The sequence below is a fragment of the Monodon monoceros genome, unplaced genomic scaffold, assembly GCF_005190385.1.
Source record: "Monodon monoceros isolate NGI ecotype Baffin Bay Population unplaced genomic scaffold, NGI_Narwhal_1 Super_Scaffold_9, whole genome shotgun sequence".
Classification (NCBI taxonomy): Eukaryota; Metazoa; Chordata; class Mammalia; order Artiodactyla; family Monodontidae; genus Monodon; species Monodon monoceros.
In genome coordinates this window covers 23,016,866-23,077,513 of record NW_021703786.1, presented here as the reverse complement: position 1 = coordinate 23,077,513, position 60,648 = coordinate 23,016,866, and the positions used below count along the sequence as shown (strand labels likewise).

The following is a 60,648-nucleotide window of genomic DNA, read 5'->3' as shown; positions in this document are numbered from 1 at the left end:
CCCCCCCCCCCCCCCCGCAACGCCCTGTGGGAGGGGCTGCAGGAGAGGGAGGCAGGGCACTGCGTTAGTCTGGGCGGTGAGAACTGTGAGCGTGTGGGATGCCAAGGAGGCTGTGTGTCCATTTCACCAGGCAAGTGATAATGGCACACCTGGAACAGTAGATGTTTGAGAACAAATCAATGCATTTTTCTTGAAGTCCTAGAGATTCTGAGGCGCTTCGGCAGAAGCTCCACTTTACCTGAGTTAATTTTGGGCTCTAACAGAGGGTTCTGATGCTTTTTAAAAACTTTGAAAAATAGTGGACTGTTTGAATATGTGATTTTGTGTTTGGAGTTGCACTGAAAGTTTACAAACAACATAAGAAAGCTGCTTTATTACTTTATAGCTGTGTGTGCGCGCATGTGCGTGTGTGTGTGTGTGTGTGTGTGCGGTTTTCCTTTTTAATGTGAAATGCTGTTACCAAATTGACTACCAACCTTCCGCCAGACTTGTTACCTATGATTTCAGAGTTCCCCCAAACATCAGATCTACCATGAAAGGATGTTTTTGCCTTTAATAAGGATTTTCAAAAGAATATAGTATCTGAAGGCACTTTCAAAAGTGTTTCTCTAAAAACCGTTTTTGAGTAATGATACTATCACTGCAAGAGTGCATAGCCTCCCAAGGCAGTTGCTTTGAAAAAGGCAACAATTATCTGGTTTTGTGGTCTTTGGGTGGGCTTTAAAAAAATCCAACATGTTTCACAGCATAGTCATTCCTCGTAAATAGTCATTGTAAATGACTCGTAAATAGTCATTGCCTCTCTTTGTTGTTTGGCTCATTTATATCTGACTAGAAATTTTGCAGTGATGTCGCCACTCTCTCCCATGCAAGGTTATCGACCTGGTTGACCAGACTTCAGAAAACGCACCCACCACAGTTTCTCCAGATGTGGAAGAGAAGTTCGCTCATGCCCCACCCAGGCCCGAGGCCCCCGTGGACTCCATGCTCAAGGACATGGCCACCATCATCCTGAGCACCTTCCTGCTCATTGGCTGGGTGGCCTTCATCATCACCTACCCCCTGGTAAAGCTCCACTCCTTCCCTTTCCCCTCCCACGTGTTTCTGAACCTTTGCCCATCACCCGATGTTAGTGGGGTCCAGACAAAGGCGGCAAAGAAGCAAATACATTTCTTTTCCCACTTAAAAGTCAATATTGGCTTATCTTCAAAAACATTGTAATTAAAGAGACACTCACTTCTCAGGAAAGGACAATTTTGTACCTACATCTTATAGTTTGACTGTAAAAACTGATTTGGAAACCTTGCTTGCAAATCATTTTAAAAACTGTATTTTCTTTTTTTAAGACTACACATAATACATGAAAATCTGTTATTAAACTTTCCTCCCTTAAAAACTGTCTGTTTAGGGACTTCCCTGGCGGTCCAGTGGTTAAGACTTTGCCTTCCAGTGCAGGGGGTGAGGGTTTGATCCATGGTCGGGGAGCTAAGATCCCACATGCCTCACAGCCAAAAAAACCGAAACATGAAAACAAAAGCAATATAGTAACAAATTCAATAAAGACTTTAAAAATGGTCCACATTAAAAATTTTAAAAATCTTAAAAAAAAAAAGAAACCTGCCTGTTAGAGATATCAGATAGAGTGAGAAAGGCGGCACGGTTATTCCTTCAACTTTCTAGTTGGAAATAAGTGGCTAAAATTACATAGTTGAGTAGGTTGTGGGTTGGATAAAATATTCTGGAGGAATATTCTTTCTTTCTTTCTTTCTTTTTTTGCCTCACCACACAGCTAAAGCTAACAGTATCTTAGTTCCCCGACCAGGGATTGAACCTGGGTCCTCGGCAGTGAGAGCACAGAGTCCTAGCCACCGCACCACCAGGGAATTCCCTGGAGAAACATTCTTTCATCAAGATGCTTGGAGCATTGAAACCTTACCACCTCAGAACACAAGTGCTCCAAAAGCTCACATCCCCGTGGAGGAATGAGGATGACAAGCCCTTTGTGGCATTTTCCATTTGTCAAAATGTGTCCACCTGCATTGTTTTTTTTTTTTTTAGCCTCACCCAGTTCTTATTCTTATCTATCCCCTACCCACAAATAAAGAAACTTGACTCTGGGAAGTTAAATAACTTTCCCAAGGTAACTCAGCTAGTAGATGGAATTTCCAGGATTACAACCCAAGTTGAAAGAAAGAGAGCGAGATCTCTAGAAAACTCCCAGGCGGGTGTTGGCTACACACCCATCCCTGCAGCCACCTTCCCACGCATGGGGTAGTAATTAATAATCACAGGTCGCTGCCACTTCAAAGTATGATGGAATGAACTGTACAGACTAAATGAGAAGAGTGTGGGGTGTGGGGAAGGCAGCATGATGAAATGGGAGTGGGACCTCGGCCAGGCTCCCTGTGTTTCAGCCCCGCTCTGCCACATCCTGGCTGTGCAGCTGTGGGCAGATGGCCAGGTGGCCCTGAGTCCCAGTGGCGTCCCCGCCTCTGCACTGCTGGTGATCTGTGCACCAACCTCTGTAATGTGCACGGCAATGGTAGACAGCAAGCCTGGGTCTTCCCTGTGTCCACCACACTCTCAGCCACCTGGTACCCACTCTTCCTGTTTCGTTTCGCTCTTGCAACAATTCCCAGACTTTGTGGATTTTTTTTATTTTTTTGGCCGCACGTTGGGGCAGGCAGGGTCTTAGCTCCCCGACCAGGGGTTGAACCCGCACCCTTGGCAGTGAAAGTGTGGAGTCCTAACCACTTGACCGCCAGGGAAGTCCCCCAGACTTTCAGAAAAGTCCCAGAATTGTAGAGTTGACTGGAACCCCCTCCATCTGGCCCAGCCCTCCACCTCCAGTGGAATCCCCCCTCTGCTGCCCCTGAAGGGCCCCTCCAGTTGGGGGATGGGCTGTACTGGGAAGTCTAACTGGCAGGAAGAGCTCTGATCGCTCTGCCCCCCCGCGGCCTTCTCACTGGTCTCGTGCTGCCCCGTGGGGTCACCTCAAGCGTCCCCTCTTCCTCCGCCGCAGGAGCCTGCCCCGTCCCCGCCCGCTTGCGCGCTGGGCGCCGGGCTGCACTGGCCGGGGTGTGGGTTTCTCTTCCCAGAGCAGACGTCAGCAGCGGCAGCTCCAGCACCAGCGGTTTCAGAAGGAACTGGAGAAGATCCAGCTCCTGCAACAGCAGCAACTGCCCTTCCACCCACCTGGAGACGTCGCAGCCCAGGACACCGACCTCCTGGACTCGTGCGGACAGTACTCGGAGAGCTCGGCCACCAGCAGCCCCAGCACGTCCCCCAGAGTCTCCAACCACTCGCTCCACTCCAGCGGCTCCACCTCCAGGGCCGCCACCAGCCCCTTCCCGGAGCAGGATGACGAGGGTAAAGCGAGTTGCCATTTTGGTGCCGCCTTCTCTTTCGCGGGAGCACGACCTGAGGACCGTAAAGCCCCATGCCCTTCCTGGGGGTCTCCACGGGATTACGAAGTGCTGTTCCCAAGGGTTCACCGAGGTCTCACCTCCCCTCCCCCCCCACTCCGGGGGCGGGGCTTCTGCCCCATCCCGAGACCTCTGACCCGCAGAGGGAGCCACCGTGGCCCTCCCTCCATCTTGCTGCACAGAGGGCTGAGAGTCGCTGCTGACCAGAGGTGCACTGGCCCTCTGGTTCGAGAGCACCCCTGAGGCCGGCCGGTGGCCACGTGCAAAGGTGCAGCTGTTGGTCTGCTTTCATGCGGGAGGGGAGGCTCAGGCCGGTGGTCAGGGCCGATAGTCTGAGGGGATTGATGTGGAACCAGTGCAGAAGACCTCAGAGTCCTGAGTCTCAGGCTGGACACTGCTACTGGTCTCTCCATCTCACGCATCCCCCGGCACTACCTGCATGTTTCCGGTGCAGACCTTTGGGTGGATCTGTAGAGAAGCCCTGTCTTCAGGCTTCTGTCCTCACAGTAGTGAAAGTAAAAGCTGGAACAGAGGGCAGGGGCAGGCGAGGAGTCGGCCCTGGGCGTGACTGGGGAGGGGGCCCAGCAGCTCCTGCTCTCCAGGGCCCCTCAGTCTGAGCTCAGGAAGCTTGTAGCCACTCTAGCCTCAAGGTTGTTAGGTTATGTTTGTCCTTTTTTCTGTTCTGTCCCAGATGAGGAAACCAGCATGGTGATAGTTGGGAAAATCTCATTCTGTCCGAAGGACGTCCTGGGCCACGGAGCCGAGGGCACAATTGTGTACCGGTGAGTGGCCTGGAGAGCCCTGAGCCTTCACCACCTCACGTGCAAGCTCCCATCGGCTCCAGGGGCACAGTGGGGTCATCACAGTGACCAGATGGAAGAGTTCCCCACAGAGGGAAGTGATGGCCGCGGGGCCGCTGGGCGGTTGGTCAGGGCCCCCCAGGCTGTGAGGCCTTCGAGGCAGACGCTGCATCAGGTGGAAGGAGTCCCGCAGGCCCAGGGTTCTCCTGGCGTTTCCACAGCCAACCCCGCTCCTCGTCCTGCAGTGGCATGTTTGACAACCGCGACGTGGCCGTCAAGAGGATCCTCCCCGAGTGTTTTAGTTTCGCAGACCGTGAGGTCCAGCTGCTGCGAGAGTCAGACGAGCACCCAAACGTGATCCGTTACTTCTGCACCGAGAGGGACCGGCAGTTCCAGTACATCGCCATCGAGCTGTGCGCGGCCACCCTGCAGGAGGTGGGTGGCCCCAAGTCACTGATGGCTCTGCCAGCGCCACCGTCGGCTCCCTTCTCCCGGCAGCTCGAGTGCAGTTTTAGGGACTGCCAGTTTACTTATTTTTTAAATTTTTTTTTAGTAACTTTATTGAGGTTACAATACAAGGTATTCGTTTTCAATGTACGGTTTGATGCATGCTGACAAGGGTATGTACCCATTTTAACCGCCAACAGTGGAAATGTAGAGCACTTCCCTCTCCCCAGATTTAGTTGTGTGGTCCCCTTGGCTGCCCGGGGCAGTCTGTGCTTTTGCAGTTGGTACCTCTCTCCCTCTTGGCCTCCAGGAAACCTGGTTGATCCTTCCTCCCATCGCCGGTCAGGGCTGGTGTGGGCTAGGGGGATGCTAGTTGATGACTTGAGTCATTAAGATAATCCATTGAACCCCTTTTGCGCAGTTTCCAGGCTGTGCAACTGTGATATTTCAGTATCATTTGGCTTCATTGCAGGCTTACCTGTAGGAGGCAATGAACTTGGGTTTCCTACCCTCTCGTCATCTCATTATAAACTAGTAAGCTGGAGCTTTGTTTGTTTGCTTGTTTTAAGTCAGTCTTTCAGGGGAAAAGAAAGTCTGCTGGAAAATACGGATTTGAACGGAGAATATTGTCAGTAAAACTTCCCATTTGTTTGTTAAAATATGATCAAAGAAAACGAGCTGACCCAATACCAAATGTTTATTAAAGCAAAAACCTTCGGGCCGAATTTTTCTAAATAAAATTGAATCACTTAAAAAAAGAGAGGGCTTCCCTGCTGGCACAGTGGTTGAGAGTCCGCCTGCCGATGCAGGGGGCACGGGTTCGTGCCCCGGTCCAGGAGGATCCCACATGCTGCGCAGTGGCTAGGCCCGTGGGCCATCGCCACTGGGCCTGCGCGTCCGGAGCCTGTGCTGTGCAACGGGAGAGGCCACAACAGTGAGAGGCCCGCGTACCGCAAAAAAAAAAAAAAGAGAGAGAGAAGGTATGCTGAGGAGCGAAGTCCTGAGGGCCCTGTGCCGTGACCCAGCCTTCGTGTCTCTTGCAGTACGTGGAGCAGAAAGACTTTGCCCACCTCGGCCTGGAGCCCATCACCTTGCTGCAGCAGACCACCTCGGGCCTGGCCCACCTGCACTCCCTCAACATCGGTGAGAAGCCTCCCCTTATCAGGCGGGGGGACAACTTGCTCAGGTGGGCCTTGCCTCTGTCGAAGCTCTTTGCTGCCTCACCGGGTCCCTGTTGTTGAAGAAAGAGAGGACTTAACACATTTGAGAGCCAGAACCTTTACAGGCAGCAGCGGGTCTGTTGAGAATCTGAGGAGGGCCCATCCCCATCGCAGAAGGAGTCCAAGCACAGGACTAACCTGGAGTTTTGTGTTAGTTCACAGAGACCTGAAGCCACACAACATCCTCCTCTCCATGCCCAGCGCACACGGCAGGATCAAGGCCATGATCTCCGACTTCGGCCTCTGTAAGAAGCTGGCAGTGGGCAGACACAGCTTCAGCCGCCGCTCAGGGGTGCCCGGCACAGAAGGCTGGATCGCCCCGGAGATGCTGAGCGAAGACTGCAAGGAGAACCCCGTGAGTGTAGGCGTGGCTCTGTGAAAACTGCAGAAGCAGCCTCTTGTTCCCGGGGGATTCAGAGCCTCCAGGCCCAGGGAGGTGGGCTGGAGCGCTCACTGCCAGAGAGGGACGTTTCTGTAGCGGAGAGCTTCTCCCCCAGCAGCACTCTGCCGGCACTCTAACACTGTCTTCTGTCCAGAGGAATGAAAGGGGTGAATGTAGGCAGTTGTCTCTTTTTTTCCCCCGTACTCTTCCAATCCTTTCCCCCCCTATTTTGGGCAACTGGAAAATCAGGACTTGCGTAAGGTGAGCAAACTTCCAGTTTTCATTCTGTTTTTAATTTGTTTTTGTTTTTCCAGCTTTCTATTTTGAGAATTTTTAGACATACAGAAAATTGAGAGCAGTGAATACCTCTGTATCTCTACCCAGATTCAACATTCGTCCGTATTTTTCACTTTCTGTCTGTTCCCGCAACCATTCGAATACGAGTGGCAGGCCTCCCAGCCCTTTACCTTAAACAACTCAGCACACGTCTCCCAAGGACAGGTACATTCTACCTCCTGACCACCTACCCATGCTCACACCTCAGCCATTAATACTGTTTCCATTGATACCTAGTGTTCAATGCATATTCAAGTTTCCCCAGTTGTTCACCAAATGTCTCTTATAGAGCTGGTTTCTGTAAAGCAGGACCCAATTAGGTGTGTATGTTACATGGCGCTTCAACTATCTCCTTTCCTCAACACAGTTCTCCCAGCTTTCTTGTCCCACGACGGTGGCTCTTTGCAGAGTCGGGGCACTTCTCTGTAGCATGCCTCACTCGGGATTCGCTCACTCATTTCCTCTTGGTGGTATTTAACTTGCCTGTTCCTTGTATTCCTGTGAACTAGACATAGGTCTAAGGGCTTGACTAGATTCAAGTTAAGTGTTTTTGGTAAGAACAGTCCCAGTCGGGTTGTACCATTACTGCATCCCTAATGGTGATGCCGAGTTGAAGCAGCTGGTGCAGGCGGTGACACTGGCATCTCCCCTTTGTTAGGACTGTGTGGGGCGATACTCTGGCAGAGCGTGAATATCGCATTACCAACAGTCACTCACCTGATGGTTCAGCATCCATGGGCAATCCTTGCCTGAATCACTGCATTCAGTAGAAAGTCTACATTTATTAGCTGACATTTTTCTGTAAAGAAGAACTTTATTTATATTCCTTTTCTCTCTCTCTCTCTGTGGACTCATGGATTTTAAAAAAAATAGCAGTATAGTCCATTGTAGTCCTTATTCATTTTTGTTTGTTTTTGTTCCTATTCCTTTTGGTACTCAAATTGTTCCAGTTTGGCCAACAGGAGCCCCTTCGCGCTGGCTCCTGCATCCTTTTGCTGAGAGCCCAGTCGTGTTTGAGCACCTTGCTTTCTAGCCCAGCAAGACATTGGAGGATTATCTGGCGCTCCCCGACCAGATCTGGATGGGATCAGCCATCCTAAAATAGATTAGATTCAGTGGAGCCTCTTATCCTACTCACTGGGGACCGCAGCTGGTCAGTTAATCAAAAAGGTCAGTTACGATGAAAAAGCATAAGGAAATACATACACGCCTTAAACATTTTATTTTAACTTAGTAAGTAAGTAATGTGACTCTTTAAGGAAGTCTTTGATGTAAGACAAGATCTTTTTTTTGACTTGGGTCCAACTGAATGGACTTGTTCGTTTCCTCGCTTGCGTGCAGCACACTCACATGCCTTCGGTGACTTCTCGATCGAGACTTAGACATTTCAGACGCCTCCTAAGCGATTTGGAAGCAGAATCCCAGCTTTCAGCTATTTATGTCCTGTCGCTTACAGTTGAGTCTCCCACATCTAATTCCACAGCAGTTTTTGTAGCAACTCCTTCGCATTGAGTCTTTCCAAAGATTCAGCTTACCTCAAACTTGGCGGCCCGTGTATTTTTTCAGCTTATGGAGTATTTAAACTACAAGGATAAGTGGCAGAAATGAGTTTGGGAAAGAACATAACTGAGCCTAGAGATGAGCCCATAGAGTTGGGGGCAGAGGGGCCCAGCATGTGGGACGCAAGCCCCCAGGGGGCAGCATGAGTGGTAAGGATGCTGGAGAGTCAGGCAGCCTGAGCTGCAGAAAACGGAACACGGAGAGCATTAACGACACAGTCAGTAGGTGAGAAGTGGCCACCAGGTGAGCGCTTCAGTGGTGGTGGACTTGTTCCTCCTGTCCTGAATCTGTCACCCACCTAAGGAACATTCTGGTGAAGTAGAACAAAGATGACTGGGCTCAGGAATAAGACCTGCATCTTGTCCTGGTTTGTCCCTATCCAGCAGTGACCCTGGGCTTGTCATTGAGCCTTTCTGTCCGTGTCTTCATCTGGGGATGGTGACATTTGCTCTGCTCACCTCACAGGGCTCTTGTGAAGGGTGTGTTTTCTCCAGTGAGGAAGGTGACGAGCTCCTGGCTTTCTCTCGCTAGAGCCTCACGTTGTCTGGTGGAGAATCCGAGTGGTGGGGCCTGACGTGAGGGACCCACGCCGTGCTCGGGAGCCATCCCAGTGTAACACCCCATGTAGACATGCTAGGCGTCATACACACACATTTCATCTGTAGGCATGGAATGGTTTCACGGGATAAGTGAGACGTGTTATTAGATAACATCAAAGTGAGCTCACTGGAAATTTGTTAACTAATCTTTTTCTGGGACTGTTTTGGGTTTTTTTTGTCTATTTTATTTTATTTATTTATTTTTTAACATCTTTATTGGGGTATAATTGCTTTACAATGGTGTGTTAGTTTCTGCTGTATAACAAAGGGAATCAGTTATACATATACATATGTTCTCTGGGACTGTTTTTGAACCAAAAACTCTTTTTTTTTGGCCACGCCACGTGGCTTGCGGGATCTTAGTTCCCTGACCAGGGATCAAACCCGCGCCCTCGGCAGTGAAAGTGCGAAGTCCTAACCACTGGACCACCAAGGTATTCCCACCAAAAACTGGTTTTATTTCGTTTATTAACCCAGTGTTAAGACCTGTCATATGTGGGCACCTTGGAAGTCCCTGGGGGTACAACAGGGAAGCAAACGCACAGAAATTCCTGCCCACGAGGAGTTGCATGCTGGTTGGGTGAGGAATAACTACCCGCAGGGAGAGAGCGTCCTGTGGGCCGAGCACTGGTTTGAGCCACCGTTTCCACACTAAACGTGTGCGTCTGATCTTCACAACAGCCCCATGGGGTCCTCCTCGTTTCATGGTCATGGATGCTGAGGTGCAGAGTGACCAAGGGGCTTCCGAGGGCCAGTGGCAGAGCCAGCAGGCATCGCAGGCATTGGGTCCAGAGCCCAGTTCTCCACTGGGACCTCCAGCACTTGTGTGGGACCTGCGGGGCACCCAGCACCGCTCTGAGGCCGTCAGAACTTTCAGCCGGCTCTCCTAAGGCACCTTCTAGGTGGAAGAATCAGCAGCAACACCCCCTCCTCTGCTGCTGACTTAGAATGAGAATTCTCCCCTGAAGCCCTCTGATGCCCCGAGTTTCTTTTCAGACCTACACGGTGGACATCTTCTCTGCGGGCTGCGTCTTTTACTACGTGATATCTGAGGGCAGCCACCCTTTTGGCAAGTCCCTGCAGCGGCAGGCCAACATCCTCCTGGGCGCCTGCAGCCTGGACTGCCTGCACCCTGAGAAGCACGGTAAGCGGGCAGCAGGGCTGGGGGGCCTCGGGAGCGGCCCCTGTGGGCGGGGGTGGGGCCGGCTCTGACTCCCCGGAGGCCCTTCTTTCCAGCTGCTCGCCCTGTGGGCCTCAGTGAACTGACGACTGGGTCCAGAGCTGGTGGAGGGCTGGGTAGGGTGTCCTCGAAGCGCCACCTTCTAAAGCCAAGCAGCTCCCAGGTTCCTTCAGGTCACACGATGACCTGTGTGACCTGGGTAAGGCCCCCTTGGGGGACCTCTGTTTTCCAGCTTGTGACTCTTGAGGGTTAAATAATCTGAGGTCCCTTCCTGCCCTGACGTTTGGGGAGACGGAAAGGCCATGCTGCATACACTGGGCTCTCGTGTGCGGGCCAGTGGTCAGCGCGTGCGGCCTGGGCTGAGGACAGACGGGCTGGGTCCTCGCTCTCCAGGCACGCAGGTGACAAGTCTTTCTGCCTGACTTCAGGGTTTCCCGCATTATAATTGGCCCGTGACACCCCACTGTTGCCTTTTGAAAAAATTTAAACCATCTTACTGTTTTGCCCATGGATTAATTTTCCTTATTCCCTGGAGACAAAACAGATTAGCATAAAGGCTAGAATCCCATTATACAGTGATGAATGACTGCTACTAATACCTTTGTATCTATTATTCTGATCATCTATCTAGACATGTATGCATATTTTTATAAAAATGGGGTTAAATAGTGCATAGTATTTTGCAGCACGCTCGTTTTTAAACTTCATCTTGACTCTCTCTGCGTCCGTCCGCATTCAGCCAGCACGTCATCCTGGTGGCCCACAGTCCAGCGCGTGGAGGCACAATGGTGTCACCCGAGCCTCTGGTATCGAGTATTTCCAATCACTCTTTTTCACTAACCGCGCAGTGAGGACTCTCCTTAGCTGAAGTCTTGTGCAAGCTCTTATGTTATTGGATTGAGTTCCTGTCCGTAGAACCTTGAGTCACAGGGCATGCAGACTGTCAGGGTTTTGGGTATTTGCTTGTGGTAATAAGCACAGGTAGGTAATAGGCTGGTAATAACGAGTTGCATGTTTATTTTCCTCCTTTGTAGAAGACGTTATTGCCCGGGAGTTAATAGAGAAGATGATTGCAATGGATCCTCAGAAGCGCCCGTCAGCGAAGCATGTGCTGAAACACCCGTTCTTCTGGAGCCTAGAAAAGCAGCTCCAGTTCTTCCAGGTGGAGACATTTGTTTCCTTTATCAAAAATTTTCATGTAACCTTTCCAGTTTTTTTCCCAGAAACTACAGCAAAGGACAAAGAATAAAACAAATGACCCCGTAATTCCATAACCGAGAGATAACCACAGTTGACATTTTAATATATTTTCTCCATACGGGCAGACCGGGTTTGGCTCCAGACCACCCTGATAAAGCAAATATCGCAATAACGTGAGCCACATGAACGTTTTGGTTTCCCGGTGCATATAAGAGTTCATGTTTACACTATACTGTACTCTAAGTGTGCGATAACATTACGTCTGAGGTCAGGTGTCTTCCAGGGACCTTCACACTAGCCAGGTCACTTTGTTGTATGTGTGTTTTTTTTAAATATTATTAACATTTTTTGATTAATGTCCTTCTTTTTATTTATTTATTTGGCTGCACCAGGGCTTAGTTTGGCACGCGGGTTCCCTAGTCTTAGCATGTGGGTTCTTTAGTTGCGGCATGTGAACTCTTAGTTCCGGCATACATGTGGGATCTAGTTCCCCGACCAGGGATCGAACCCGGGCCTCCTGCATTGGGAGCGCAGAGTCTTAGCCACTGGACCACCAGGGAGGTCCCTATCCAGGTCACTTTGATGATCACAAGATATAGAGCAGGAATGAAGCTCACACAAAGGGACCTTCACCCCACCAGGGTTAGGATGTAAACTCTCAGTATCTCCAAGTCACGTGTCTTGCGAACACCCCCAGCTTCCATCCACGTCACTAGCTGTACCGACTTTGCGGCTCAGCACCATGTGCCCCCCGTGTACCCGAGTTGACCATCAATCCCCCCCCACCAAGGCTTTCTTCCTGCAACTGCAAGTTAGACGGTCAGCCAGTCTGACTTCATCTTCATCAAAGAAAGAAAAGCCAGGGCTTCCCTGGTGGCGCGGTGGTTGAGAGTCCGCCTGCCGATGCGGGGGATGCGGGTTCGTGCCCTGGTCCGGGAAGACCCCACGTGCTGCGGAGTGGCTGGGCCCGTGAGCCCCATGAGGCTGCTTGGTGGACCTGTCTCACTGGCCGGGGCTCAGAGAGGCCCGTGCTCAGGTGCATACTTCGGACCCCGAGCAGGATTTAGATCCAGGGCCGGGGCCTCCAGAGCCCACACTCTTGTCACCAGCTTTTCTCCTCTGAAAGAAGTCTTGGCTTCGTCTGTCTTTCCTAATTGTTTGAATGAGGAGTGACAACCCTGCATCAGTCATGGCTCTGAGCATGTCCTGTTCCAGTGGGTACACAAAAGTCACAGGATGCGAATCAAAATGGACCTTTTTTTTTTTTTTTTGGTTCATAGATGAATACGGATTGCACACGTGACCCTGTATGTGCGAAACACGGGCGAGGCACTGTAGGTCTGAGGTGGAGATGGTCCGTGTCGGCCTCTCCTCAGCGAGTGGCAGACGGGGCTGCTCCCAGGGAAGAGGTGATGGACAGGGGAGAAGGCAGGACGCTTGCTGCCCGGCTCTGGGCTGAGGCTCAGGCAGGGGTGGCCGTCCCGGCACTCAGAGTGTCCGTCCTCTGGCTCTCAGAGCCTCTGCACACTGACTGTTACCTGTTGCCCTGTCCCCCTCCCAGGACGTGAGTGACCGGATAGAGAAGGAGTCCCTAGATGGCCCGATAGTGAAGCAGCTGGAGCGCGGCGGGCGGGCTGTCGTGAAGATGGACTGGAGGGAGAACATCACTGTCCCCCTCCAGACAGGTGACCTCACGGTGCCCCCGGGGTCAGTGTTGGTGGAAGCGGTGCAAAAACAGCAGCTGTTTCTGAGAAGCAGACGTGGAAACGGCAACTCCAGGCCGTTTGGGGCTCCAAATACCGCTTCTGGGATTGAGGCTTCCTGTGGTTTGGATACAGGTCACACCATTGCTCTGACGTGTGTCCCAGTTGTCTCTCAGAGTGACAGGTCAGTGACAGGTGTCATGCCCTCAGCGGTCATTTCTGATCGCAGGTGAGAAAGGGAGGTGGAATTCAGACTAACACTGCCGCCCTGGGGTTCAGTCTGGGGAAGTGCGCCTGTCAGTGACAAGAATGGAGTTAGGTCATGATTTGGTCCGATTGCTTGATCCCCAGGAGCCCCAGGAATTGTTTTCTTTCGAAATCTGTTTGTCTGTTACATTGCCTTCCTTGTTTTTTTCCTAGATCTGCGTAAATTCAGAACCTATAAAGGCGGCTCTGTCCGAGATCTCCTCCGGGCCATGAGAAATAAGGTGAGGGCTATGAGCACACGGCGGTCCGGGCGGGGCCGCAGCGCAGCCCCCCCTGCTCATATCCCTTCTCTGGGGGTCCTCCAGCCCCTCTGGATGAGGACCTTACAGAGGCTGGGAGGCCTTGGCTGCACAGGAAACACTAGAGGCTGTTTCTTCCCCTGAATGAACTTTCTCTCCAGGGATGTTGAGGCGGGGATACAGGTCACAGTGCAGCCTCTGCTAGAAGCGGGCTCCCGGGTGCTACATCCTTTGCTGACTTGTTCGGTGCCTGGATGTGCACAAATAAACTCCTTCTGACGGGGGCCCTTCCCGCCCCGGGGCGGGCCCCGCCCTCCCCTCACCGGCCTCGCCCCGCCCTCCCCGCTCGGCTCCGAGGCCTCCCCGGAAGGAGGGGAAGCGGCGCCAGGAGCTGGTGGGTGGTTCCTTTACGCGGCCTAACGGTCGGTGTTTCTTGAGCGAGGGTCTTGCCGGGTCCCGCGGGCTCCTCTCTGCTGACCGCGGGTCTGTGTCGCCCCCCCTCCCGTCTACAGAAGCACCACTACCGGGAGCTGCCCGAGGAGGTGCGGGAGACGCTAGGCCCCCTTCCCGACGGCTTCGTGCGCTACTTCACCTCGCGCTTCCCCCACCTCCTCTCCCACACCTACCGTGCCATGGAGCTGTGCCGCCGCGAGAGGCCCTTCCAGCCCTACTACCACGAGCCCCCCGAGCCCCGGCCCCCAGTGACTCCAGACGCCCTCTGAGCCAGGCGGCCTCCGTGCCGGCGGCCCCGCTGGGACCAAGGGCCTGGTCTCTACAAGCCACAGCCTGGCGTCTCCTGCCGAGCAGGGAGACCAGGCTGCAAAGCCAAGTGCCTCGAGCTGCCTGCTCTGCAGCCAGCAGGGGAGGATGCTGACCCCGGGAAGTGGGAGGCGTGACCCCGCCCCCCCTCCCGACCCACGAGGGAGCTGGGAAGACATTGGCCGTGAAAGCTTGACCATCGGGGGACGGCTGCGAAGGAGGGCCATTCCCAGAGGCAGAGGGGAGCACCCTCTGCCTTCTCCTGGATAAACTCGCTTCAGACTTCCGTTTCTTTTAAAACTTCCTGTGAGATGCCACTGTGTGGGCCCTTAAGGAAGAGAGCTGAGGGAACCCTCAGTGGTGCCTACGTGCTGGGACCGGGAGCATCTCTCTCTTGGACCAGCCGGGCCGAGGTGCACTAAGTGCAGCCTCCCCTAGAAGCAGGGCTCCGGAGGAGAGGGTGCCCAGGAGGAGGAAGACCTTCAGAGGGCGCCACCCCCAGGGATCGGAGATGCCTCACTGATCACAGACGCGCCCACAGGTTCCCAGGTCATTGTAACCAGTGTTTCCTCGGGGGTGGCGAGAGCCTTGAGGGTGGGGACGCGGTGTGGGGAGAGGCCAGACTGGAACTCTGGAAGGTGAGTCTGTGTCTACGGGTCTCTCAGAAACAAAGAGGATGCTGCGTTCTGAGACAGCTGTGGCCCAGGGCACCGGTGGCCTGAATGGTGGGCTTTGGTGGAGTCGTGCCCTGGGGTGCTTGGGGATGTTTAGGAGCATTTGGGGGCAGGAGGTGATAAGTCCCCTGGCTATGAAGGAAAGCAGCTCCAACCCAGGCAGGGACAGGCCTTTGGGACCAGAGGGGAGCAGGCCAAATGGGACACTCATGGCCACCCGGGGAGAGCCCTGGCCAGCAGGTAGGCGATGAGGCTGCTCTGTCCCTGGGGCTGGTAGGACGGGCCGGGGTTAGAGGGCCAAGGCCAGGGTCACCGCACACTTTCAGGCAGGCTTTTATGTTTCTCTTGGCAGATTTTAATAACTTTATGTTTTGATCATACTGTAGAATGCTACATTAGCGTGAGCTGAACTTAACTTGAAGCTTGTGAGGAAGTAATGCAAGATATAGAATACATCTTCTATTTTGTAAGGTACCCAAAGTCCCATCCCCTCCAGAAAGAGTGTTCATATGTTGAACATTCTCTAATGCTGAAGAGTAAAACGTTATAGCAACACTATATACACGTATGAAAGTAATATTCTCTAAATTATGTCAATACCATGGGGTTTTTTCCCCCTAAAATTAATATAATTTTTAACTTTAGTTTTAGTCAAAAACTCCTCTGTCTTTTCTCTACCGAGAGCCTTAGAGGTTAAATGCAGTCAGGGTACCACGTAAGGAAGCGTTTTGCGTGTACTTTCTCCAGCCAGGGGAATGGATCGTTGCAGTTCGGTCCTAGTGAACCCAGAGACTCCTCTCAGGAGGAAGAATGTTACTGTCTAGTTTTACTAACTAACAGAGAAATCGCTGTTTCTTCTCCTTGTAAGACGTTTTCTGGTGGTGAATTTGAATGAGGGCCACTCATCAAAAGCGCTCATTCTGCCTTCAGAGAATTCAGTTCCCTTCCTTTCCTAATGCCTAATGTCACTTTTTTTTCTTTTCTCCTTTTAATATTATCCTACATCTTTAAACCTCATCAGTTACCTCATTTAGACCTGGGAACCCCGGCATCCTTGGTCAGCATCGTGGTGTCTTGTACCACGCTGTCCGTTTTTCAGGAACACAGCCGGACGGTTTTCTTCTCCCCGCTCTGATGCTCCTGAGCCAGCGCCCTCCCGCGCTGTTCTGTGGCAGCTCTGCAGGTCGCTTTGCCGCCGGGCCTGATGGTGAGACAGTACGAAGTGGAGAAGGTGCCATGAGCAATTTAAAGGACCGTCAGCTTCCTGTGTTGGGGGCAGTGGCGGGGGGGGGCTGTTGGCGAGGCAGCTGCCTTGCCTCGTGGTCGCTGCTGAATGTTCTCTCTGGGGAGTAGCCAGGTCATTCTCAGCAGCCCAGGGTTTATGTCATCTCTCTATTTTGGCCCAGCTTGCCTCCAGGACAGCTTTTTTTAAAATTCCTTTTCTGCTTGCAATACTAGTTTTTAACTACCCAACTTTCTCAAACTCATTTATTCAGTGTATTTTATTTGAGCACTTACTGTATGAGCTGGGCAGGATATCGCATGCTAGGGACACAGGTGAACAAAATAGGCAAAACCTTGGCTTTCATACGAGCCAGTGATAGACGGCAGTGAGTAAATATCAGTGCTGCCAAGAAGATGCGGACGTGGGGAAGGGCGTGCGTTTGGGGTTTTCACCCATCAGATCCGGGGTCAGATTGCCTTCTGTCCATCTTCTCTCCATCACCTTTGGGAACCCAGTCACCCGTCAGTCCTCCAGGCCGCTTGAAAAGGTCTCTTGTGGGCACCATCTGGTTTATCCCATCCTGGTCTCTAGAATTCTGGTTTCCTGTTGTGCTCGGCGCAGCGGGAAGGTGTCTTCCTTTCTCGAAAAGAGGGTTCTGCACCTGCCACGTGTCCTGTCACTGCTGAGCTGTTTGATCTTTAGTATGATTCTTTGAAGGCTGTTTGACTTTTTACAAGTACACCATCTTCATCTTTAAGACAGAATTTATTTGCATCTGTTAGGGATCCCAAGGACACCATAATCTATTTAAATCTTGTGTTGACCCTTGTATCGAATCTGTCTTTGGCACACCTGCCAGAATTCTCATGTTGCTTATTGAGTCCTTTTAACTTCAATTTTTAGAGAGCTCCACCTGTCACTGGGCACCAGAGCGTCTGCACTCTTGGGAATCATTGGTGTTACATGATAAGTCACTAAACCACCTGGTGGCTGATGTATAAAATCCCAGATGCAAAGGTCCCCTCCCATCTCCCCCTCACTCAGTGCAAGAGTCATCATAGGCTCTTCCCAGGGAGACGTTATTCCGACCCATTACGTGTATTTCAGTGGAAGAGCCACAGGTTAGTGGGTCCAGCAAAGTGCTTCCTTCCCGCCAACTGGAGAAGAAGGGTCCTTATCAGAGCTCGCCCTGATGCTTTGGGGGAGGTTTTGTGTGAACGCGATTCATTTATCACCGCAGTGAAAGAGATGAACTGGTGGTTGATCTGACCTCGAAGGTGTGGGGGGGCCTTTGGGTTGCAGGGCTTTGTCCTCTTGGCCACTTTCTTCTCTGAAGTTAGACTGTGGCCAGGCTTGGATTTCCCGGGACTGTTCTCATTGTGCATCTCTGTTCATCGGATCCTCAGCCTTGAAGTCCTCCAGGAAGGTGGGCTGGTTCCGTTTTCACAGCCTTCTGTGCTGGAAGACAGAGCACAGCACGCCTGTAAGGAGCCTCTTTAAATTCTCTTTAGCTTTCTCTCTGCTCATTTAGCTTCTGAAATCCCTCTTCCTCGTATTTTCCAGTGTTTCTTTTCCTTGGCCACCCTTCACCATCCCGGAGTAGTTGTTTCAGTTAACTGTGCTCTGGCGCATTGGCCTTGCCTAGAAGAAAGTTGCCAGGTGTCCTGTACGGATGAGCCAGAATTCCGCCTTCCGGTGTTGGACCCGGTATCCTTTAAACCAAAGTGTCTACTCTTCCTTGTACTGGGTTTTCTTTATGAAACAGTGATTTCCACGAGTAACAGGTTCTGATTTTTTTATCGGCACTTAAATCCTCTCTGTATTCATTGGAAAACCACAAAGACAGTATCTGCGATGAGCCTCCCCCCTAGAGCAGCCTTAACCAACACTTCCAGCCAAAGTCCCCACCCCACCCGCCTCACCCCGTGCTCTTGAGTGTCTGGCGGGTACCGTATTCCTTTTCAGTGTCCCAGAAGCTGTGACGGGGGAGTCCCCGCTTACCTAGAAAGCATTACCAATCAACTCTGCAGCATTCTCAGATGCAAACCTTAGGTAGTGTTCTTTTTGCAATGACCTATTTATTTAACCTATTTATATTTATTTAATTTTTACTCTGAAGTGTATCCAGTGACAATTGCACTTGCTTAAAGCACATCAGATTTGCTTTGGACAACACCCCTGACCATTTTAAAACTGGAATCGGAAAAGTTATACTGTATCCTTCCACAGGATGGACGCCTTATAGTAGTTTTGTCATTAAAGGATAAATAATTTGGTTGGGGTAAAGATGTTAATTTTTAAGTGATTTTTTTTTTTTTTTAAATTCTGTGCCATTGTGTCTTCTCTGTGGACAGTTAATTGTTGGATGGGTCTGTGTTAATTGTGTGATACAATCCTCTGTGGAACCTAAAATCCTCTTTTTAGCTTTGTATTTTATAAACTGCCAGGTTGTACAGTTTTTATGTGTATTTTTAAAGCTTGATGACGTGAGGGTATCTAAGTTAAACGGCCTATTTTTGTACCTCCTGTACAGTTTTATAATTCTGCTGATTGATAATGGCACCTTATGTTGAACCAACCACAAATAAAAGTAGTTTTAGATTTGGAAGCCAGCTCCATCTCCTTAGAGACTTGACCACCACTCTCAGACCAGGGGTCGTTCTTGGCTGTCTTCCTGGGTAGGAGTCTGGCTGGTGGAGCCGGAGCAGTGGGCTTAGCGGGTGGGAGGATGGACGGGAGAGGTGTGTTTGTTTACTTGCTGGTGTTCATGGCAGGGTCTGGGGGCTGGAGAGTCCTCCTTAGTTTCTGTGGGCAAAGCTTCCTTGAAACACTGCAGGAAGTCCCCCAAAGTATTGATTTGGGCTGAATTCCAGGAAGGTGGCCATGTTGGGACAGACATGCCTCCTGATGAGGCAGGGTTTGGGGCAGGTGTAAATAGGTTATAGGACCAGGAAATCCACAAGGGGAAAAACACCAGGGAGGTAACTCAGCCAGCACAGCTACGGGAAAGCCACGACCTGTGCGTGTCAGAAGCACATAAGACATCTGCCCAGACGCCAAGGAATGAGCTCAGCAGCCGGTCTGTTGGATTTTAGGATCCTGGCAACCTGCGTTCACCTTCTCTTACCCCATCCGCTCTGGTGAAATCAGAGGAGGCTCTGCTTTCTCTTGCACCACCAGGAAGGAGCTGCTCACAGGAGGACCCCGAGGGCCCACCGGCCCCAGGACAGCGTAGCAGAGGCTCTGCGTGGAGGCTGGCTCCCTCTGGTCTGCCAACCAGCGTCCCATCCCCCCATTCCCCACCCCCACCCAGTGGGCACCAGGAGTGCACCTGAGAGCCATGGACACACCCTCTGTCCGAAGCACTGGTCCTTGGATGCAGCCAAATCCAAGGGAGCACGCGGGGCTTCAAGACCCTGTTGGCACCTGCTGGCTGCTTCCTGTTGCTTGGGTTCCCCGCAGAGCTGTTAAGCCAGGGCTGGGATCCTGTCCTGGACTGGCTGGTAGCACCCTCAGCTGCCGCTGAGGACAGGGAGAGGTGTGGGCCCTCAGGAGGGAGGCCAGCAGGTGGTCAGGCCAGGGCCACAGTCTCAGGGCACTGAGGTAGGGTGTGTCGCTTTCATGCTGAGTCAGGGTAGGGCTGGGAAGAGGATTTTTTTTCTGAGTGTTTTTGTTATTAAATATATGTGCAGATATACCCAACTGTATTCCATCAGTGAATGCACCTATTTGACTATCTTTCTATGTTTGTCCCATCTCTCTCGTGTGTGCTAGACCCATGCCATAGCTTCACGAGACCGTAAAAGCCAACATCACAGCCCAGCCTGCTTGCGCTTCCCGCAGGGCTGGGCACTGCACTGGGGCGCCTGTGCCCCAGTGGCTGGTGGGCCTCATTCTCTTCTCCCTGCAGACCAGTATTTCCCCAAGATCAAGAACATTTAAATGAAATTAGAGCATTCTTTAACACCATACACAAAAAACAAGCTCAAAATGGATTGAAGACCTAAATGTAAGGCCAGATACTGTAAAACTCACAGAGGAAAACATGGGCAGAACACTCCCTGACATAAATCACAGCAAGATCTTTTTCAGTCCATTACTCTGGGAGATACTAGATAAAAACAAAAATAAACAGATGGGACCTAATGAAACTGAAAAGCTTTTGCACAGCAAAGGAAACCATAAACAAAACGAAAAGACAACCCACAGATTGGGAGAAAATACTTGAAAATGATGCGACCGACAAGGGATTAGTCTCCAAAATTTACAAACGGCTCATGCGGCTTAATATCATCAAAACAAAGAACATTTAACATCCTTCACTTTGGTGAGAGGCTGCCTAGACCCTTCACCAAGGCCATAAATCAGGTCATGAGCCCGTGTCTGGGCCAATGAATTGAGGGCAGAGGAGCAGGGCTGGTGAGACCATGGCAGCCCCTGGGAAACCATGTTGGAAGACAGCAGAGGTTCCCGGGGGAAGTTTCCTGAAACAGGAGGGGCAGGGCAGGCAAGAGAGCAACTGTGTAAATAAACTTGGCCTCTGAGAGGGCTGGCAGGTGAGCCCAATAAGTACTCTTCCCTGCCCCCTCCTCCCTGAGCCTCTCCAAATCCACCTTCCCCTGCCCAGCCCGCCTCAGAGCCACAGAAGCCAACGCAAGTTTGCTAGCAGGCAACGCAAAGCTAGAAAGAGTAACTAATCACCAAGACGATACATGACCCAGTTAGGAGTCCAGAAGATATCGGGAAACCGGAATGCTGAGCCCAAAGAAAGGTGATGGGAAATGCGTCAGACCTTGCCATTGATGATGGGGCTGGGGGTGGAGGGCAGGCCGTGAGGGGCCTGGAAACTGTTGCGGACTTTTTTTTTTTTAAAGATTTTTTTTGACGTGGACCATTTTTCAAGTCTTTATTGAATTTGTTAAGAGTATTGCTTCTGTTTGTTTTTTTTAATGTTTTCGTTTTTTGGCCCCGAGGCATGTGGGATCTTAGTTCCCCTACCAGGAATCGAACCCGCACCCCCTGCATTGGAAGGCAAAGTCTTAACCTCTGGACCGACAGGGAAGTCCCTGTCACAGACATTTGAAGACACAGGAGTTTGGCCGAGAGAGACGTGGGGGCAGCTGGTGGGCGCTCGGATGTCTGTCGTGTGATGAGCAGGCTTTGTTGTCTTGCTCCAGGGAGTCTGAGCTGGAAGAGGGGGAGCAGGGTCCCCGACAGCAGATCCCGGCTCCCGGAGAGAGCGCTGCCTAACAGCTTGAGCCGCCCAGCAGGGCCAAAGGAGGGTTGCAAGTGAGCGAGTGGAGGAATCCAACAGAGGGGAAGGGCCTCACCCTGAACAGACGAGGGGAATTCTTCTTTGGGTCAGAGGTTGAACTGGGTCCCTTCCAAATAAGCATCTGTGCCTGAGGCCCACCCCTCCCTTTTATGAGTTCCTGGAAAAGGGCTGCACAGTGGATGTGAATCACAGGAGGTGGGGAGGGGAGGCGCCCAGAAAGAACTGTGCACAATGGGGTGGGGTGGGGTAGCCATGCTCCAGGATTCTCCAGGGGCGTCCCCTGCTCCAGACGAGGTGCACTGAGAGGTGGCTGGTACCAGGTGAGAGAACCAAGGGCCACAGCTGACGCATCGAGGACAATTTCCCAAAGTTTGTAGCTTAGAATACTAGTTCCAACGGAGATTCAACTTAGAAAAAAAGGGCTCAATGACCAAATAAGTTCAGGAAATGCTGAATTAAATAGATTCCCTATTCACTGTAATACCATTCAGAGGCCTTTTACATGATAACGGGATATTCTCCTAGAGGGAATATACCCTTATCTCCAATTTTTGCCTTTAATTAAAAAAAAAAAAAAGAAAAGAAAAGAAGGACGGGTGTTTGGAGTGACAGAAATAATGCTATATTTTCATCAGATCTTATTTTCCTCTTTCCGGATACCCAGGAAGACAGCAGTCCCAGACTCCCTTGAAGTTAGCTTAGGACATGTGACTAATTCCGGCCACTGGTCCATTTAAGAGCCAGCACGACACTCCAGGGCTCTCCGTTCGACTCAGTGATGGGCCATCATGGAGGCACAAAACGGAAGCCACGTGAATCACAGAGTCACCTGACTCAGAACAGACTTCTCATCAGCAAAACAAGAAACCCTTGCGCTCGGCCACAGAAATGTCTGGGTTCATCACCGCGGCTGAGCTGAGCCCTCCTGACTCAGACAGTAGGTACAGGTCCAGGGAAAAGGCCACTACATATGCCCAGGAAATGTGAGGCCGATGCTGGACTGTCTGCCTTTAGCAGGATCGAAAGCTGGTGCTCTCAGATGACGCAAGGGCGCGGAGAAGAGGGATTCTCTACCTGCTGCTCTGACTTTCCCCACCAACAAATAACATGTTTGGCCCTGATGGTTACCTGGACTGGCTTACCTGGATGGTTACCGTGCTGGGGCAACACCTGATGCGACGTAGGCTGAATGCAACTAGGGGAGGTGGGTGGGGCAGGGAATAGCGCATCCCCCACTGCCCTTCCTTGGCACAAGGCTGCAGGGTTTGTTATGGTCTTTTCCCAGGGGCTGGGATGGCCAGGTTGGAAGGGAGGGGGTGGAGGGTGAAGATGGAGAGGAGATACCTTCTCCTCAGCACCCAGAACAATTTTAGGGGGAGCGAAGGGGGGACAAAGGGTCAGAAGGTGGGTAACTTACCCTCGGCCCCACGAAGTGTGGAGTTGAGGTCTGACTTCCGTTCTGGGAGGCTCAGAAGCCCACCTTCTTTCTCTCGTGCTGCAGAAGGAAGAAACAGGAAAAGCACAATAAAACCACAATGCTGAAAAACACAATAAAACCACAGCTGTTGCTTAGCAAAGCTGCTCTTCCCCTGGCAGCCTGTGAGCCATGGTGTGTCACTCCAGGTGGCTGGTGGCTGTCACAGGGGCTGGGAGGGCAGGCAGAGAGTGGAGAAAGTGTTGGTTGAAAAGGAAGCCCTCTTATGTCGGATTTGCTGTAACCAGATCTTGACAAAGCCCAGTGCCGTTTTTCAACTGTTCTAACGTTTTTAGCTAAGCCGGTGGTTTTCAAACTTTGACGGTATCAGAGCCATGGTCTGAGGAACTTGGTAAACATACACATGCCCAGGCCCTATCCTGCTTCAACAAGCCAGGGCCTCTGCATTCTTTAACCTCCCGGTGATGCTTATTATAGAAAGAAGTTTCACAAGATGGTCATCTTTAATGCTGTGGTGTGACTTTCACCTGTTAAAAATGAATATATATCAGTTTTAAAGTTCCAATTTGAATGATATTGGATATACTTTTTTAAAAAATCCTGGTTTCCACAAGCCAGTGCCAGGGACTGAGAGGTAGCTGGTCATCCAGTTCCACGGCGGGGTGAGTTGTCTTACTGAAGCAGGGGCGGAGTGCCGGCTCATCTGGTTTGAAAGAATGAGGCCAAGGCCTCAGTCAGGGACCCCCCAGGACCCACCCCCAGCCCCCTGCCGTGACAGCAGGGTGTGATCCGTGGAAACCTTTGCGACGGTCTCCTGATGCTTGTTTGCACTGAAGTCTGGGTGCGGGGCACGGGGGGAGCCCTTTTAACCTAAAGGCTTGTGTGCTTCCCCTAAGAAAAATGTGCTTCTGTATTTTTTAAACAGTTGTCTCCCCTCCGTTTTCTCTGTTTTTATTTTCTGGAACTTTTAACAGTAGAATGTTGGGACTCTGGGTTTAACCCTCCATGTCACTTATCTTTTATTTCTTATATTCCATTTGTTGATTTTTGTGCCTCTTGGAAATTTTCCAAGTTTTCTGTGACGCTTTTGTTAGTTTCAACAATCCTTTTTTTTTTTTTTTTTTTAACGACCCCCCAGATTGCGGGATCTTCGTTCCCCGACCAGGGATTGAACCCAGGGCCACGGCAGTGACAGCACCGAGTCCTAACCACTGGACCACCAGGGAAATCCCTCAGCCATCTTTTTTTTTTAATAAGAGTTTTAATCTATTTATTTATTTATTTTTGGCTGCGTTGGGTCTTTGTTGCTGTGTGCGGGCTTTCTCTAGTTGCGGCAAGCGGGGGCTACTCTTTGTTGCAGTGCAAGGGCTTCTCATTGCGGTGGCTTCTCGTTACAGAGCACGGGATCTAGGCACACGGGCTTCAGTAGTTGTGGCATGCAGGCTCAGTAGTTGTGCCTCGTGGGCTCTAGAGCACGGGCTCAGTAGTTGTGGCATGCGGGCTCAGTAGTTGTGGCACGCGGGCTTAGGTGCTCTGCGGCATGTGGGATCTTCCCCAACCAGGGCTCGAACCCGTGTCCCCTGCATTGGCAGGTGGATTCTTAACCACCGGGGAAGTCCCTCAGCAATCATTTTTAATCTCCAAGGGTTCTTGATCCCTGTCCCTTTCTTACGGGGAAATTAGTATTTGAGTAAAACAAATAGACTTTTTGTGTGTGTTTTTCAGTTCCCTGTATTATCTCTGTATCCTTTGAGATCATTTTTGCTTATCTTGATCTTTCCCAAGTTGCAGATTTTCTTAAAGGTCTGGTGATCCTTGATAGGTTACACACACTTAAAAATGAGGCCATGAAAAGGTGATTGAGGCCCCATGTTGGTGGGTAGACCTTGTCAACTGATGAGCTCTGTTTTTAGGTAACCGTATGGGAACCCTTAAATGCCAGCTTGCAGAGGTCTTTGCTCTGGGGTTCTTAAGTGTCTTTGGAGAAGAGTCTTCTGATCGTTGGCCTCGGGATTGGCTACTGCTGTCTGCCCCTCTACATCAGGGGTAGGGAGGAAGGGTCAAATGTTCTATGAACCAACTTCTGGTTAAATCCAGTTCCCACATGTCACTCCCAACCTCCACCCTCCTTCCCTGAGTCTCCAAGTTGAAGCCTCTCTCTGGTTCCATTGGGTAAATCTGCCCTCCTTAGCTACATCTCACTCATGCATAACTGTAGGTGGAGGCAACCTTGGCTAGAGCTGCAGCCTGCAGAGGAAACCTTGTCTGTTTGGGGATGGGGGATACCATATGGGCACAGCAGGAGCAAAGAGGGGACACTGGTCCAGACTGATGGAGGAAGACAGGGATGTGGTCGGAGAAGATTCTGGAGATGAAGAATATGGAGGGAAGCAGTATTGCATGGTGACAAAGTAAGATGTGACTGAAGGGGTGGGTGGTAGGATGGAGGTAAAGACTTGTAGTTGAGGAACGAAGCAGATGTTGGCGCTCAGGTGGGCCTTCTGGTAGACACAGTGGTTGCCCAGGGTGACAGCAGGAGTCAGGGGTGGGGGAGGTAGGGGGAAACAGGAAGAGCCAACGTCCTCCATGAACCCCAGGTAGGAGGAACGGCTATGAACTCCAGGTAGGGGAAATGGCCTTGAGATGCAGAACTGGCACATGAGGGAGGGCTTGCTTCCAGAACGCTGAAGCCATGTGGGGCCAGCCAGTACCCAATGCCCGCCCAGCCCCGAGATACGAGGAATGGGGGAAGAGGCATCCTCACAGGGGGCCCGGCTCCAGTCAGGGCAAGAAAACAAAGGGAGGGTCTGTGCAGGGGTGGGATGTAGGCAAATTTCTCTCCAGTAAAACACATTTCAGGGGGCAAACGGGGAGACTTTGAGGGAAGGGGAGCACTGATCTGGAAATGGGTGAAAGTTCAGGAGCTGGTGGGAACCCAGCAGCTTATACCTGAGGAGGCCCAGGACTCTGCACGTGGGTGGATCAACTCACCCTCCAGTTCTGATTGGATCATTATGGGAAGTGGCTCAGAAGCCCCAGGAGGTTGCTGGGCCCTTGACCTCACCAATGCCTGAAGCCCTTTTATTTACAAGAGGAACCGAGGTGGTTCTCTGTTGTTGTGACAGCACCTGACTGTGGCTGGGTGGCCTCATTACAGCTGCAGAGCTTACCCAGAGCTGGGGGAAAGGGAGGCCAGGTTCAAGCCCCTGAACTAGCCCAACAAGGTCCCATTGCTGCCACTGGGCCCAGACCCCATGGCTATCACCCCTGACCCTGGACACATACTCTAATGGTTAAAAACCATAAACACCTGGTAATATCTAATTGATTTTTTTAACTAAAAATTTTTTAATTGAAGTATAGTTGATTTACAATATCTTTTTTGTTTCAGGTGTACATCACAGTGATTCAGTTATATATATATATATGTATATATTTGTATATATACATATTTATGTATATATACATATATATATTCTTTATCAGATTCTTTTCCCTAATAGGTTATTACAAAATATTGAATATAGTTCCCTGTGCTCTAATTGATTTTTCTTTCTTTTTTTTTTGTTTTTTTTGCGGTACACGGGCCTCTCACTGCTGTGGCCTCTCCCGTTGCGGAGCACAGGCTCCGGACACGCAGGCTCAGCAGCCATGGCTCACGGGCCCAGCCGCTCCGCGTCATGTGGGATCTTCCCGGACCAGGGCACGAACCTGTGTCCCCTGCACGGGCAGGCAGACTCTCAACCACTGCGCCACCAGGGAAGCCCTCTAATTGATTTTTTTAAAGTGATCTTTGACTATACTCAAATATTTTTTAAGCTAATACTCAGTCCCCAAAAGAAAACAGCCTCACAGTAAAAAAACAAGAGTATGTCTCTTGAATTTTTGCCTTTGCTCTCTCTAACAAGCCAAGGAGCTGTCTTGGGCATATTTCCTAAGGAAAGCATTCAGTTTCCCATCTGAGTTCCTAGTAAAGCATCTCAGTTTATTCTCCCCCTTGTAGTTACGGTTAAAGGAAGAAAAGGGCAGCTGGCTACCCTGACATCCATGCTTTCCAGAGAGAAGGTTCTCTCCCTTCTATGAGAGACCCTCTCAGGCTTGCCCTCCCTCAGCGCTTTGGCTGTTTGATGTTTATGGGTAAACTTGCTGCATCTACATAGATCACCCCCTTTAAAAATATTCTCTCAGGATCCCAGCTCATTTCAGACCTCCCTGTGATTGTAGAGGAATATCACCTACAGCTGATCTAATGGTCAGACATTTTAGACTGGGTGGCAGGACACTTGCTCACTGTGGGCACTAGATGGCGTCACATGCAGTCACTGTTCCTCCTGGCACCCCAGCATCTTAGTTCAGCAGGTCACCTGCCACGGCTACTGGCTCCTCCTTCCCACTCTGCAGGGTGGCTTCCCATGAGAGGGGGCTGGGTTCCAAAAAGAAGACCAGAGGGCCTGGCTTTATAAACAACTCAAGTCCTTCATGAGCCAGTAGGTTTCTAAGTAATACATATTCACAAACTTTTCTCACTCGAGGACTAAACGTAACCTGTATAACATAACATCATATGTCGGGCCCCTCCCTGTATGGGGGTGATCTTGGGATCTGACACTCTGTAGACCCATGCAGTAGTCAAGCCACGTACTAGGCTGTCCTTGAGCATAGCCTATAAGGACAGAGAAAAGTACGTGTCCAGGCACCAGCTGTAACAACCACCACAATCTTGGTTGAGTGCTCACCGTGTGCCAGGCTCTGACCCAATGTTTTGTAAATCATTATAAAAGCCTTTGAAGGGGGCTGTGAGGTGGGCGAGATGGCCTTAGAGCTTGGTTGTGAGATCCCAATGGCCTGGACTTGAATCTCTTGCTGCTGAATGCCTACTCAATTACCATGCGTAGTATGCATACATAAGAAGCACGACCCCATTTTACAGATGAGCAAACTGAAGCTCAGAGAAGTTAAGCAACTTGCCCAAGGTCACACAGCCAGCATGGGCTGAGCAGAGATTCATGCACGGTTCCTTGTAACTCCACTCTGCTAGACTGACCCCGCAATCTCCGTCATTCAGTCTACAGGCCAGTGAGCCTACAGCCTGCTCTAGGAAGCACTGGCCTTACATGGCCCTGGCCAGGATTTCTACTCCAAATCTCTAGTTTCTACTTGTAGTTGTGATTACCTTGACTTTATTTAAATTGAGAACACCTTTTCATTCTTACAAAAACAGTGTGGTCCCAGGACCAGAACCAGCAGCATCACCTGGGAACTTGTCAGGAATGCAAATTCTCAAGCCTCACCCCGAAGAAAATCTCTGGGGCTGGGGCCCTGCAGTGATGCTGATATAAGCTAAAGTTTGAAAACATTTGCTGTGAAACATGTCTCTCATAAAACCAAGCCACTAGCTTAAGTCTAATTAACATTTATTGTACCTGTTCTTGGTGGTTCAAAGGGGAAGGCACCAGAAACTTAGCAGAGAAGGGAAGGATATAAACAGACGTGAAAAGTGATTTGCTCAGAAGCCACAAAATGGGTAGAGGAGGAGAGGGGAGTTGAGGAGGGGGTACTTGCCCAAATGATGCAGCAGAACTGTCTGTAGCTTTTTTTTTTTCTTTTGCTACACCACGCAGCATGTGGGATCTCAGTCCCCCTGCATTGGAAACGCAGAGCCTTAACCACTGGACCACGAGAGAAGTCCCTGTATAGCTTTTAAAGCGGGCACATGGCGTTATAGTTGGACGGTTCTGGGGTGGACCCAGAAGCTGCACTGCGAAAAGCTGCATAGGTGGTTCTGCTTTGCTGTCAAGAATGGGAACCCTGCCCTAGTGGAAAGAGCTTCGGGGGCTTCACAGCCCGGCTTCTATCAGGCTTTGGCATCCAGGGGGAGCATAACACTGTTTGTAACATGAAAGACAACACCTTCCCTTCTGAAGATGGACCCCCCCCCCGCCAGTGTTTCCCTCCCGCACACTGAGTGTCGGGGGTTTGCAGTTGTCTACTGCCCCTCGTGTGCCCTCTGTGCCCTCTGCCCTCTAACCCCTGTCGTCCCCAACACCAAAGTTGTCCACACCTCTGTGCCGGCCCCCAGGTTCCTGTGTGAGATCTCACCCAGCTGTCTGCTCTTCCACCCTAACTGCTGGTTCTCAGCACTGTGCACATTGGAATCACCTGGAGAGCTTAAGAAACCAACATATACACATACATACGTATACATGTGTACGTCTGTACACACGCAGTATGTAACCCTTGCAATGTACAATATTTGAGACATACTAAAAATTACTTATCTGAAATTTTTTATTTAACTGGGTGCCCTGTATTTTAGCAGAGTCAGAAATGGTGATGGTGACTACTGGGTCTAGAGCCCTCGGACAGGGGACTGGTCAGTGAGATCCACTGGGAGTCCAGGCTCAAGCCCACTTCCTGGGCCCTTTTGCTCTTTGTGCCCCCATCTCCAAAGGCAGGATGTGCTTAGCCAGCAGGGAGGTCTCACGGGCCTCCCCCCCACCCCCCTCTCCAGGTTATTACAGACCCAGCTCTGATTAGTGGTTATGGGACCTGATGCCAAGTGAGCTGGTGGGGGGCTCTGTTGGGGCTCCTGCCACGTGGCCTCAAGCACCCACAATCTCTTTCCGGGCGGTTCTCTCTCTACTCCCCTGGACCGAGGAGTGCCCAAGTGCAGCGAGATGCTATCTCTGACAAAACAAAGTCTGAGATTGGGATTGACATATATACACTAATACGTATAGAATAGATAACTAATTAAAAAATGGAGATAAAATTTAATGGCTTAGCATTTCAGCTCTGAGAATAAAAAATATTTATAACAAGTTCTAATAAAATGTATTCATTTCTTTATTTAAAAAACCCCGAAGTCTGAATTGTGAAGGAGCAATGCATCAGGCACAGCAATCTGCGGTGAACTACGTACACATTTGTATTCATATTTTCCTCATTGCTCTGCAGTTTGGCTTTCAACAACTAAGAATTAAAATGCTGTTGTCGGGCCTTCCCTGGTGGCGCAGTGGTTGACAGTCCGCCTGCCGATGCAGGGGACGCGGGTTCGTGCCCCGGTCCGGGAAGATCTCACATGCCGCGGAGAGGCTGGGCCCGTGAGCCATGGCCGTTGAGCCTGCGCGTCCGGAGCCTGTGCTCCGCAACGGGAGAGGCCACAACAGTGAGAGGCCCGTGTACCGCAAAAAAAAAACAAAACAAAACAAAATCAAGGGAAGACCTGAAGGTTGGGTACCATTATGCCAACCTCGGAAATCATTTGACCAGGAAGGTGGGATGAAGTAGGAAGACAGAAGTGCCCCAGAAAACCTGTCAAAAATAGAGAAAGGAGGGCTTCCCCTGAAAAAAAGGTAAGTCCAGACATAACTCCTGGGGAAAAGATGAATGAGACACGCACCCTAATTTGTGTCTACGACAGATGCTATCCAAACTGTAAAGTCACAAGGGCCCCTCAAAGCCTTGCCATGACGTCCCCACCCAGCGTTCTACGTTGGCTTTGTTTGACCAGCAGTACGACAGGAATATTTCAAAAGAACTTCCATGAAGAAATCAAGGCACAAACGTACCAAGAGGGGTCGCTTCAAAGCCAGCAGACCTTCAGCGTTCGTGGCCTCGACTGTCCTGTTGGTCCCTGACGTGATCTAATTTGTGTTTTTGCTGAGCCGGGAGTTTCAGTGGTAGTTATGAGGGGTGGAGCTGTGGGAGCAAAACCTCTGCTTGTGGGTGAGCCCAGCACCCACCTGTGCTCCCAGCTTTGATACTTTTTGCCTATTGGTACGAAGCTACTCTGCCAGGGTAGGTTTGTAAATTGCTAGGCGAGGCGGCCGGTGTGAAAAGATCTGAGAACACGATAGTTCTTGGTTGTTAAGAAGATGTTTTTGGTGGCAGGGCACGTCAAATACAAGGAAGACCCAGCTCTGTGATGTTGACAAGCCTCCTGCAGGGGTTCAGAGGGCAACTCATCCTGGAACTGTCTCATTCATCAAAGCTCCCAGGAGTGCAGACCACACATCAGAAGAGAGACTGGAGAGGGACTTCCCTGGTGGTCCCGTGGTTAGGACTTGGCACTTGCACTGCCGTGGCCCAGGTTCAATCCCTGGTCGGGGAACTAAGATCCTGCAAGCCAAAAGGAAAAAAAAAAAAAATTCAACGTAGAACTACCATATGATCCAGCAATTCCAATTCTGGATATTTGCCTCCAAGAGTTTGAGTTGCCTCAAAGCAGGGACTCAAAGGCATGTTTGTACACCCATGATCACAGCAGAATTATTCACAAGAGCCAAAAGGAGGAAGCATCCCACGTGTCTGTTGACTGATAACTGGATAAACAAAATGGAGTGTATTCGTACAAGGTGGTGTTATTCAGCCTTAAAAAGGAAGGAAATTTTTTTTCATAAATTTATTTATTTTTGGCTGCGTTGGGTCTTCGTTGCTGCACGCGGGCTTTCTCTAGTTGCGATGAGCGGGGGCTACCATTCGTTGTGGTGTGCGGGCTTCTCATTGCAGTGGCTTCTCTCGTTGCGGAGCACAGGCTCTAGGCACACAGGCGTCAGTAGTTGTGGCTCGCGGGCTCTAGAGCGCAAGCTCAGTAGTTGTGGTGCACGGGCTTAGCTGCTCCGCGGCATGTGGGATCTTCCCGGACCAGGGCTCGAACCCGTGTCCCCTGCACTGGCAGGCAGATTCTTAACCACTGCACCACCAGGGAAGCCCCGAGAAGGAAATTCTAACACATGCTATGACATGGATGAGCCTTGAGGACATCATGCCCAGTGAAATAAGCCAGTCACAAAAAGACAAATACCGTGTGATTCCACTCGTGTGAGGTCCCTAGAGCAGTCCAGCTGAGAAACAGAAAGTAGAACAGTGGCTGCCAGGGGCTGGGGGGAGGGGGAGTCAGTGCTGAAAAGAGAGGGGTTTCAGTTTGGGATGAAGGTGAGGGACGGCGGTTCTGGAGAGGGGTGGTGGTGGTGATAGCTACACAGCAGTGTGAGTGGACTTAATGCCACAGAGCTGGACACTAAAGATGGTTAAATGGTCAATTTTACAGGGTGTATATTTTAACAGAGTTTAAAACAAGAGGTAACGGACTGAAAGTGCGGTTAGTCTGGAGTCACAGCTGGGACAGGAAGCACGTGACTCCTGAGAGGGGAGTTTGGGCCAAAGCCTGATTATACTTGCTGAACGGGTTGCAGCCCTGCCACAAGCGGCATCTGGAAGCTGGACCCCTGGCCACCCTCCTTCCCCATCGCAGCCACGCCCTTTAGCAGATGACAGGTAAGTTCACATTCCTTGCTCCTCCTCGTTTCCCTTGTGGCAGAGTGGAAAGGGCTTGGGATGGACTGTCAATCAAGACTTGAGTTCTTGTCCTTTCCCCTCCCTGGGCCTCCCCACCCCTCCCCGGCCTCCCTCAAGCCCAGGGGCTGGAGACGCACAGAGCTCCCTGCGGCCAGACGGTCCCTGCTCTGCGGAGCTCACGTCTGCGTCTCTCTCGGTCCATTGTTGGCCTATGGTTTTCACGGTTGTTTCCTGTTTTTGTCCTTTCTCTTCCCTCCCCTGCTCTGTCAACCACACAACCAACTTAGAGGTATGGGGCTGCCTCCCTGCCATGGGCCACGTGGGCCCAGGCCATCCAGGAAGTTTCCTCCTAGTTTGCTAAGAGCTTTTGTCATGAAAGATGTTGAATATCATCATTTTTTTTTCTAGATCTACTAAGATGATCATAGTTTTTTTTTCTTCTTAAATCTATTAATGTAAGTTTTTAGTTTGGGCTCCTTCAAAAATACAGCCTGGAACAAGGACCTCAGTTCGGGTAGATTATTTGAGAGGTGATGCCAGGAAGCAGGGAGCAAAGGAGCAAAGAGACTGAAACAGGGAAGGAGAAAAAGCCAATTAACGATGCATAATTGCTGTTGCAGCTGTAGGCAAAGGAAGTTCAAATCTGTGGGGACCTCTGATAAGTCTACAGGATGCTGCCCAGAATTGCCTTCCCCAAAAGAAGGAGACTGGAGCATGTATCCACCAGCTCCTGTTTCATCTTAGGGATGAAAGGGTTTAATCTTAGAGAACTTAACTCTCCTATGCTTCTGGGAAACACTAGCAGGCAAATAAGTGACTCCTAAAGCCGTTGAAGAAGACCCTGAGGCAAAACGCAAAAAGCAACATGATATAAGCTTGAGGTGAGACACTAGAGCATAAGGTGAGTCTAAGCTTGCAGGAAATTATGTGCTGTAAATACAGTGGATGTCAGAGGAGGGCAGAAGTAATGTGACATAGAGCACCGAAGCTTACTATTACCAACAATAATAAATGACATATGTAAATTTCTCTTCTGTTGTTAGACTACCTTTGCATAGCTGAGATAAGCCCAACTTGGATATGATGTCTAGTATTTTTAATATACTGCTAGATTTGGTTTGTTTGTATGTTTCTTACTGTTGCATTTATATTCATGAGTGAGACTGGCTTCTAATTTTCCTTTTTCATCCTATTCTTGTCTCATTTTGGTATTAAGGTTACACTGGCCTCATAGAAAGAGTTAAGAGTGTGTTCCTGCGATTTGCATTCTCAGAAAGAGTTTTTATAAAATTAGAATTATCTCTACTTAAACTTCTGGAACACTATCTAGACTTGGTATTTCCTTTGTGGGAAGATTTCAAATTATGGATTTAATTTTGTTTTTAGTTTGTTTTTAATATTCTACATATAAATTAAATCATATGGTATTTGTCTTTTTCCATCTGACTTATTTCACTTAGCGTAATGCCCCCAAGGTCCGTCCATGTTGTCAAAAATGGCAAGATTTCATCTTTTTTTTAAAAAATATTTATTTATTTATTTATTTGGCTGCATCGGGGCTTAGTTGCGGCATGCGTTGCAGCATGCGTTGCGGCACGTGGGATCTTTCGTTGTGGCTCGCGGGCTCTACTTTGTGGTGTGCGGGCTTCCTCTAGCTGTGGCATGGATTTGATTTCTTTAATAGCTGTAGAACCATTCAGGCTTTTTATTTCTTCTTAAATCAAGTTAGGTAAGTTCTATTTTTTCTAAGATTTGGTCTACTTTGTTTCATATTTCTTGACATAAATGATTTATAGTCTTTTTTTTTGATTTATAGTCTTTTTAATTTTAACTTTATTGAAGTATAGTTGATTTATAATGTTGTATTAATAAAATTTTCAATTATGGTAAAATACACATAACATAAAATTCACCATTTAACTGGTTTTAAATGTACTGTTTTAAAGATGGTTGTGTTACATTTACACTGTTTTGCAACAAATCTCGAAAACTTTTTATCTTGCAAAACTGAAACTCTATACCCATTAAACAAACAACTCACCATTTCCCCCTGCCCCCAGGCCCTGGCAACCACAGTCCTACTTTGTTTCTATGAATTTTTTTTTTTTTTTTTTTTTTGTGGTTCGGGGGCCTCTCCCGTTGCGGAGCACAGGCTCTGGACGCGCAGGCTCAGCGGCCATGGCTCACGGGCCCAGCCGCTCCACGGCATGTGGGATCTTCCCGGACCAGGGCACGAACCCGTGTCCCCTGCATCGGCAGGCGGACTCTCAACCACTGCGCCACCAGGGAAGCCCTGTTTCTATGAATTTGTATAGGCTTCTTCTTTTTTGAATTATAAGATAACATTATTTTAATTTTTTAAATTGAAGTATAATGTACAGTATTATGTAAGCTTCGGGTGTTCTACGTAGTGGTTTGGCATTTGCATACATTATGAAATAATCACGATAAATCTGTTAATCATGTGTCCCCATATGGAGTTATTACAACATTATTGGCCGTGTTCCTTATAGTGTGTGTTATATCCCTGTGGCTCATTTTATAACTGGAGTTTTGTACCTCTTAATCCCATTCACCTATTTTGTACCCCTCTCCACCCCTTTCTCTCTGCTAACCACCCATTTGTTCTCTGTATCTATGAGCCTGTTTTTTGTTTGGTTTTATTTGTTCTGTTTTTTATTTTATTTTTTAATTTTTTAATAGATCTTTATTGGAGTATAATCGCTTCACAATACCGTGTTAGTTTCTGTTGCACAACGAAGTGAATCAGCCGTATGCATACACATGTCCCCATATCCCCTCCCTCTTGAGCCTCCCTCCCATCCTCCCTATCCCACCCCTCCAGGTGGTCGCAGAGCACCAAGCTGATCTCCTTGTGCTATGCTGCTGCTTCCCACCAGCCAACTATTTTATATTCGGTAGCGTATATATGTCGATGCTACTCTCACTTCACCCCAGCTTCGCCCTCCCACCCCATGTCATCAAGTCCATTCTCTATGTCTACCTCTTTATTCCTGCCCTGCAACTAGGTTCATCAGTACCATTTTTTTAGATTCCATATATATGTGTTAGCATATGGTATTTGTTTTTCTCCTTCTGACTTACTTCACTCTGTATGACAGACTCTAGGTCCATCCACCTCACTACAAATAACTCAATTTCGTTTCTTTATATGGCTGAGTAATATTCCATTGTATATATGTGCCACATCTTCTTCATCCATTCATCTGTTGATGGACATCTAGGTTGGTTCCATGTTCTGGCTATTGTAAATAATGCTGCAATGAACACTGTGGTGCATGTCTCTTTCTGAATTATGGTTTTCTCAGGGTATATGCCCAGTAGTGGGATTGCTGGGTCATATGGTAGTTCTATTTTAAGTTTTTTAAGGAACCTCCATACTGTTTTGCATAGTGGTTGTATCAATTTACATTCCCACCAACAGTGTAGGAGGGTTCCCTTTTCACCCCACCCTTTCCAGTATTTATTGTTTTTAGCTTTTTTGATAATGGCCATTCTGACCGGCGTGAGGTGATACCTCATTGTAGTTTTGATTTGCATTGCTCTAATAATTAGTGATGTAGAGCATCTTTTCATGTGCCTCTTGGCCATCTGTATGTCTTCCTCAGTGAAATGTCTATTTAGGTCTTCTGCCCATTTTTTAACTGGATTGTTTGTGCTTTTGATATTGAGCTCTATGAGCTGTTTGTATATTTTGGAGATTAATCCTTTGTCTGTTGTTTCATTTGCAAATATTTTCTCCCATTCTGAGAGTTGTCTTTTTGTCTTGTTTATGGTTTCCTTTGCTTTTTGCTTAAAAGCAAAACTTTTTAAGTTTAATTAAGTCCCATTTGTTTATTTTTGTTTTTATTTCTGTTCCTCTAGGAGGTGGGTCAAAAAAGATCTTGTGGTTTATGTCAAAGAGTGTCTTTCCTATGTTTTCCTTTCAAAGTTTTACAGTGTCTGGTCTTACATTTAAGTCTTTAATCCATTTGGAGTTTATTTTTGTGTAGAGTGTTAAGTAGTGTTCTAATTTCATTCTTTTACATGTAGCTGTCCAGTTTTCCCAGCACCACTTATTGAAGAGGCTGTCTTTTCTCCATTGTATGTTCTTGCCTCCTTTGTCGTAAATTAGGTGCCCATAGGTGTGTGGGTTTATCTCTGGGCATTCTATCCTGTACCATTGATCTATATTTCTGTTTTTGTGCCAGTACCATACTGTCTTGATTACTGTAGCTTTGTGGTATAGTTTGGAGTCAGAGAGTCTGATTCCTCCAACTCCGTTTTTCTTTCTCAAGATTGTTTTGGCTATTCGGGGTCTTTTGTGTTTCCATACAAATTTTAAGATTTTTTGTTCTAATTCTGTGAAGAATGCCATTGGTAGTTTGAAAGGGATTGCATTGAATCTGTAGATTGCTTTGTGTAGTATAGTCATTTTCACAATATTGATTCTTCCAATCCAAGAACATGGTATATTTCTTCATCTGTTTATGTCATCTTTGATTTCTTTCATCAGTGTTTTATAGTTTTCTGAGTATAAGTGTTTTGCCTCCTTAGGCAAGTTTATTCCTAGGTATTTTATTCTTTTTGTTGCAGTGGCAAATGGGAGTGTTTCCCTAATTTCTCTTTCTGATATTTCGTTGTTGGTGTATAGGAATGCCAGAGATTTCTGTTCATTAATTTTGTATCCTGCAACCTTACCAAACTCATTGATTAGTTCTAGTAGTGTTCTGGTGGCATCTTTAGGATTTTCTATGTATAGTATCATGTCATCTGCAAAGAGTGACAGTTTTACTTCTTCTTTTCCAATTTGTATTCCTTTTATTTCTTTTCTTCTCTGATTGCTGTGGCTAGGACTTCCAAAACTATGTTGAATAAGAGTTGCAAGAGTGGACGTCCTTGTCTTGTTCCTGATCCTAGTGGAAATGCTTTCAGTTTTTCACCATTGAGTATGATGCTTGCTGTGGGTTTGTCATATATGGCCTTTATTATGTTGATGTAATTTTTGTTTTTTATTTGCCATGCCACGCAGCTTGCAGGATCTTAGTTCCCCAACCAGGGACTGAACCCACACCCTCGGCAGTGAAAGCTCAGAACCCTAACCACTGGACTGCCAGGGAATTTCCGTTTGGTTTTTTTTTAGATTCCACATATAAGTGAGATCATACAGTATTTGTCTTTCTCTGTCTGACTCACTTCATTTAGCATAATACCCTCTAGATCCATCCATGTTGTTGCTAATGGCAAGATTTCATTTTTTATGGCTGAATAATACTCCATTGTATAGATATACCAACCACATCTTTATCCATGCATCTATCAGTGAACACCACCAACAGTACACAAGAGTTCCCTTTTCTCCATATCCTTGCCAATGCTTTTTATTTGTTGTCTTTTTGATGACAGCCATTCTGACAGGTGTGAGGTGATATCTCATTGTGTTTTTGATTTGCATTTCCCTGATGATTAGTGATGTTGAGCATCTTTTCATGTCTGTTGGCCATCTGTATATCTTCTTTGGAAAAATGTCTCTTCAGGTTCTCTGCCCATTTTTTTAAAAAATTAATTTATTTATTTGGTTGCGCCAGGTCACAGTTGCAGCATGCAGGATCTTTAGTTGCGGCATGTGGGATCTAGTTCCCTGATCAGGGATTGAACCTGGGCCCCCTGCATTGGGAGTGTGGAGTCTCAACCACTGGACCACCAGGGAAGTCCCCTCTGCCCATTTTTTAATAGGGTTTTTTTTTTTATGTTGAGTTGTATGATTCTTTGTATATTTTGGATATTAACCCCTAATTGGATATAACATCTGCAAGTATCTTCTCCCATTTAGCAGGCTGCCTTTTTGTTTTGTTGATAGTTTCCTTCATTGTGCAAAAAGCTTTTTAGTTTGATGTATTTGTTTATTTTTGCTTCCCTTGCCTGAGGAGACACATCCAAAAATTATTGCTAAGACCGATGCCAAAGAGCATGCCACCTATGTTTTCTTCTAGGAATTTTATGGTTTTGTTTATTGGGATTTTAAAAATTATTATTACTGGTTCAGTTACATTACTGGTAATAAGTCTGTTCATATTTTCTATTTCTTCCTGATTCAGTCTTGGGAGATTGAACGTTTCCAGGAATTTATCCATTTCTTCTAGGTTGTCCATTGTATTGGTTTATAATTGTTCACAGTAATCTTTTATGACCCTTTTTATGTCTGTGGTGTTTTTGTAACTTCTCTTTTGGTTCTGATGAGTTTGGCTAAAGGTTTATCAATTTTGTTTATCTTTTTGAAGAACCAGCTCTTAGTTTCACTGATCTTTCCTATTGTTTTTTGTTTGTTTGCTTTTAGTCTCTATTTCATTTATTTCTACTCTGATCTTTATTATTTCTTACCTTCTACTAACTTTGGGTTTTGTTCTTCTTTTTCTAGTTCCTTTAGGTGTAAGGTTAGATTGTTCATTTGTATAGTCTTCTTTTTAATCTTGTAGTTATGTAGTTATTTTTATTCCTAATAATGTTTATTTGTGCTTTCCTTTGTTTATAAGTAAATTTCAGCAGAGATTTGCCTGTTCTACCGTTTTTTTCAAGGAACTAACTTTTGGTTTTATTGATCCTGTCTACCATATCTTTGTTTTCTATTTTATTGATTTCTGTTCTTTATTATTCTCTTCTGAGTTTACTTTTGGGTTTACTTTGTTGTTCTTTTTACAGCTTCTTGACTTCTTACTTAAATTGGATACTTATTTCATACACTTTTCTAATACAAGCATTCAAGACTATAAATTTCCCTTTAAGTACCACTTTTGATGCATCCAACAAATTGCAATCTATGATATTTTCATTATCACTCAAATCTAAGAATTTTAAAATGTGTCATTTATGATTTTTTCTTTGACCCATGGATGAGTATGTTTTTAAATTACCAAATATATAGGGGTCTTAAAACTTATCTTTTTGATGAATTTGTATTCTCTATAGGTGCAGATCAGGCTTTTACATTGTATGTTTCAGCTTTTCCATTCATTTATTGATTTTTTTGTCTGCTTCATTATTCATAATTGAGAGACATTGTATTAAAATTTCTTGCTGTGATGATGGTTTTATCTCTTTGTAGTTCCTTCAAACTAAGTGCTTACAAGTTTAGAACTATTATAATTTCCTGATGAATTGACCCTTTAATCTAGGTACTCACTCTATCCCTAATAAATATCAATATTTTTGTCTTAAAAGTCCTCTTTGTCTGATATGAATAGACCTTTTCTGGCTTTCTTTTGGTTAGCTTTTGCCTGGTATATCTTTTTCCATTCTTTGACTTTCAACCATTCCATACTCTTAATCATTACATGTGTCTTGTAAACAATGTGGAACTGGGTTTTCTGTTTAAATAGTTTTAAAATTGAATCTGAGATGAGAATTTAGGAATGACTGAGTATATGACTTCCACTAAACCCTGCTAAGAACTGAGTTTAAGAGCCTGCATTTTCAACAACAATGCATAGTCGGTAAGAACTCTAACCCAGAAGGTTGCCTTCAAGGTAGTGTGTTTGAGCTGCTTTTTTTTTTTTTTTTTTTGTAGACTTTTTTTTTCCTAAGAGCAGCTTTAGGTTCACAGCAAAACTTAGGGGAAGGTAGAGATTTCCCACAAACCTCCTGTCCCCACGCACACACAGCCTCCCCCGTGATCAATGCCCCCCCACCCCCCCACCAGAGTGGGACATTTGTTATGACTGATGAACCTGTATGGACACATCACTATCGCCCACAGTCCATAGTTTACATTAGGGTTCACTCTTGGTGTTGTACACTCTATGGGTTTGGACAAATGTATAATGACACACATGCACCACTGTAGTATCATACAGAGTAGTTTCCCTGTCCTAAAGATCCTCTGTGCTCTGCCTGTTCATCCCTCCCTCCCTTTAATCCCTGACAACCACTGATCATCCAACCAACTACTCATCATTCCTAAATTCTCACCTCAGTTCTATCACCTAATTCACCTGAGCCCCAATTTCCTCAGATGCACAATCAAAATTTGTAGATTTGGTGTGATAATTAAATGAGATAGTGTCTTAAAGCCTTAACTTAGTCCCTAGAAAAGAATAGGTGTCAATTAAATGCTAGTTTCCTTTTCCTTCCTCCTTCTCTTAGTAATCTGAAATCACGTTCAGCTGAGAAAAAAAAGAGAAGAAAGTGCCCAGGGACAGGGGAGGGTAGGGGGCAGAGGAAGGAGGTGAACATCCAGCTATTGCCTCCCAAACCCTATTTCCAACTTGGAAAATCCCTACGCAGAGGGGACTCCCACAGTGTGTCCTGTGGGATTTGGGGCTCCCCAGATCTGAGGCTTGTAGGCAGCGCTGTCCTATGTGTGCACACAGCGCACGGGAATCCCGTGCGCACACACATCACTCACACACACGTGTGCCCCCGGCGCTCCCCCCATCTGCCTGGCTTATCAGCTGCTTCCCAGCGTCCTCTGCCCGACTTCTTACAGGCCTGGGACCCTGGGAGCCGGCCCTCCACGTGGCCTCCCCAAGACCACTCAGATAACGAGAGGAAATGTGGTCATCAGCTCACAGAAGGCTGGGGGTTCCGGCTGCGGCTCCAGGCCACCACTCCCTGACCTGCTCCCTCCATCTCTCTCCAGGCGGTTCTCGGCTGTTCCCTGTGAGCCCGTGGATGCCACTCGAGATGTCCCCTTTTGATGGCTGGGGACTGCTCTCGGCCTTCCTCGCCCTGCTCTGCTGCACAGGTGAGCCTGGGGTTCCTGACGGGGCGCGTGCCAGCCAGGACCCCCTCCCCTTCAGGCAGGGAAGGGGGTCCCGGTCCTGAAGTCGCTGAGGCTTTGAAAACAGAGGCCGTCCGCCATGGGTACAGGATGCTGTGCCAGCCTGGCTTCCCCATGACCCTGGGCAGCGGTTAGGGGTCCTGGCCTTTTGGGAACCAGACCCCATAACTTCATGGTGTATGGATGTGGCAGCCTGTGGAGACTAGATGGAGAGGTGAAGGGAGGCTGGGGTTCAAGGGCAGGTGAGGGCACGCCCCAGCTAGTCTTCAGAGGTGGCCCAGGGGTCAGCAGAGGGCAGCAGAGGGCATCACCTTGTGGCGACCATGAAAGTGAAAACAAAGCCCCTTCCAGGAGGTCCAGGGGACCGTGAAGGGAAATGCCTCCGTGTGCTGAGCACTCTGTTTTGGACAACCTGCCAGGTGCTTTCACGACAACCCTGCAGGAAAGGGATTACTAGCCCATTTGACAGATGGAGAAACTGGGGCTCAGAGAGAGAAAGCACTTTGCCCAAGGCCACACAGCTGGTACCTGGCAAACTCAGGTTTCAAATCCAGCTCTCTCTCCCTGCAAAGCCCCTCTTTTGCCCCTTCATTATATGCCACTAGCTGAGGGCTAAGTGGGGGGGGTCTATGGGTGTGGCAGGAGCACAGGACACAGGACGGGCCCAGCTGGCTAGGATCAAGGACCTTCTGGTCTTCACCGAGTGGGAGGTGAGCGCCGAAGGCCTGAAATGCTTCGTGCCTGAAACACTTCTTGGCTCTGCGCCAAACACAGGGTATTGTGCTGAGCACAAAGGGAAACATGCGAAATCTGGGCCTTGCCTTCTAGAAGCTCCAAAATGTCCAAGGCAGAGTCAGCACGAATATGAGTCATTTGCAAGGTGGTCCCATTACCTTCCTGACCTCGCCTCCCCCTCCTTCCTCCTCGCCGAGCTCCAGCCATCTGGTCTCCTCCCCACCCAGGGTCTCTGCGCTGGTGGTTCCCTCCCCCCACAGATACCTGCCTGCCGGGCTCCCCACCACCACCACCCCGACCTCCTTCATTCTTTGCTCAAATGTCGGTGTTTCCGTGAGGCCTGTGCTGACTGCACTGTTTAACACGGCAACCCCACCCCACTCCCTATTTCCTTTCCTAGGCATTTACCACCAACTGACAAGCTGGCTAGCTCACTTTTTATTATTGTCTGTCTCCTTCGCTGCAATGTGAGCGCCGCAAGGGCAGGGTTTGGTCTGCTTTGGTCCCTGCTGGATCCCCGGAGCCTAGAACAGTGCCTGGCACACAGCTGGTGTTCAAAAAGGATTTGCAAAGAAGAGAGGAAAGGAGGGAGGGAAGAGTCGAACCCATGGCCGTGGGGGCTCAGAGGACACAGTCCACCTCCATTTCAGAGAGGCCTTCGTGAAGGAGGGGACATTTGGGCTGGGCCTCGTAGGTCGAATAAGATCCCTCTCCGTGGAGATAGGAGACGTGCATGAGAAAGACTAACCTGGAGGCGACGAGCTGGAGGAACAGCAACCAGAGGCAGGGAGACAGCTGCAGGGGGGTCACAGTCTCTGTGGTCTAGACCCAAGGCGATAAGGTCTGAACAAGGGGAGAGGAGCAGAGGGGACCTCTACCCCTTATCAGACTGCCCGCTGTGGGCAGCTCCACTGGGCAGGGCAGCAGGGACTTCTCCTGCCTAGTGTTTCTGGTCTTCCAGGGTCTGGCGAGGAGGCGTTCGAGGTACGCATGTGGCCAGAGCAGCTGATGGTGGAGTCCGGGGAGTCTCGGGTGATTAACTGTAGTACCACCTGTACCCAGCCCAACACCGGTGGTCTGGAGACCACCCTACACAAGACTCTCCTGGAGGAACAGGATCAGTGGAAGCTGTATGAGGTCTTCAACATCTCCCAGGACACAGATGTCATTTGCCATTTCACCTGCTCCGGGAAGCAGGAGTCCAAGAGTCTGAACATCAGTGTGTTCCGTGAGTGCGGCACCGCGGGGCCCTGCTCCCCTAGGCCAGAGCCTGTGTCTACCGAACGCACGCAGAGCTGCTCTGTTACTGCTGCTGGGTGCTCTCGTTATGGCCCCCACTTCCCTGGGCTCCTGGACCCAGTCCATGGGCTCAGAATCTTCTCACACCCTCCCCTGGCCTCCTTGAGCCTGTTGGCAACCCTGGTTTTGAGGTTTGCTCAGAGGAGGACAATTCAAGCAAGGTTTAGACAAATCTAAAAGCTGTTTCCCATGCCGTGCTACAGTCTCCTCCTAGCTTGGTAGCACCCCATCACCAGAACACCCTGCACCCCATGACAAGCAGTGGGGGCCCCATCAGGTGGGCTGGCACACTCTGCAGTAGCCCACTGGCCTCCCAGAGAGAAGGCTGAGGCGTGGTTTTATCTCCCCCTGAGGGCCCTTGGCAAATGTGTGACCATCACACACATACCTGCCCACAGGCCGTGGAGACCTTGGATAGACTGGGATTCTCTCAACAGCTTGGCACCAAGGGTATCGCTCGAAACTGTCATCAGTGGATCAGATGAATAGAAAGATGTCCTATATCTAACATATTATCCTGGGGTAATGGGGGCAAGGCATTCTAGTTCAAAAAGGAACGCAGGGTACCACCGAGTTTAATAGCTAAGGGCTAGAGGTAGCTCAGAAGAAGAACCAAGGCAGGTCTGACTCTGGCCTCCACCTCTGAAGCGAAGAATCTCACAACTCATGATCCAGTTCCAATGAGTACTCCCTTCTAAGTCTCTCTCAGCATAATTATCCAACCATTTAATTTTTGAAATTTGTATTTAATTTTTGGAGAGGAAGGAGACAGGTCCAAAACTTTTATATCTTTCTAGTTGACTATACAGATTCTGGACCTTTTCTTTGTAGACACCAGGCTACCTCCATTCTTGTCCATTCCAGAATTCATGTCCATAAAACAACCACCCAGTACATACTTCACCCTGAACTGCTTCCTCCTTCCTCTTTTTACACTTTAGAGCAGCCAGGCCCCAGCCCACTTCCTGAGAACACTGTGGTGATGGGGATGGTCCTGGCTGGGTGGAGCCTGCTGGAACTGCACCCCCATCCTGACCAGACCTTGCTTCCTTCTTTCCTTCAGACCCTCCAAAGCAAGTGCTGCTGAAGTTATGGCCCACTTTAGTGGCTGTAGGGAGATCATTCACCATCCAGTGCAGGGTGCCCTCTGTGGCACCCCTCGAAGGTCTCACTGTCACCCTGCTCCATGGCAGTGAGATCGTATACAGCCAGACCTTTGTGGGGACAACACTTTCCCCCCAAGAGGCCACGGTCACCCACAACACCATGGCTCACAGGGAAGACGACCGCCACAACTTCTCCTGCCGGGCCGAGATGGACCTGCGCTCTCGCGGCGGGGACCTCGTTCACAGCGTCTCAGATCCCCAGGCGCTCGACGTCTATGGTGAGGGGGAGCCCCCGGAGGAGGAGGGAAGGAGAGGGCATTCACTTTCAGCCCCTCGTGGGAGGAAAACGCCTCTGCCCCACTCTCTGCCAGCTCAGGGGGAGGCACCCAGGAGCTTGATCCCAGGAGTTCCCTGGAGCTCTCTCCAAGTTGCCAGCTTGGACCCCAGCTAGCTGCTTGGCCATTAACAAGCTGGGTGACCTTAACCAAGTCAAGCTCCTCTCTCTGGCCTTGGCCCCTCTCTGCAATGACAAATGTAGCCTGACTGACCCTTAAGATCCCCTGGAGCCCTGCTGTTCTGTGGCTCTAGATGACCTAGATGTTCTCTGTCTTCTGAGAGTTTGGTAGAAGCTCCCTCAGCTCTGCCCAAGGAGGGGCTCGGCCTGGACCACGCCACTGTCCAGGCTGTGGTGTCCAGCAACCACGTGCTGGTGCCAGGAGCTGGCGGCAGGGGGACATCCGCCCTCACGGTCTCACAGAGGCCCAGCTGGTGGCCTGGACCCCGGCCCCCCTTCCCTCTAGTTGATATACCAGTTGCCACTCACCTCTGCAACACAGGGTGACTGCAGAATGACGAGGGGTGGGTGGGTGGGTGATGGATGGACCTGGGGCCAGAGGACTTCTAAGACCACTGCCCTCTCCCTCCCCAGAGCCCGCACAAGACAACCAGGTGGTGGCCATCATCACGGTCGTGTCAGTGCTACTCTTCTTGTTTGTGACATCTGTCCTGCTGTGCTTTGTCTTTGGGCAGCAGTGGCACCAGAGGCGGACAGGTACCTACGGGGTGCAAGCTGCTTGGAGGAGGCTGAGGTGGGTCTACCGGGCATAGCCTACGTGAGCGGCGTGGCCACCAGCACGGCGGCCACTGGGACTCAGCATGGCTCCTTAGGGCTGTGGTTCAGCCCTGGCTGAAGGACCACGACAAGCAGCAGAGGACGTCAGGGACCCTCCCTTTCCTAGTCTGAATACAAACACCTGGACTTAACCCTGTGCCTCAGTGTCTCCTCCTGGGAATGGTCAGGAAGGGGAGCCACCAGGCCCGGCTGGACTTCGGTCTCCAAATGTCCCCTCAGCCTCCCTCCACCCTCTCCTTCACGGGGGACTTCCAGAGCCCCGGGGAGCCCAGGCCCTGGGGCACCCCCATGCTGACCAGCCCAGGCACCAGACGCCCACCCTCATCGGACACTGAGCGACTCATTCCTACTGAGGGTGGGTGGGGAGATGCACCATGGCCCAGAGGGGCAGAGAGACACTCTGTTCCCACGTGGCCCTCTGGGACTGCAGGCCCTCTGTGTCAGAGCAGGGCATGGCTCTGACCTTTACTTTCTGTCAACAGAGCCAGCTTCCAGGGGTAAGCATGGGGGCCCCAAGGGCTCAGCTTCAGGATCTCCTCAGCCAGGCCTCCCCCATCACTCTGGGCCTGCAGAGAGCCACGGACAACAAAAGCTGTCCTCGCCTCTTACCTCCTGCTCGGTTATTGGGCCAACCCGAGACGCCGCAGCGCTGGCCATCCCTGGGGTGGGGGGTGAGGGAGTGGAGGTCGAGGGAGGGCTCTGGTTCCCAGGCCTCTGCCAGCCCAGGCAGCAATCACTGGGACAGGGTTGGGCTGTTATGTGACCGCCAGGGCCTGGACACTGCTCTAAGGGGCTCTCACCCTGAAGCAGAGATCAGGCTGGTGCAAGGTCTCCGTGGGGTAGAGAAGGGACTGACTGACCTCGGGGAGAGGGCCTAGTTGGGGCTGAGGGGGTAAGAAGGGCTGCCAGGCATAGGTTCAGGGTTAGAAAAGCACTAGCGGGGCACACAGGGGCTCCAGGGCTATTTCCAGCTCTGCGATGAAGCTGGCATGGGTCCTGGGGCTGATGTCTGTCCTCACGGTAGGCTCTCGGCATCATAGTAGTCTGGGGGGAGACAGCACCCTCATCGTGACTCCCTCCTGCCTCAGTGGAGCCCAAGGAGGAAACTGGAACGGGATAGGCCGGTTGTCTGCGGCCATGACAGTAGGGGCCCTCAGCCCCACAGGGCGCATGGCCTTCCTGGCCTTCTGATCCACCACCAGGCCCGGGCCCCACTGCCCACCCACCTGGTCCCTACCTGAAGCTGGGGGTACATCCACACCCACAGTCCCTGTGGCGCTGGGGGGTGGAGGCGGGGGCACGGCTCTCCTGGGACAGGGAGAGAAAAGAAAGAGCCCCGTCAGAGGCCCCAGGCTAGCCTCTGGAATTTCACCCACAAGTTTCCCCACTCCAGCCTGACCCCTGGCCAGCTCTTCCAGCCCAGCCCCAGAGCAGGGCCCAGGCAGCACCCAGCCCCCTGGCCTCACTTACGTCCCCCTTTTCCCAGAGGTAGAAGGGTAGTGCTGAACCCTGGCCAAGTGCTGCAAGCAGGGCTGAGGTAGGGGAGGGGAAAGGAGAGGGGCCGGCCAGGAGAGCAGGGGGCCCAGAGCAGGCATCAGGCAGGGCAGGTAGTGGTGGTGGAACACCAAAGGCCCCTCCTCCTGGGCTTCGGTCTCCTCCTCCTCTTCATACGCTGCCTCCTGTTGACCCTCCAGGTAGACCTGGGGATTGTACAAGAGGGGGGGGGGAGATGATACAGGATCACGCTCTCCCTGCCACCACTCCTCCATTCCTCTAAATTATTTCTCCAGATACCCAGCACAAAATAGCTACTGTTTATTGGGCATTTACTACACACAAGCAAGGCTCTTTGGAGACATTTATTCCTTATTTTGCGGATGGGAAAAACTGAGGCTTGGAGGTTAAGTAACTTTTCTAAGGTCACCCAGCTAATAAGGCCAAGCAGGGACTGGAGGAATCCAGGTATGACTCCAGAGCTGGGGCCAGGAGTCCAGCAAGCTGCCCCTTGCCTCAGGATACAGGGTTACGGACAGGGTTCTTGGACTCTTTCATCAATAGAAATTGATAAGAAGCCAGCCAAGGAATCCAGGCTGGGAATTCACTGGGACTCATGCTGCAGGAGGCAGTGAGAACAAGAGAGAGGTGCCCCCGCTCGCTCCCCAAGGCGAGTGGGCTGGTTCCTTAAATGGGGAGAGGGGAGGGACTGATTGGTGGGCTGGGCTGGAGGGGAGGCTTAGGTGGTCCGCCCACCCTCTTGGGGGCGCTGTGTGCAGGAATCATGCTCAGTACCCTACTTTTGCACCTCAGAAATGGCAGCTGATTGGTGGCCTTTTTGTATCTTATTGTTCATAATTGCCCCACCTGCGCATGCGTGCCATTATTTTTAGTCTCATTTCCTTTGTATTCTGCGGCTCGAAGAGACGTTTGTCCAGGTGCAAGCACTGCAGCACTGCAGCAGTGCAGCAAAGGGTCCCAGGTCCCAGCCTGTCTCAAGCCCCAGTCCCTGGACCCACTTGTGCCCCGCTTGTTGAGGTAGGGCGCTCCTCCCAAGGGCCCCCTGAGGGCTTGGGGGTGAAGGGGTGGCAGCAGCTCCTCAGGGTCTCCCTCTGCCTCGACTCCTCTGACCGGCCCCTCCGTGAATCTCTGTCCGCTCCCTCCAAGCTGACAGGCATCCTCTCACCACCCAGCTGTCACCCCTCCAGACCTCTCAGGCTGCCTACTGCTGGCTGAATAAGGCTCAGCCTTAGAGGTCCTCCCCTCCCATGCACCCATCCCCTCCCCCCTCCACCCCCTCCCCCCACATATACACAGGGTTTCCTCCATTCTGTCTCCTGATTCTGCCCCTGCCCACCTAGATGGTGGACACACCCCTCACCTCCTCCAAACATCAGAATCCTGCCTAGCTTTCAAGGGCTGGTTCTAAGGCCACTTGCTCCTCCAAGGAGATGCTCCTCATGCCCCAACCAGGTGGCCCTCACACTTTGTGGCAGTCACAGCCAAAGTTGCCTTGTATTCATAGTCATTCATTTATTCATTCACTTGTTCAACAAATAGCCATTGAACCCCTAATAAGTATCAGGCACACTGCAGGCCCAGGGTACGATGGTGCCTGCCCTCCTGGGTCTGCAGTCCAGTGGGGGAGTCACTGCAGGGAAACCTTGAAAACAAGACCTGAGTGGTCTGGATTTGGGGACCCGCTACCTCCACTCCATGGAGGCTGACACGGGGGCCTGGCACATAACAGATGCCAAACAGACCTAGCCAGATAGATGAGGGCTGGCTTCTGGCTCCCCTGTTGCCTGATCCTTTTTCTCAAGGTGGGGGGAACCCTAAATGGATGCCCGCCCCTGGCCCTGCAGGTGGGCAGCCCTGGTAGCCCACCCCCACTCCCCCACCTCCAGCCCACGCACCTGCGGGCCGGACCAGGCAAGCCCCTGGTTGAGCACCGCGGCCACCTGGCCACTCAGAAGCAGCTGGTGCATCTGCGCGTTCTGCAGCAGCGTCAGTTCCAGCAGGTCTAGGGGACGGGAGTTCAGCAGGCCCGCGCCGGAACCCCCCTGCTCTTGCCCCGACCCCAGGGCCTTTTCCCCAACTCCAGCTTCGGGGGGGAGGGCGGGGGAAGGAGGGGTGCAGCAAGGACGCCCAGATAATGTGCCGGGCAGAGTGGGGTACAAAGTGGGGAGATCCCGGAGTCTCACCTTCCTTCACGCGGCCCGGCCGTGGGGACGGAGGTGGGATGGCCCACAGGAGGGGCTGCGGAATGGTCACCCAGGGCTGGGGGGAGGGGGAGACTCAGACTAGGTGGGGAAGGGATGGGGACCCCCTCCTCGCTCCCCACGCCGTTGAGTCGCTTCCCTAACCTCGCAGGAGCTTCTCCCCTCCGCGTCCCCATGGCCTCCCTGTCAAGTCTCTTCCTCTCTGGCTGGGGTCGCTCTCCTCACCCACCCCCACTCCTCCAGGGTTCGGACCCTCCAGGGACAGCTCCCCAAGTCAGCCCACCCCTCCACCCCGCCCCCAAGGCCTTCCAGGTAAAGGCAGGCTCTGGTCCCCGACTCAGCCTTCACCGTCGGGGCTGCAGTCTGTGCTGGGTGATGACCCCAGCTCCCTCCAGTCCCCGAGGCCATGGCCAGCTGCTGCGGATCAGGGTTACCTTGACGACGCTGGGCGACGCCAAAGTCTCCTCCTACGCATGCGCAGGTCCCGCCAGCGTTCCGGTGCCTGGGGCGTTCGCCCTTTTGTCGCCGCCTCCTGCTCTTCTCTCTCCACCTCTAGGGACGACGGGTCCCGAGGACCCTCATCCCCACCCCCGGAGGCCCAACTCTCTCCCAGATGTCCACATCCAAACCCCCGCGCCGTGGCTGCCTGGGCATCGCGGCTCATCCCTCGCTGTACCTCGCACCCTTGGGCATCCCCGGCACGGAGCCTGGGGGGCCGAGTTTGTTGAGTGAATGCGTGAGTGGCTGGGGAGGCCCGCCCCAACTCGGACACTTGGTTTTTGGGGCCCAGTGCCCAACTGAATAGGGTGATGAGTTAGGAGTAGAGAATTCTGTTGGAGCAGGCTTGGGGGCAAGGGGCTGGTGAGTGAGGGAGGCAAAGGATTTGCTCCCTGTCGCTCTGAATCAGTGGGCTGTCCTGCGGGCCAAGAGTGGTTTCTGGAGGCCACCAAGGAAGGAAACACCAACCAAGTTCACGGAAAAGGCTGGCCCCTGTTTGCTCCCTGGTTCCTGGTCAAGGGGAGCCACTGCTCCAAAGAGGTGGCAAAGTCTGGGGAGTTTAACATCAGTGCCCTTCATCCCGGAAAAATGACCAACACTTGCGTTCTTTCAACAGGAAGTTATCGAGGTCTTCTTTGCTTAAGAACAGGTGAAGGGAGAGATCTATTTCGGCAGCTGTGACCATCCTAAGATAGGCTCTGAGCAGCCGTCGAAGAAAATCCAGACAGGAAGCTGGGATTAGCACCCCAGAGTTGCCTTCCCCCACCCTCCACTCCTGTTCAGCTCCCCTTCCCAGAAGCCCTGGTGTCTAGAGCCATAAAGACCATTCCCACCTCCTCCTTTGTACCTTCACCCCTGTCTCCAGGAGATGGGGACTGTGGGCATTAGCTGTCCCCGTGGGTCTTATGGCCTTGACAACCGTCATCAAGCTGAGATCGGGCACTGTGGTCACAGGCCCGCAGTGAGTGGGAAGGACACAGAGGCGCGTCTTTCCATCTCCACCCTCATTCCAGGGAGAAAGATGAAACCAACCCTTATGCTCACCATCAGCAAACTTTGACCCAGGAGGTGCCTGTGTGTGCGAGGTGCCCTTCTGAGCACTGTAGACACAATAGTGTATCCTCGCTGGTTCCAGCGTTGTTGGGGAAGTGAAAAACTCCCCTGAAAGGAGAGCAAAGATGCAAGACTGTGCAAAGTGCCCTCTGAGTGAACCATACAAGAAGGGATCATGAAAAAGAGAAAACTCGGTCACTGAAGGGTGGAGTTCTGAAGGAGGTAGAGATCCTTGGGATGGGGCCAAGCAGTGTGAGAGGGCGAGGGCAGCCCAGGCTGGGAACACAGCCAGAGCAAAGGTGCAGATGCGGGAATGGACAGGGCCTGTAGAGATCCAGTGGCTCAAACTGCCTGGCTAGGGTAGGGGATCTGGGCCGAGGGAAGTTCCAGGCAGACACAGGACAGACTCAAAGGCCAAGTTATAGAAGTGAGGCTTTGCCATGTGGGTACTGGGAAGCTCTTGGTGGGTTTTGAGCAGGAGAGAAATAAGGGGACGATGTGTGCACAGCCACATTTTGGAAAGATTTATCTTGGTTGTCATATCTTTGTTTATGTCAGCCAGAATTAGAAAGAACAAATGTCTGATGGGATGTATCCTCCCAATGGAATACTATTCCACCGTTGACAATTTTGGTATAGAACAAATCTGCTGATGTGGAATGATGTCCAAGAGAGCCAAGCAAAACAGTCAGAAAGCATAGTAACATCTTATTTTTGTCTTAAAAATTATATGTATTTATGTGCATCTCTGGGGGGCGGGGGAGAAAGAGAGGGAAGGAGGGAGGGAGGGAGGGAGAGAGAGGGGCAATTATAGAGAAGCTGTCAGGGCTGCCCATACCCGCCAGCCTCCCCACTTCTTCTCCACACCGTCACAGTGCTTCCTGGGATCTCCTGCCAAATAAACTTCTTGCTGCCAAATCCTTGTCTCAGGCTCTACTTTTGGGGGAATCCAAACTTAAGACACGAGTCTCCCACTTTCACCATTTCTGCTGCCCAGGCTGCTGCTAACTCCTGGGAAAAGCTATTCTAGCAGCTCTCTGATAAATTTGTGTTCAATGACATGAAATACCAAAGTCGACATTGAAGTACATTCGTCTGGGAGTATAATGGTCCATGGATTGAACTGAGGCAAAGCTGCAGGCAGGGAGGCCAGCAAAGAGGCCACCTTCCTTCCCTGTAAAGGAAGCTCAGAGCAGGCTGGAGGTGGCTGTAGGAAAGAGGCAGGAAGAGGTGATCATTTCAATACCTCAGATATAAGATTGCATGTTAACCTTACATGAGACTTACTTGTATTTTGGAAGACAGGGTTGAGATAAAAACTACCTGCCTTCTGGTACCCAATTAGAGGTGCCAAAGGAAATTGAAGCATTTGTCCTTTGAATAATGGGAAAACCACACACTTATCTGGCAGCGCTATTTTGCTTACAGATCTAGCTTCAGTCCAACAGTGGAGGAGGTGCCTTTCTGGCTACTTGTCCTGCCTACTATTATTTTCTTTGGGGTGTTGAACACTCCACCTAATCTCTTTCCATTCTTCTCAGTGGGGACTCATTTGCATCTTCAATTTTTTGTTTTGGGTTTTTTGTTTGTTTGTTTTAGTGTCCCAAAACAATAAGTACCGAAAATCCTCCCTGTTGCCTTGGTAAATCTATTCCTGGAAATAAACTAGACATGGGAAAAGATTTCTACTCGTATGTGTTCGTTCCAGTGTTACTTTTAAGAGTTGAAAGCTGAACGTTACCCAATGTCCCATAATAGGGAAATGGTTATGTAAATGGAAGTAATTCACTCCAAGGAAGACTTTGCAGGCATTAAAAACCATGGAAGGGGAAAAAGGGCTCCCTCCTCTCCTCCTTAGATGGAAATGCAGAGAAAAGAGTCCTTCTAAGAATTCAAGGGGAGGGACTTCCCTGGTGGTCCAGCGGTTAAGACTCCACGCTCCCAGTGCAGGGAGCCTGGGTTCAATCCCTGGTCAGGGAACTAGAGCCCGCATGCCACAACTAAGAGCCTGCACGCCACAACTAAAGATTCAACTAAAAGATCCCACATGCCACAACGAAGATCCTGCTTGCTGCAACTAAGAGCCAGCACAGCCAAATAAATAAGTAGTTAAAAAAAAAAAAAAAGAATTCAGGGGAAATGTCTGTGTGGTACAGATGAGGAAGTGCTGAGCAGAGAGAGACTGACCCAGTAGCAGTCTCTTTTTTTTGACCCATTTCCTAAAAAGGCACAAATTGGAAGGAGTTAGAATATGAGGGTTGAAAGAGAGGCGCTAAATACTGCTTTGCAGAATTTCATGACTAACTGGATTTGTGGGGAGAATCCTTGAAATTATAACAATAAAGAAATTCCATTTTTCTGCTTGGAGGCTCTGACTATACTGTTTCTACAAATCATGGTTATCCTTGTGAGATGTGTGTGTGGAGTTTTATCCAAAAGGTCCCTGGTGGTACTTTGGGGACTTATAAACACATAGATCACACCAATGGGATGCTGTGTGGCGGGGACCCAGTTTCAAGGTCCCACCCCATCAGAATGGAGCTATGGGATGGAGTCCAGAACCCTCCCCTCCTGGCTGAAGCTCCCAGAAAGTCACCCTGGACTGAATGACTCAGGGAAGAAACTGACTGCTCAGGCCAGCGGGTGGGGCTGGGACAGGCCAATTCCTGTGGGTCAGGATGAGATTTTCTGAAATGTGATTTTATTTTGCAGGATTCTTTGGCTTGTGGGTGACCAAAATTCAACCTAAACCAGCTTAAAGAAAAGGGACTTTTGGGGGAAGGGAGGACAGTGATGGAGTTGGTTTATAGTTTAACTGACTCAGGTGTCTTCAGGTCTCTCTCTCTCCATCCTTCTCTCCCTCTCCTTCATCTCCCCCTTTCTGCATGGTGTTCCCTCTTCCTACAGACAGACTTTTCCACTCATGGGAGACACACCGCAGGCACCTTCAGATGTACTTCAGTTACTCTAGACAAACTTAGAGAATCCCACAGAGAGAGAGATGATCTTTCTTTTGAATCAATACATAGAAATCCCCAGGAAGGACTATGATTGGCCCCACTTGAGTCACATATCCAGCTTTTGGACCAACCACTGTGGCCAAGAGGATTGGCCACACCTAGGTGACAATGTCCATCTCCGTGGCTGGGGCAAGGTGGCTGTCCTGTAATCAGGAGCCCCACCAGAATCACATATTTGGAGTAGGGAAGCAGTTCCCCAAAGCAAGGGGGAATATCGTTATCAAGAGAGAGATATTCATTCCACTCGGGTTGTGGTTAAAAGTCGTATTTAACACACAGCTTTTGTTTTCCCATCATCCCCATCCTTAATCCAAATGGCACCTTGTGCAAATTAGAAAAATTAGCCCCTTCCTCTAGATAATTTGCTACCATCTGCTAGAAAATTATCATCTTAAATATACTAATCTACAATGACTGCAAATGGGATTGGTGCCCAGAATTGTGCAGTGCACAACTCATACAACCAAATGCAGCAGCCCTGCCCCCTCATATACTATAATTCCCTTCAATAACTTCAATTCCTCATTAAAGAAAGTCTTACTCCATAGAGCTTTGGGCAGGGGCAAGGCAGTGACTGAAAGGGCAGAGCCATAATTGGGAATGACAGCTGCATCCCACCGTCTCCCCTCCAGTGCCCACAGACGGGGAGCCGTGTGCTATCCAGGGAACACTGACCAGGAATTCCAGACAGTGGCCAGTGTAAGGCCAACTGGCCCGAGGCAGGGGAACACAATCAGATTCACAGGTTGCATCAGACCGAAATTCTCCGGACCACCCAGTTCCAGAAACTGCCCTGGAGACATTCCGGACCACCCAGTTCCAGGAACTGACCTGGGGACTTTGAACCCAGCCCAGCCTTCCCGCCTTTCGAGGGGCGGGACTAACGGTCCCCCAGGATACCCGAAAAGACCACCAAATAAGGAATACCCTGCGCCCTCCCAGATTCACCACACCCGTTTCCCTTCTTCCCCTATAAAATCTTGCCCAACCCTCGCCCGGGTGCGACTTCTCTGGCCCCTTTCTCTCGGACCAATGAACCTCGCCCGGGAGCGCTCCCTAATAAAGCTCACTTGAAGCTTTCCTCTGTTTCGCGGTGCCGTTTGTTAAGATCCGACCTTACAGCCAGCAGCAAAGCAAACTGGAGCTGCAGCAGGGCTGGGAGTGATGAGAGGGACCCTGGGGAACAGCTTTAGGGAGACAACTTGGGAAGGATATGAGATAAAAGGTTTGCTTTTCTCTGAATGCCAGAAGAAGCAAAGAAGAGACAGGGGCCAGCAGACACTGGATTACATTAGCAATACAACTACGTGGAAAATGTCTGTCAGGTCAGTGAGCAAAGCAGGATAAAGAACCTTGCAGAGAAAACACCAAGGCTCCCACGTTGGTCTAGAAGACATGCCTCTGAGGGTGTGAGTGATTCACTGGGTGGAGGTGGGCGAAGTCCGGGCACAGCAGGAACTTCTCAGACCGCAGCCAGGCCTGGCCCACAAGGAAGGGCTCGACAATGCTGAGGCTGGATCCACAGAGAGCTACTGGGAGGAGAGGCGCCATCGGGCCCACTCCCAGGATGGAGGGTGACCACTCCCCAGGGCTTCCCTGTGCCCCTCTCAGAGGTCACTCCGGGCTGGGCTCGGCTCAGACAGAGCTCTGGCTGCCAGAAAAGATGGTGGCAGTGATGGGTATGGGAGACTGGGGGAATCTTTGGGGGACAGTTACTCTGGATTCACCCAGGGATTCTCTCGTCTGCCGGGGCAGGCGCTGGTGAGCGAGCAGAGATGGGTCATTTCTCAACACCTCCACTAGGGGTCACCCCAGTCCCAGAGTGGAAGGTGGGGGAGGGGGGCTAAATAACCTCATCCCTCCCCCTACCACACCCCCTTCCCCAGCCTCTGAGGGACAGATGTCTAGCCAGAGGGGTGGGGGAGTGGTGGTGGAGAAATGACCCTTAAGACTGCTGTGTGGTACAGCTGAACAGCTGTGTGTGTGGGGGGATGGGTGTGTGTGTGTGAGATGTGGGTGTGGGTATATAGGTAGGCATCTACTTGATAAAAATCTAGTGACCATAGGTACATATAGGTGGCCCTGTGTACGTGTGAATGGGAGCATGTTACATGGGCACAGACAACCGCATGGATGCAAGTAACAAGCATGAAATGCAAGAATGCATGGGCGTGACTGTGGTGTGTGTACACACTTGATACAAGTATAATGTCTGTGATACGCGGCATCTGTGCTCATCTGGGCAGGAGAGCGCGTATGGCTATATGCGTGTAATAATACACACATGTGCACGAGCCTGACGTGAGCGTGGGAGCGAGTCTGTACGTGTGAGCCGCAGGCCTGTGTGTGAATGGGTGTGACACGCAGTGGAAGCGTTTGTGTGACTGTATGAAGGGTGGTGGTGGTTTACGTGTATGGCTGAGCGTGTGTGAGTGTGACGGGGGAGCACAGCCATGAGTGTGCACAGAGTGTGTGAGTGTGCTAGCCAGCCTGTCTCCCGGGAGTGCTTCTGGGAACGAGCGTGAAAGGAGATTCACGTGTGAGAATGAGCCTGCGTTAGTACGTCAAGGGAGGGAGAGAACCGCGTGTGCGGGCTCAGACGCGTGCCCCAGTGAGCGTGCGCGTGCGTGTGCGTGTGGGTGGGCGAGCGTGCCGCGTGCGTCCCACTCCGGGTCAGCGGGGCCCCCGGCCCAGGCGGTCCCGGCCAGGCCCAGCACACCCCCGTGAGGGAAGCGCGGCCCAGGCTCCCACCTGAAGATTGGCCCAGTCCTCAGGTTTCACTCATGACCCTGTGACATCAGCGGCAGCAGCTGTCCCCGCCGGCCCGGCCCCCCGGCCAAGTCCCCCAGAGTCCCAGCCCCTGCCTGAGGTGGGCACGCCGCTCCGCGCTCGGCAGCGAGCACTCCGCTCCCGTCCAACAGTGAGTACTGCGCCCCTCCACGCCCCGCCCGGGCCGGGCGCCCCGAGGGCAGGCCACCCGGAGGGGCCGGGCACCCTGGCCCCCAGCCCGGCCTGGCTCCGAGGAAGTCACCACTTTGCTCCGGGCACCGCTGTCCTTCTGCCCACACCGGGCCCTGCTCCGAGGCTGTCCCTGCCCAAGCTCCTCGGGCCGTGACCCTCAGTCCCCACGCTTGCCTCTCGCTGCCCTGTCACCTGCTCCCTGTGCCCCTGCCCGGGTGCCGTCCCTGCCCTCAGCAGGGGTCCTCACCCTGGTCACCAGTGGCCCAGGGGTTAAGGCTCGACTCCTTGGAGTGACCCGAGGGACAGAGACTGGGCTGGTGTCTTCAGGAGAGGAGGGTGAAAGAGCCAGAACAGCGACTTGGTGGGCCCGGGTGCGGTGGCCTAGAAGGCAGGGGTGCGGGGGGAGGGGAGCAGGAGGCCGGGGCGGCGGCGGGGGCGGGGGGGGGGGGGGGGGCGGCTCCTTTGCTCTGCTGAGACAGGAATCTGCGAGATGCCAGCAGAGGACACATCTCAGGCTGCGAGGCCAGCCGGACTCTGCCCTCCGCCCCCCGCCCCGGCCTCTCCCCGCCCGGGGCGCCCTCGGGCTCGTTTCCTGGAGAAGACCCTCGTGGTGGAGGAGGTGTGGGAACAGGGAGCCAGACAGTCTGGTGTGAGGGGGGCCACCGCGCCGAGGGGGCTCTGGGGGACTCAGAAGGAGCCTCAGGGCCGGGGTGAGGGGGCAGGGGTGTGGTGCCAGGGCAGAGTGCAGCCCCCTGCCCGCTCCCTGCAGGCAGAGCAGGGAGCCCAGGACACTGGGAGGGAGGGCGGGCAGTGGCTAGCGGAGAAGGCCAAATGGGCCCAGCAGAGACAGAGAAGGTATTTTGGCGGCGTGTGGGGTTGGAGGGAGGTGTGCTTTCAGGGCTGTGTGTGTGTGTGTGTGTGTGTGTGTGTGTGCGTGTGCGTGTGCGTGTGTGTGTGTGTGTGTGTGTGGAATTTGTTCAAAAGATTTGGGATGCCCCGTCTAGAAGGCTCGGACGGGGGCCGGTGGGTCTGCTCGAGGCTTTCCAAGAATGCACTGATGGGGGAGGGAGGGCCTGAGCCCCTTCCCATTCCACCCAGTTAAGTACTGTGTCCTGCTGCCCCTCACCCTGCTCAGTGCATGGGGTCAGGGCAGGGGGCCAGGTCATGATGAGAGCTCGTGGCACCCCACTGTGGGGAGGCAGCCCTCCAGGTAGAGACTAGACAGGTCCCCCTCCCATCCACACCGCCTGCCGCGGGGGCCTGCCCAGAAATCAGTCACCCCAGAGCCCCGAAGGTTAGAGCCCAAGGGATCCTTGAAGGCCGTTTAATTCAGCCCCTGAGCATGAGCCAGCTGGGGGAGAGTAGCTAGAGACAAGTTTTGGGTGTCTGGCTAGTCTGGAGAGGGGAGGGGGCTGACAGACAAGTGGGGCAGAGCCACGGGTGAGCATTGTTGTCACTCATCTGTGACCCCACGGGTGGCATTGACTGAACCCAGGTGTGCAGGGCTGGGGTTGGGGGCACAGAGGGCTGGTTCTCTCAGGACCCTCCAGATTCTCCCGGGGTCATCCCCAGTGCCCTGCCCGTGGCCAGCGGTGTGGACAGCTGTGGCCATTGCACTAGTATTTGGAGGCTTGTCACCTGTGCAGGACGATGCAGGGGCCCAGACATAACCCAAGGGTCCACCCGCATCTCCATCCCAGGCATCTCTCAAGGGATTGGCTGGGATTTTCGCAGGGTTTGGGAAAGGTACTTAGGGGTTCTTCCTAGGTGGTCCCATCCCAGCCTGGCCTTCCTTGACATTTCTGGTTGGGCACCTGCACAGGGTGGGAGCTCAGGACTCAAGGTCACCTCCAGCTCTGAGCTGGCCTCAGTGTCAAGGTCTGCCCAGCCGGCTTCCCTGCCCCGACCCCAGACCCAGACCAAGGGGAAGCCCTGAGGTTGAAGCCAAAGGCATTGAACTCCTGGCCAGATGTTGGGGGTAGTCCTGACAAAGTCCCTGCCTTTGGGGGCAACTCTGGCCACCAGAACAGAGAAAAGTGTAATGGCAGGGACGGGTGGGGTTTAGAGAAGGCTCCTGGGAGAGGCAGAGCTAGAGAGGAGAGAAGGGATTGGACCTTACAGAGAGGAGTGGGAAGGCTCTCTCTCTCCAGGTGACAGGAGAGAGATGCATGGAAGAGAAATAAAATATCTGAGCCCAGGGGCCTCAGAGAGCAGGGAAGGGGAAGGACGTCAACAACCCCAGTCCAGGTTACACAAACCTTCTGTCCCTTGACTCCTTTTACAGGGAAGGCTCAGGCTCAGCGGGTCCTGTCACCCAGGTCACACGGCTGATGAGGGGCCAGGGCTCTGTCCACAGCGGCCAAGGCCCCCGCTCGCTGGGAAGGAACTCACGCCGGTGCAGGGCTGGGTCGTGGGGCAGAGTTCGCTCCTGGGACACAGGGAGCAGTGGGTTCCCGCGGGCAGCCCTAGGGGTCTCCAGCTCTGCAGTGGCAGAAACAGGCCTGGGCTCCCCAGGGCTCCATCAGAAGGTGCTCATGGGGCTGGGGAATCGCAGGGTCCGTCCACCTCCACCGCCCCTACCCGGGCCTTCCGTGTGCTCTGGCCCCCATTCTGCCCCATCAGCAGTGGCTATTTTTAGTCCCTGCAGTTTTCAGTCAACAGCCCTTGTGGCGGGGGGGGGGGGGGGATGGGGCGGCAGGAGGAATGGGAGGGGCTCGAGGAGCCCACAGGAAGCGGGGGTGGCAGGGGAGCCGCTGTGCCCCTCAAAGGACGGGCTGCCCCCCACCAAGGCCTCCCTGTCCTCTGCCAGGAGCCCTAGCATAAACGGACAGTGCAAAATCACAAGAGTTACCAGACCCCACTGCTTCTGAACTGGTTTGTGAAACCAGGTGCCTGTCTACCCCTCCCCTGCCCCACAGGTGCTACAAGGTCACCGTCCAGTTTAGACTGGGGTGATGATACCTTAGTGGTTAAGAGCCAAGGTCTCTTTCGAGAGCAGGGCTTCCAGCCTCAGTTTACTACATAAATAACACTTGGCAACTTCCTTACCTTCTCTGTGCCTCCGTTTCCTCATCTGTCAAATGGAGTGATAACAATAGGATCACGGTAAGGATTACATGAGCTCTTGACATGTGAGGTGCCCAGGACAGTGCTTGGCAAGCACTTAAGTGTTAACTAGTAATTCATTTTTATGCTTGTTAGCAGGCTGTGACTCTGAAATAAATGTCTCCTTGAGGGGGGGGCGGTGACAGAAGGGGAGAAGGAGCTATAAGGTGGGGAAGCAGGACAGAAGGTAGGACAACCCTATCCAGCTCTGGGTACCCTGCATAGCTGGGAGGAGGGCGTGGTTTTCCTATCGGGAGATCCTTTTATCATATGGACAGCAGAGCCCATTTTATGAGGGTCTGTGGTTTGCAAATGTTGCCTTAAGGGCTGTGAAAGCACTAAGCAGAGCCCCCCACCCCGGGCTCACATTTTAGTAAGAGCTGCAAGTGACTCGTCTTTTTTGAGGCTTTTTAAGTTCTTGATTGGCCTAATTTTGGAGAAGGATCTTCCACCAGGGTAGTTGGTGAGAAAACATCACTGGAGCAGTTTCTGGGGTTGAACAAAGTTCTCGGAGCGAGTGGCAAAGCCAAGCTGGCTGCGAGGCGGGAGAGTCCATCAGCCTTTCATCAACCCCCTTTGGGGGTTTCAGGTTATAGGCTTGGGTCCTGCAGCCCGCTCATCCTACTGCCTTGTGCAACTCCCAGGGCCCCACAGGGGCCTGAGGCCCGAGTGGGAAGGGCTCAAAACTCACCCTACCCAAATGGTTAGAGATTGATGGAGGGAATGGGGAGCGCGGTCGGCCTTGGAATTCTCCAGGCTCAGGATCAGTTTTGAACGGTCCTCTTCTTGCCCTCTGGGTGGACCTCAGGCAGGAAAAAGGCCTGTCAGCCATGGTCTGGGAGTGGGGAGGGTGCGTGGTAGAGAGAAGCCAACAGAGGCCGGCAGCTCCAGGGGGAGATCGTACGTAGAAGCAGGCAGGGTGAGGGGAAGCAGCCCTGCGGGCAGGGGGTGGGTCTGCCTGAGGGTGGGTGAAGTGGGCCTAGAAATGTGTGTATACGAGGGGGTATGTACACAAGTTGGAGGGGGGCATCCATGGAGCCCTGGTCACCATGTTTGAGGTACCTTCGAAAGAGCCGAGCCAGCGGAGGGCAGGAAGCCCCAGGCCTGGGTGGAACTAATCAGCCTCCCCACCCCTTGGAGCAGCTGGGAAATGACTCATAGAAGCAAGAGTGAGGGAGTGTGTGTGTGTGTGTGTGTGTGTGTGTGTGTGTGTGTGTGTGT

General features: G+C 51.2%; 3 protein-coding genes and 2 non-coding genes across 6 annotated transcripts in view; 3 read left to right on the top strand and 2 right to left on the bottom strand.

Moving 5' to 3' along the window:
- The window catches only part of ERN1 (endoplasmic reticulum to nucleus signaling 1), an 83,236-nt gene extending 64,612 nt beyond the window's left edge, over positions 1-18,624 (top strand). The window contains exons 12-22 of the mRNA XM_029212325.1: positions 874-1,065; positions 3,099-3,369; positions 4,117-4,207; positions 4,471-4,660; positions 5,716-5,815; positions 6,048-6,247; positions 9,766-9,913; positions 10,984-11,111; positions 12,711-12,834; positions 13,273-13,340; positions 13,871-18,624. Of these exons, the coding sequence (XP_029068158.1) occupies positions 874-1,065; positions 3,099-3,369; positions 4,117-4,207; positions 4,471-4,660; positions 5,716-5,815; positions 6,048-6,247; positions 9,766-9,913; positions 10,984-11,111; positions 12,711-12,834; positions 13,273-13,340; positions 13,871-14,080 (1,722 nt within the window). The 3' untranslated portion in view covers positions 14,081-18,624. The remainder of the gene's footprint in view (positions 1-873; positions 1,066-3,098; positions 3,370-4,116; positions 4,208-4,470; positions 4,661-5,715; positions 5,816-6,047; positions 6,248-9,765; positions 9,914-10,983; positions 11,112-12,710; positions 12,835-13,272; positions 13,341-13,870) is intronic.
- Positions 18,625-23,879: 5,255 nt separating this feature from the next.
- TRNAD-GUC lies at positions 23,880-23,952 on the bottom strand. Its single transcript has one exon. It is a non-coding gene; the product is annotated as a tRNA-Asp (tRNA).
- A 6,815-nt stretch (positions 23,953-30,767) lies between these two features.
- On the top strand, positions 30,768-30,839 carry TRNAA-UGC. The gene has a single exon. It is a non-coding gene; the product is annotated as a tRNA-Ala (tRNA).
- Positions 30,840-31,659: 820 nt separating this feature from the next.
- ICAM2 (intercellular adhesion molecule 2) lies at positions 31,660-48,392 on the top strand. 2 transcript variants are annotated; one of them, XM_029212328.1, is made up of 5 exons: positions 31,660-32,005; positions 40,662-40,766; positions 42,499-42,765; positions 43,900-44,220; positions 44,972-48,392. In XM_029212328.1, the coding sequence occupies exons 1-5, from the start codon at positions 31,999-32,001 to the stop codon at positions 45,130-45,132; spliced, it is 861 nt and encodes a 286-aa protein (XP_029068161.1). In that variant the 5' UTR covers positions 31,660-31,998; the 3' UTR covers positions 45,133-48,392. The 2 variants fall into 2 exon arrangements, with proteins under 2 accessions (XP_029068161.1, XP_029068159.1); XM_029212326.1 differs by having other exon boundaries at positions 31,777-32,005; positions 44,871-48,392.
- On the bottom strand, positions 46,516-51,100 carry PRR29 (proline rich 29). Its single transcript, XM_029212883.1, has 3 exons — positions 49,139-51,100; positions 48,391-48,848; positions 46,516-46,847 (listed from the first exon to the last, which is right to left on the bottom strand). Exons 1-3 carry the CDS (start codon positions 49,196-49,198, stop codon positions 46,541-46,543), a joined length of 825 nt encoding a protein of 274 aa, XP_029068716.1. The 5' UTR covers positions 49,199-51,100; the 3' UTR covers positions 46,516-46,540.
- Positions 51,101-60,648: the final 9,548 nt, after the last annotated feature.

Coding starts and splice junctions, on each gene's coding strand:
- ICAM2 (XM_029212326.1), top strand. Junction 42,766..43,899: donor TCTGAACATCAGTGTGTTCC/GTGAGTGCGGCA, acceptor TCTTTCCTTCAG/ACCCTCCAAAGCAAGTGCTG. Junction 44,221..44,870: donor CCAGGCGCTCGACGTCTATG/GTGAGGGGGAGC, acceptor CTCCCTCCCCAG/AGCCCGCACAAGACAACCAG.
- PRR29 (XM_029212883.1), bottom strand. CDS start 49,198: ATGGCCTCGGGGACTGGAGGGAGCTGGGGTCATCACCCAGCACAGACT. Junction 48,849..49,138: donor CACAGACTGCAGCCCCGACG/GTGAAGGCTGAG, acceptor CCCTCCCCCCAG/CCCTGGGTGACCATTCCGCA. Junction 46,848..48,390: donor CATTTAGGGTTCCCCCCACC/TTGAGAAAAAGG, acceptor GAAATAATTTAG/AGGAATGGAGGAGTGGTGGC.